Consider the following 70,785-nt stretch of genomic DNA (forward strand, 5'->3'; position numbering starts at 1 on the left):
TGGCATCTGAATTAGAGGCATTAAACAAGAATCAAACTTGGAACATAGTTGACTTACCACCTCATGTCAAGCCAGTTGGAAGTAGATGGGTGTTTAAAGTTAAACACAAGGCTGATGGCATTATCGAGAGATACAAAGCCAGATTAGTGGCAAAAGGGTACAATCAGATCGAGGGTCTGGATTTTTTTGACACTTTTTCTCCAGTAGCAAAGCTGACTACAGTGCGAACTCTCCTTGCTGCAGCTGCAATCCATGGTTGGTACCTTCATCAGCTTGATGTTAACAACGCATTCTTGCATGGTGACTTGCAAGAAGACGTATACATGACCATACTAGAAGGGGTTTCTTGTGACAAGCCTAACCAAGTTTGCAAATTGGTGGTTTGAAACAGGCCAGTCGTAAATGGTATGAAAAGTTAACTGCCCTTCTTATTAAACAAGGTTACAAACAGTCAAATTCTGATTACTCCTTATTCATTCTCCAAAATTCCAACTGTTTTACTGCCATTTTAGTATATGTTGATGATATAATTCTGGATGGGAATTCAATGGATGAGTTTGACAAGATCAAGACTTGTTTGGATACTAACTTTAGCATAAAAGACTTGGGGCTGTTAAAGTACTTCCTTGGTTTAGAAGTTGCCCATTCAAGGGAGGGTATTTCCTTGTCTCAAAGAAAATACTGCCTTGATTTGTTACATGAATCGGGTCTTCTTGGTTCTAAACCGGCAGCCACACCACTTGATTCTTCAATCAAACTACATGCTGACAGTGGCAAACTTCTTGATGACATTGGTTCTTATCGTAGATTGATTGGTCGTCTTCTCTATCTGAACACGACAAGACCTGACATCACTTATGCAACTCAGCAACTCATTCAATTCCTCCATAAATCAACCATGGTCCACTACCAAGCTGCTTGCCGTGTGTTGCGTTACTTGAAAGGCAGTCCTGGAAGAGGACTTTTATTTTCCAGAAAATCTGAGTTCCAGATCCTGGGCTTCTCCGATGCAGATTGGGCAGGCTGCCTAGATTCACGGAAATCTATTTCTGGCTACTGTTTCTTTCTAGGATCTTCTCTCATCTCGTGGCGAGCTAAGAAGCAACAGACAATTTCCAGATCTTCTTCCGAAGCTGAATATCGAGCATTATCTTTTGCCACTTGTGAATTGCTCTGGTTGACTTTCTTATTGAAAGAACTGCACATAACATGTTCTAAGCCACTAGTTTTATACTGTGATAGCCAAAGTGCCTTGCATATCGCCTCCAATCCTGTTTTTCACGAGCGCACCAAACACTTGGAGATCGATTGTCATTTGGTTCGCGAAAAACTCCAACAAGGCTTGCTGCGGTTGCTTCCAATTTCAACACATGATCAGTTGGCTGATTTCCTTACCAAAGCATTGCCGGTTGCTACTTTTAACAAGTTTGTTTCCAAGCTTGGCATGATCAACATTTACCATGCTTAGCTTGAGAGGGGCTATTAAGATGTGTTAATTAATTGGCTAATTAGCTTTAACTAATTAGATTAACTATAACAAATAGAATTAGCTTTCCCTTCTTTTTCTCTTTTTGTATTTTTGTATATATACTTTTCCATCACACTTTATGTGGCTGAGTTCAATTCTCCAACTTTATCCAATATTCTCTCTTCTTCTTCTTGCTATTCTGTTAAAAGTTAATCCAAACTAATCCGAACCAAATACGATTTTTTTGCAATTTCAATTTAGTTTGATTTGGTTTGCGGTTTTTTATTTGGTTGGTTTGGTTATGAACCCGTTGCCTTTGATTATTAATTATTGCTTAGGCAACATTTTAAAAAGTAGCATTGCCCTATGCAACGACGTCGTTTATTAACCTTCCTAAAAATCTGCATTATTCAAAATCTTAATTTATCATTAACTTTTCGTTCATTGCTAATTTAATCTGCTTAGACTACTTTCCTTAAAAAGCACTGCCCTATGCAACGACGTCGTTTACTCGCGGGCATGGCATTGTAAGCAGTAACCGACGTCGTTGCGGCCGTTGTATTGGGTATCCGTCGATCGCCATACCGGAGAATCGAAACCAGAAGAATCAGAACTGAAAGCTAAACACAAAGCCTTCGAATGGCTCCCCCCAAGTCTAGAGGAGCCACTCGGAGCAGCAACGCAAGGATTCTTCTCTTTTCCTTTCTCCTCGCTCTCCAATACGGTGCTCAACCTTTGATTTCCAAACGCTTCATCAGGTTTTTCTTTCACCTTCTCAAATTCAACTTTATGTTCTAAGAGTGAGATTTTGTTCGTCTTTTTTTTGGTTTGGCATAGTAAATAATCACTGTTTGGATCATTATGTGAAATATGCACTATGCAGTTTTATTTGTAAGATTGGCTGTGACTAGGTGTAGTAGGATTGTTACAAGATTAACATAATTCAAATGACTAAGCTAAATATCTAAACATATTAAAGTTAGCTCTTGCTCTGATAACGCTATGTAGAATTCCGATTGACACAAAGGAAAAAGAATAGAAGGAATTTAGTTGATCAATTATAAAGAAAAGAATATATCCTATGGAGGTGTTTTGAAGTTGATCAAATGAAAAAAAAGAATAAATATCTTTATACAGTGTTTTGTAAGAGGCAATGAAACACGGACACGATACGGGTATTAGATGCATATTCGATATGGATATACGTCAGTAATTGAAAATTTTAGAATACGATACGTTTAAGATATGTATATAAAAAATTAAAATTAAACATTAGTTAGATCGTTCTCTAACAGAAACCAAATGAGAAAAGTAATTAGAGAAAAAGTTTGATTCTTGTAATAGAAAAATGAAAGTGATGAGGTAATTAAAGTTGAGAAAAGAAGAATTAAGGATGAGGAAGATTGATTCATGTTCTAGAAATATGAATACTCATGAGATTAACTAGCTGTATCCGCAGCATATCGGAGTATTGAGACATATCGGAATTTTTTATTTTTTAAATAAAAAAATAGGATACTCCTTCAATAAGTATCAGCGGGGTATCCGAGTGTATCAACGTATTGGTATGTATCAGATACGATACAGCATATATTTTAGAGTATCCATGTTTTGTTGGTTAGAGGGGAAAGGAGGGAAGTGGAAGAGAAATGAGGGATTCTATCTTCAATTTTATTGATGTTTCTGTTAAACATGTGGATGGCCTTACTGTTGAGTAGAGCATGGTTTTATCCTGAATTAGGATCCTAGAAATTCAGCATTTATTCACACTTTTTTTGCTGGTAGCAATTAATCGGCTAAGAAGTTGGAATTTTCGGTCAAGATGAGTTTAAATGAGAAGGCAACAACCACTTGTATACCCTTGTCTATGGTTTTAGTTTCTGACTATGTCCAAAACTACTTTATGATTTTCATTGCCATTATTGTGATATTAGTTTGCACAAACCTAGCATAGCCCTTGCATTTTTTTCTTCTTCTTATATATGAGGCCTGGAATTAATTTTTATAAGCTTATATTTGATCGTTTTGCTATCAACTCTTGTTTAGATTTGGATACATTTCTTTTTCTTTATATAGGATTGTGGTTTTAGCAAGTGTGTGCCTTCATTTTTCCAAAGCATGGGTACTAGTACAAAAAATTCTGAAAAACAACGACTCATCGTTTTTACGAAACTTTCAGAATTAACAAAAGCATAAATCATAACATAAGCACTTTGCTTTTAAAATTTAATCAGTGATGCCTAGTTTTTCCTAGATGAACTTCAAACATCAAAATGAAAAGAGATACCGATGATTCGAAAATCACCAAATGTCATTGTAGATTTCTTATCTTATATCTTATTCACACTTCATCCTGCCTGTATCAGCACCAAATTTATATGGTATGATACTGGCTTACATATCTGGTTATGTGTTCAAACATGGCTATGAATTTGTCACTAGTATAGTAATCAACTAGTCATCATAACTTGTCTGTGATGTCACTTTTAACTTAGGTTAAAAAATACATTTCTCCATGTGATTGATGGATTTAATATCATTAGTCATTCATCTCCTTATGCATGATCCTTGAATTAACATTGCTATTGTGAATGACCATGTGAAGAATGCCTTAATAACTTACTTTTCCCTCTTCCAACAGCCGTGAAGTTATTGTGACTTCATCCGTTTTGGCATGCGAGGCTGCAAAGGTAACTCTTGAAATGTACCGAATGGATTTGGCATGTTTTTTCAGAAAGCATGTACTGTACATGGTTTTTTATTATTATTGGGAAAATTTATGTGTATTTTTAATCTGCTTTTTAGGTTATATTTGCATTGTACTTCATGACAAAAGAAGGTAGTCTGGGAAGAATGTATAAAGAATGGACTTTGGTCGGTGCATTGACTGCATCAGCACTTCCTGCAGCTATATATGCACTGCAAAATAGTTTGTTGCAGATTTCTTACAAGAATCTTGATTCACTCACATTCTCAATTCTGAATCAGACAAAAATATTTTTCACTGCATTATTTACATATTTCATGTTGAGGTATGCTCCTGCTATAACAAATGTTAATATCTTTGCTATTTTTGTAAAGTCCCATTTGTTCAAATATATCTAAGTGGAGATGTTAAACTGTTATCCATGTGTTAAGTTAATGGTTTCATTCATTAGCCATTGTTTCAGCATAAAAAATTGAAGTTAATCTATTCTGTAGAGCAGGAGTTGTTCCTGGTTCTTGTGATTTTGGCCAGTCATGGTGTAACTTTTGTGCAAGCTGTTTTCTTTGAGGCCAGTCACTTTCTTGAACTCTGTGTCAAATTGAGGTCAGAAATGTGAAGTTAGGTGTTTTCCAGCATCTTCAACCATGTTTTGTAGGGTTTGGCGTACTTCACTTGCTGTTTTTTTCGGCATTCTAGATGATGTTGATTTCTTGTTCAGTAATTTGCATGGATCTGTAGCACTTTCTTAGGATGATGTTAGGAACCTGGTATCTTATGACCCTTTTCTGGGAAAATCTTCTTAATTACAATATTGCAGATCTTTGAAGGTCTGCAACCTCCCTAGCCTCAACATCCTTATTTTCTCTCATATGACAAGAAATCCTCGTTCGAATCCCTTCCTCTTACTTGGATACATTACTGTCTAATCCTCTATCTATCCCAACCTAACTATTTCCAACCAGCTAATGAGCTGAGTAACAACGTCTTGGGCGGTGTTACCTAACAGGTTTTTCCTGGGAGATTCTTCTAAGTGGTTTCTCTTATCTTCTTCTCTTGATTGGTATCTGTATTTCTTCCATGTGCTTTTTTTGGCCTCTGGGTCATTCAGCATTGCTTCTCTTCACTTGGTTGCACTTGGATGGTTCAAGTTGTTTTCTCTTCTTGATGACAGCTTCCTATTAAAACTGGATATGTTGTTTTATGCCAGGTCCGTAACTCCGCTATTTGAAACAAGTTAAAGCTTAGTGTTGGTATAAGGTTATTAACGGGAGGCAGAGTGTTAAAAAATTAGGGTTAAGTTTATTTGTCTTGCTGTTTTGGAAGGCTTGGACTTATACTTGTAGTACTAGTACTTTACCTGATTATTAAATAAAATTGGAATATGAGGTTAGGGGTTAGCAACTTATTACATCTACCATTCATATTCAGACTGTTATAAATCTAGCAATAAACCTGAATTCTAATACTTAATACAGGCAAAAACAAACAATTCAACAAATTGGAGCCTTGTTCTTGTTATTAGCCGCAGCAGTTTTACTAAGTGTTGGTGAAGGCTCTAACAAAAATTCTACTAGTGCTAATGCTGATCAAGCTTTATTCTATGGGATAATTCCTGTATTAATTGCTTCAGTGCTCTCTGGACTAGCTTCTTCCCTGTGCCAATGGGCTTCTCAGGTTACCAGAACTTTCAATTTTCAGTTCAAACCTAAGTTTTCTGAATTGATTAATATTTTTATTCATCCAATTGATTTCTTCTGTCACAGGTTAAGAAACACTCATCATACCTAATGACTGTAGAAATGTCTATTGTTGGAAGTATATGCTTGCTTACCAGTACCTTGAAATCTCCAGATGGGGAAGCTATGAGACGTCATGGATTTTTTCATGGTTGGACTGCTCTAACTTGGGTAATGTTCTTACCGATATTTTTCTTTTGGGATAAAATTCCTTGGAGCCAGTTAGATTGTTGTTTTGTCCCTGCCTGTAAAAGCTAATACAACCATCACATCAGTCTTGAAAATTAAAATCACACCCTCTATCCTAATCACATGCATGTACATGTAAATTTGGACCAATAGGTTTTCAGGATCAAATCAATATCAATTTTTTTGGAGAGGAGGGTTTAATAGTTTCTGTTGATTACCCTAACTGCATATCAACTTTCACTAACATGACTAAAATGCCTTGCATCTGTGGTTCTGGAATTTTTATTTTTTGCATCGAGTTAAATCACATACATTTGTGTTTCTAGCTGATGAAAGTGTTATCAACTTGTTAATTGTATTGATTAGTGTGTTAAAAAAAATTCAAAATCTACAATACGGACTATTTAGTGCCTTGTCACGGGCATTGTTATCCTCACGTAGTAACTGTCTTTAATATATATTGATCTACATCAACTTGAACAGTTGCATATTGTTTTTAATTCATTTCAGATCCCAGTAATTTTGAATGCCCTTGGTGGAATTCTTGTTGGTTTAGTTACAAGCCATGCTGGTGGTGTTCGAAAGGTAAGGTTTACTTTGTGAGCTCAATTAGTTTTGGGATGTACTATCCACAGATGACGGATGAAAACTGTCATCAGATGGTAGCTGGTCCTTGTTAGTTAATACTGTTTTCACATCCTATATCATGTGGTTGATTGTAGGAAACAGCTTCTCTGCATTTGATTTTGTTTTTTTAATAACAAATGTTAGTATTTTAGTTTTATATTGTGGGTGGGGATAGAACCATCAACTTCACGTCGCTCACTCCAACCACCAAGCCAACCCTATATCTCTGTATTATTTCATGATATGATTTAGTTTTCTCTTAGCTTTAGTGGCTTTAATCAACATTCTATCTAATATATATTATTTTTGGAGAGGGATTATTATTTCACTTTACTGGTGGAGCTATAGAGGCAGTAATTGCACATCTTTTTTGGTACTTGCTTGAGTTATTGATAATTTGATACTGGACCATATGAAATAGAAGAACTTTGCAGTTACTGAACATGATGACAATTCTATGACTTCGAAACTCATTTTACCAGGACTCTGGGAAAAAGATATCCTTCATATTTTCTGATTTGTGCAAATTTACTTAAGTGGTTTTCCTTCACTGTTGTCGCAGGGATTTGTCATTGTCTCAGCTTTACTCGTAACAGCATTACTACAATTCATTTTTGAAGGAAAACCGCCGTCATTATATTGTGTCGTGGCTCTTCCACTCGTGGTCTGTAGCATTTCAATATATCAGAAATACCCCTACCAGGTTAAGAAGAAGGAATCATAAAACTTGACTTCCAGAGTAAGGAGAAGTTACTTCATTAGTTCCCCAATGAAGCTCCTTTGTTTTATATACACAATATATAAGTATATTGTAAATGATAGAAGGCAAGAATTGTTTTCAATGTCTGCTCGATCTCAATAGAATGAGGATGTTATATATACTTTTATTTTTCTATTCTCTTTTTCATTCTGAATCGTTTGAAGAGCCATTTATTTTGGTCTTTTCTTCAATGTGTGATAGAGGTCCGAAAGGGGTTCATTTTGAAAGTTATGTTGCAGAAGACATATATTATATATATACTGTTGTTGAAAGTGATTTACTTTAAAAGAATTATTGTAATCCTTTTTCTTCAATGAACTTAAACATTATAGGTTTGAATATTCGAATAACTGAATATCGTCTATTAGGAAAGAAAAGATAAATTTTAGAAGATTGTTCAATACCCTCTGACCTACTCACACTCTAGCGAAAATTTAAAAATATCCTTAAAATCTGGATTTTAAAATTAAGACGCATTTAATATGAATCAAGCTCTATTTGAAACACGAAAAAACAAGAGTTAAAAACAATTTAGACTTTGAAGCATATAAGTCATAGAGATTGAATTCCTTACGTGTCTCAACATACAACACATATGCCCAATTTTTGAACCTGAGTTTAATGTTTGGATTTTCTATAGAGATTGGAATCCAGACCTTCTATTCGCGCCTTTACTTCTCCCTTTCCTTTTTTATTTATGCAAATAGAGCAAAACCAAAGTCATCGAGAGCAAATTAGAGTATACTATAGTTCTATCTCTTTTCAAACATTCTCAGAACTTCTACTCCATTGCATTGAAGCTTAGCACATCTTTAAAGTTCTACTCCACTACACTGTTGTCAATCTAAGATCAAATAGAGCAAACATTTGGTAAGTGACTCATTCTCTTTTCTTTTTTTGATTTGACATGCATGCACATTATCTAAATAGTTTATAGGTATGATACATTAAACTTAAATCCAATTGATATGTCATTTTTCTTTGTCCTAAACCGATTTGCTTTGAAATTTTGAACATTGGAGCTTAGGATCCGTACATGCATTGTTTTTGCATCGTATTTTTCTAGTTCTATAGTCCAAAATTTAAAATCCGAACCCTTAGTCCATAACAAAATCTAGAGTTATCTGTAATCTTTTTTTTTTGTTTAGTTTGGCAATGCTTTCTTTGGTTATGACATGATTTTTCTTGTTTGATTATAGGAAAAATTGCAGATAACCAAGAAAGAATTAAACATGATATAGTGACCCAATATGCCTCCGTTCGTAGAGAGAAAGCTATACACTCGCGACGAACAATAAGAAAAACTTCATTCGATGTTGAAGCACCAACTTCCTGAGTTCACATGTCCCTGAATTGTCTTCCTAGATTCACGTGTCGTATGTTTTCCTATATGTCCTTGCTATTGCAAATGCTTTCGTGCCTGATGGTTTTCTGGGAGGCACATTAGACCTTTCACTGCTACTTTTGTATCTAGACCATGCATGTGTGGGAGAGAGAGAGAGAGAGAGATAACATAAATCTTCAATTACTCTTTTAAACATTTGTTAAAATGTGTCAACCACGGTAAGAAGGTTGCAAGGTTGGCGCAACCTGATGAACTGGAGTTTCAAGATTATTATAGCTTTTTCGACAACAGAATTTATGCAGGACTGAATATGATTATATTAACCATGGATTCTTGCGCTTTAGTATCATTCATTCCGCGCTCAGCATGATTCTCGTAGCTTTAGTTTCATTCATTCCGCGCTCAACAAGAATTCTTGCATACCGACTATGTATACCCCATGCGTACTTAATTTTTTTAGAGTGGCGAACCGCATACCCAAATTCGTACCACGAATCGAAGCGAATTGCGAACCTCGTGACTATGTGTTGAACTATATTCAGGACAATGTTGGTTGGGTTCTTTGCCTTCCAACCTTCTCAACAATTTAGGTAACTACACAACCATTCATATAAATGTTGGAAATAAGATAAGATATACAATTTGCATTCTTCTAAACTTATGGAAGAATTTAGCTTAACATCATGTAATAAGGAAAACTCATTTTTCCTCCATAGGTTTGTTCTGGCCTAATTAAATACATAACATAGTGTTGTATCTAGGGGTGGCAAAATGAATGGATTTGATGGATATGGATTGGATGGTTAATGGATGAACCAAATCAATCCATTAATACATTATCAATCCATTAAACTCTCTTAATAAAAATCCAATCCATCCATTAAAGAATAAAATCCATCCATTAACATATTTCTAATAGATGGATATCCATCCATCCATAAAATAATTAAAAAATTCTTAATATTTTTTTAAATTTTAAAAAAATATAATTTAAATATTCTAAAATATTTTTTTCGTTGTTTCGAAAAAAACTAATTTTTTGTTTTTCTGAAAAACAATCGATTTTTTGTTCTTTCGAAAAAACTTGAATTTTTTGTTTTTCTGAAAAAAATCGATTTTTCATTTTTTCGAAAAAACTCGATTGTTCGTTTTTCTGGAAAAAAACTCGACTTTTTATTTTTTCGAAAAAAACTCGATTTTTTGTTTTTCCCAAAAAAACTCGACTTTTCGATTGTCTGAAAAAAACTCGATTTTTTTGTTTTTCCGAAAGACTCGACTTTTTTATTGTCTGAAAAAAAACTCGACTTTTTGTTTTCCAAAAAACTCGATTTTTTTTGTTTTTCCGAAAAAACTCGACTTTTTGTTTTCAGAAAAAAACTCGACTTTTCGTTTTCCAGAAAAAAAACTCACTTTTCTGTTTTTCCGAAAAAACTCGATTTTTTGTTTTTCCCAAAAAAACTCGACTTTTCGATTTTCTAAAAAAAACTCGGTTTTTTTGTTTTTTCGAAAAAACTCGACTTTTCATTTTCCCGAAAAAACTCGGCTTTTCGGTTTTCCCGAAAAAAAACTCGATTTTTCGTTTTTCCGAAAAAACTTGATTTTTTTCGTTTTACCGAAAAACTCGATTTTTTCGTTTTTCCGAAATAAAATTCGACTTTTCATTTTTTAAAAAAAAACTCGATTTTTTTATTTTTCGAAAAAATCTCGATTTTTTGTTTTTTCGAAAAAACTTGATTTTTTGTTTTTTCGAAAAAAACTCAATATTTCAATTTTATGAAAAAACCCGATTTTTTGTATTTTCAAATTTTATTATTTTAAAAAATAATAATTTAAAGTATAAAATAAAAATAATTCGTTGGATTATCAAAATGTGTTGGATGGATTGGATCTATCCGTGTATATAAATGGATGAATTTAATCCATCCATTAACTTATTTTGTATGTGGTGAATGGATTGGATGAATTTTTTAGTGGATGGATCAGATGGATTTTAACTTAATGGATCCAATTGTCACCCTAGTTGTATCAACTTGGCCAACAACTTTTGTCATTGCCAAATAATAAAAAACCTCATTCTGTGTCAAATGTTATTAATTGATGTGTGGCAGCCAGTGCATAAAAAGGTGCTAAGTCTAATTTTGCAGTAAAAGATCATAAAGTTGTCTCTGCATCATCTATTGTCAATCCATTAGAGCCAATTTAATTCCACGAGTATCTCTTACTGAAGTTCAATGCATAAAACAATTCTAATAAAGTTCAAATTGGAATTAATTTAACAAAAGCAGTATACAAATAACAATTGCATATTGTGAAACTAAACAACGACATAAAATAATCATCATAGTCTCCTTAACTATATAAATATAACACTAACAGAATCCACCAAGCTCACTAGACAAGGCTAGAGCTTTCTGTATGGAAGGAATGGTAGTAGTTTGGTATTAACTATTAACTGAGCAACGCCTTTACAAATCTGGATAGAGAAGATTATGATGAGTTGAATAGGACAAGCCATAGTCTAAATGGAGCAATTTTGCTCGGGTCTGATGTAAAACTAAAGAACACAAGGAAGATGCATATGTCACTTAAATGGCACAAGCCAAAAGCCAAAAGCTCGGGTCTGGATGTTTTTTAAAATTTTAATTAATTAATTAATTAATTTACAAAAGTAGTAATTAAAATAATTAACTATAATTTATTCTATAATTAATAAATATCCTAATTACCTTTGTCATTTAATTAAAAATAATTATTTATCCTAATCATGCATGTCACATATGTAAAAGTGGAGGGAATTATTAGAGGGTAATTTAGTATTTATTATTCTAGTGATAACTTAGTTGTTAAGTTTATTCTACTAGAGCCTACGTGACACTTTTGTTTGTATATAAATAGACTAGTAGTAGTTGTCATAAATATATCAATCATTATTTCTTTCTTTGGTAATGAATAGCAGCCACCATTTACTTTCTCTATTTATTCCTCTTTGATTTATCTATTTATTCCTCTTTGATTTCATCACCTTGTACACTAACAATTGGCATCTAGAGCTCCGGTTCTGATCCAGAACCACCGGGAAATACACGGGAAACACGAGTGAAACGTGAGCTGTGTGTGTTTGATTTTGATTATGGGTTCTTGTTGAATCTTTGAACAAAATCTGAACAGAATCACATTTTATGATTCTGTGGTTTTTTTTGGGAAACACTGTGTGAGTGAAAATCTGAGTGTACTGTACAAGGTTTAAGATGAGTGGGGGAAGCAATTTGAATACCAAACTTCCAGTGTTTGATGGAAAAAACTGGAATCGTTGGATGATTCAGATGCGTGTATTATTTGGTGCTCAAGATGTTCTAGATCTTGTCACTGAAGGATACGTTCAGGTTGCAGCAGATGCAACAGAAAGAGGCGCAGAGAGCTACAAGGAAGAGGGATCATAAAGCATTGTTCTACATCCATCAGTGTATGGATGCGAATGTGTGTGAGAAGATTGCTGATTCGACGACGTCGAAGGAGGCGTGGGATATACTGGTCAGATGTTACGGTGGTGACGCATCAGTAAAAAAGGTGAAGCTTCAGTCTCTCAGAAAGCAGTATGAAAATCTCAACATGAAGAATAATAAGAAGGTTTCTGAGATGAAAGCTTGTGGAGAAACACTTTTCGAACAAGTAATCATTGAGAAGATTTCGAGGTCGCTTACCCCTCAATTTGATTACATTGTGGTATCCATTGAACATTCTAAAGATCTGAAAACCATGAGAATAGAAGAGTTGCAAAACAATTTAGAAGTACAAGAGTTGCGTCTGACTGAGAGAACTTTTGAGAGGGAAGTTGAGCAAGCTCAAAAAGCTTCTTTTGTCAAGAAGGACCAGAAGCAGAATGGACGTGGTGATAGATTCTCGAAGTAAAAAATCTTAACTTCTGATGAGAAGAAATATCTGAAGGGAAATGAGAAGTACGACAAGAAGAATGTTCAATGTTACTGTTGTAAACAGTTTGACCACTTTGTTAGAGATTGTAGGTAAAACAAGGGAAGGAAATCAGAAGAAGCAAATTTAGCCAGAGGAGATTCTGATGATGAACCTGTTCTACTGATGGCTTCTGAGTTAAAATGACTTGACTGGAAACAAACAATGGCTGGTAGATTTTGACTCCAGAAGGAGAACAAGAATCAAATGTGCTGATGATAAGCACCTTAATGCAGAAGGTATGTAAAATGTCAAAGTCAGAGTGAAAAATGGGAATAATCTTCTAATCAAAGACGTTTGGTATGTTCCTGGCATTAAGAGCAATCTGATGAGTGTGGGTCAGCTCATTGAGAAAGGTTTCTCATCAATTATTATGAAGGATAATCTTCTGACGTTGTATGATTCTAATCAGCAGTTGGTTATGAAGTCTTAACAGGGAAGCAACAGAACATTCAAAGTGAATGTAGAAACAGCTGAAGCAAAGTGTCTTAGTGCAGAAGGCACTGAAGGTGGTAGTAAGCTGTGGCACAAGAGGATGGGGCATTTGAACTATAGAAGCCTAGGGCATATGAGTTCTAAGAAGCTTGTATATGGTATTTCGAAGATTGTGAAGCCTGAGAAGTCATGTGCGATATGCATGAAAGTCAAGCAACCCATATTACCATTCACATCAAAAGTTGTTCCAAGTACAAAGCATGCTTTGGGAGTAGTACATTCTGATGTATGTGGACCATTTCCAGTACCTTCACTGGGAGGAAACAAATATTTTGTATCTTTTGTGGATGAATTCACAAGGATGACATGGGTAACACTCATCAAGTTCAAGCATGAAGTGTTTACTGAGTTCCAGAAGTTCAAGGTGAAGGCTGAGAAGCATAGTGGTCAGAAGCTGAAAATTCTCTGAACGAATGGTGGAGGAGAGTATAACTCTACAGAATTCCAGAAGTTCTGTGAGGATAATGGAATAGAACATGAGGTTACTGCTCCATATATTCCTCAGCACAATGGTCTTGCTAAAAGAAGAAACAAAACTTTGCTTGATATGTCCAGAAGTATGCTGAAAGAGAAGAAGCTACCTCACACTCTGTGGGGAGAAGTTGCTGCTACAACAGCATATGTTCTGAACAGGTGTCCCACTAAGAAGTTGAAAGAAATTGTTCCTTTAGAGAAATGGACTGGAGATAAGCAAAGTGTTAGTCATCTGAAAGTGTTTGCTTCTGTATATTACAAACATGTTCTAGAAGCTAGGAGACAAAAGTTGGATGATAGAAGAAAAGTAATGTTACTGGTGGGGTATCACAGTACAGGTGCTTACAAGCTCTATTGTCCAAAAACTAATAAAGTTGAAGTCAGCAGAGACGTTATTGTGAAAGAATCAAAAGTTTGGGATTGGAGTAAATCTCAATCAAACTCTAGTGTAGTGCCAACACTAGAAGTAACTTCTGAAAATGAGTTAGAACAAAGAAGTTCTGGAGACGAATCAGAATCAGAATCAGAAGATGAATCAAGTTCTGAAAACTTTGAAGATGAGTCAGAACCTGAGGAAGATTCTGACAGTGAATCTGATTCTAATCCAGATTCTGACGATGATCCAGAATCTGATAGTGATCATACTTCTGGAAGGGAAAACTATGAAGACATAGGGTCTGGAGGATAAGCTTCTCGAAGTAGTTTTGAAGGTGGTATTTCTGAAGGTAATGATTCTGGATGAGGTCTAGAAGATAACACTGTTCGAGGTTCTTTAGAAGTTTCAGAACAAGTTCAGAGGCCACAGAGAATCAGATAAATACCAAGAAGGTTTGCAGATTTCAACATGCTGCAAGATACTGAAGTATATTCTAAGGGAGAAATCGTTCAGTGTTCTATGTTGGTTGATTCTGAATCAGTGGGTATTGAAGAAGCTCTCAAGAAGAAAGTCTGGTTGAATGCCATGAAAGAAGAACTTGAGGCTATAGAAAGAAACAAGACTTAGAAGTTGATTAAACTTCCGAAGGAGAAGAAAGCCATCAGCGTTAAATGGGTTTTCAAGGTGAAATTGAAGCCAGATGGATCTATTGGAAAATACAAAGCAAGGCTAGTGGCTAGAGGTTTTCTTCAGAAACTTGGGCTAGATTACTTTGAAGTGTTTGCACCTGTAGCTAGACATGAAACAATCAAATTAGTGATTGCTCTTGCTGCAAACAGAAGTTGTCCCTTGATGCGTCTGAATGTAAAGTCTGCATTTCTGAATGGTTTATTACAAGAAAAGGTATACGTCTCACAGCCTCCTAGATTTGTGAAAAAGAATCAGGAATGGATGGTATACAAGTTGCATAAAGCCTTGTATGGATTGAAACAAGCGCCCAGAGCTTGGAATTTGAAGATTGATTCATTTTTTAAGAAGCAGAAGTTTCAGAAATATGAAATTGAATATGGCGTTTATGTGCAACATTCTGGAGGCAATATGATTCTGGTGTGTCTCTATGTTGATTACATATTGTTAACAGGAAGTTGTCTAGAAGATATAGTCAAGTCCAAGGAAGTTCTGATGAATGAGTTTGAGATAACAGATCTGGGAAATATGGTATATTTTCTAGGGATGGAGATTTTGTACTCCGAGAAGGGTATCATTTTGCATCAGTTGAAGTATGAACTTGAACTTCTGAAGAGACTTAAGCTGCAGAACTTTAAGGTTGCTGCTACACCATCAGAAACTAATCATAAACTGGATTCTGATTCTGAAGGTGATTATGTGGATGCTACAACCTTCAAACAGCTGATTGGTTCTCTAAGGTATTTGTGTAATACTAGACCTGATATTTGTTATGCAGTTGGAATGGTCAGCAGATTCATGAGTAAACCAAAGTGGTCCCATTACTAAGCTGCTGTCAGGATTATGAGGTATATTAAGGGAACGCTGAAGTATGGAGTGTTATTTCCTTCTGGAAGAAAGGCAGAATCAGAGTTGATGAGCTACTCTGACTTTGATCGGTGTGGAGATAGAGTTGATAGAAGAAGTACTTTTGGATACTTGTTTAAGTTTCTAGGAGGTCATCTTTCTTGGAGTTCCAAGAAGCAATCTATTGTTGCTTTGTCAACATGTGAAGCTGAGTACATTGCAGGCGCTGTAGCTGCATGTCAAGATGTTTGGATTCTGAACCTATTGGAAGATCTGAAGGTTAAGATAGATAAACCTCTGAAGCTGATGATTGATAACAAGTCTGCAATCAATCTTGCCAAGAACCCTATATTGCATGGGAGAAGCAAGCATATTGAGACAAAATATCATTTTCTCAGAAGTCAAGTACAGAATGGAGTATTAGAAGTTGTGCACTGTAGCACCAAGAAGCAACTAGCAGATGTTCTGACTAAAGCAATCAAGACAGATCAATTTCTTCGCCTAAGGAATGAAATTGGTGTAGTTAGTTTTTAGAAATTCTAAATTAAGGGATGGTATTAGAGGATAATTTAGTATTTATTATTCTAGTGATAACTTAGTTGTTAAGTTTATTCTATCAGGGCCTGTGTGACACTTTTGTTTGTATATAAATAGACTAGTGGTAGTTGTCATAAATGTATCAATCATTATTTCTTTCTTCCTTAATGAATAGTAGCTATCATTTACTTTCTCTCTTTATTCCTCTTTGATTTTATCACCTTGTACACAAACAGGAATCACAAAAATTCAAAGACTATCAAAATTAAGAAACTTGATCTTAAATTTTTTTAGGGAAGCAGTTTTTTAAAACGCCTAAAAGGTGGGCGGATGCTTTAGCCAAGAATGATATTACTCTTCAGGAATATTTATATTTTTTCAAAGTAAGATGTGCGAATGTTTTAGCCAAGATTGATATTACTCTTCAGGAAGATTTCTATTTCATCAATGTTTGTCCTCACTTTGTAAGTGCTTTCTTTGAAAGTGACTTATTGGGAATCTCTTTCTCCCGGATAGTACCGGTGTAATCTTTCTCTTGGACTTTTGTCGTTATGACACATGTTGTTATGATCCAAAAATAAAATAGGAGAATTGATTTTATGAGTTGGACGAAATAGGGGGACCAAAATTATAATCTAGTAAAAAAAAATAAACACCTAAAAGATCCAAAATGCATTTAAATACGAGTAATGCTAACTTGTGTCCCAAAGACACAGGTTAAGAGATAAATAAAGTAAAATTTTCTTGAAAATTATATATTAAATTTAATACAAATTTATAATTAATAATTTTATTATTATTTTTAATATAAAATTTCTACTTGTGGATTTAGGGACACAAGTTAGCATTAACATTGCATTGAAAATGTATTGTAAATTGAAATGTTGACTTTTATAAAGAGTACTTTCTTTATTTAGTATGTTTAAAGAGTGTTTTGAGGGCACTCGTTAATAAGATCCTTTAAATATACTTCCTCCGGCCTAATTATAAGCAAATATTCTCTTTTTAAGTTCATTGAATAATCAATGTATCTGGTCTACATAAAAGACCAGATACATTCATTATTTCATTATTTAATGAATTAAAAAAAGAATATTTACTAATGACCAGAGAAAATATATATTAAGCCACAAAATTATTAGTAATTCTGCCCGAGCTAACAAAATCTAATAGATGGTAAACATACAAACAAATTCGAATCCTAATTGCCAGGTATTCACCACAAATTGCCGCCATAACAATTTCAACCACTGCATGATCTAGATCCCAATTCCCACTGTACACCAACGCCATAATTCTAGGCTTTTTCTTTTATACATCGACAGGTACTGTTTCTCTTTTCTTCTGTTTTAGTTTTTTTTTTTTTATTCCGCGACAGTACTGTTTAGGGATCTTCATACGTTTTCAGACTGATTTCAATACATGTATATCCCTTTCATTTGCGATTTGATGAAATTTGTATTCAAAAGGGGAACTTAACCCTAACTTAGTACCTTTAATGCAGTCCCTAAAAGTAAAAGTATGGTTCACTGTTTCCACCAGACCTAGGTCATGTTAAAGAGCATGAAATGCCCTTTCCCACCCTAACCCTAGTTCTTACTGAAATGAAATTATAATTCACTATCTTTCATTTTGATTTTTTTTTATGTTATTTAGTTTAATTAAACGAGTTGGTTGTATTGAAGTTTTTATTGTCAATAAACTGATGCAGGAATTTTGTTATTTCTGAATAAGTGTATTGCTTCCTTGCATGAAGACAAGGCCACCATCTGAATGATAGTTTGCTTGTGAGAAGAAAGAGAACAGATTTACAAATTTTTATGTGAGATATGGCAAATAGCAAATATGAGTATGTCAAGGGTTTTGAACTTGAGGATGAGGTGATGTTTCCGAGTTTCATCCTTGTTTCGATCAATGCTTGTAAACTTCCCAAGCCTTATGATGTAAATTTCTTGAATTTGATGAACTCTTGTGCTGTTGCGGTGCTCGAAGAGTTTGCAGATGTAGTCCTTGCATATGGGTTTAGTGATGAGTATACCTTTGTTTTCAAGAAAAGCACCAAGTTCTATGAAAGGCGAGCTAGCAAAGTATTATCCATTATTTCTTCGTTTTTCTCATCTGTCTTTGTGAGAAAATGGCGTGAATTCTTTCCGCAGAAGGAACTACATTCTCCTCCTTCCTTCCATGGGCAAGTTGTACCTTGTGCATCCATAGATGCCCTTCAAGCTTATCTTTTGTGGAGGCAAAATATATGTCATTTGAAAAATCAGTATGATCAATGCTTTTGGCGACTTGTTGAGCGTGGGATGAATGAGAAGGAAGCACAAGAGTTCATGGATGGAGCCAAGAAACGTGACTTAAATGATATTTTATTTGACGAGTTCAATGTCAATTACAATACACTGGATCCAATATTTCGACAAGGTTCCTGTATTTTAAAGACAATGGTAGGGGCTGTGGTGAAGTACACAGAAACAGGTGCTCCAGTTAAAAGACAAAGGAGAGAGATAATCACAGTGCATTCCAAGAAAATAGCAAGCCCACGATTTTGGAATGAGCATTCTATTCTTTTGAAGGAGCTTGGTGTTTTTGTAGAGGAGATTAACAATGTGAAACCAGAGTATGTGAGGTCCTTTGAATTTGATAGCAAGTTGATGCCATCTACATGGGTTGTAGTTCGGATAGATGGATGCCACTTCCACAGATTTTCCGAGATACATGAATTTGCGAAGCCAAATGATGATCGAGCTCTTAACTTGATGAATTCATGTGCAGTGGCTGTCTTAGAGGAATTTAGGCAGGATATAGTATTTGCTTATGGGGTTAGTGATGAGTACAGTTTCATTCTTAAGAACTCCACTGATCTTTATGGAAGGAGAGCTAGTAAAATCGTATCAGCCATTGTGTCTTTCTTCACATCCACTTACGTGATGAGATGGAAAGATTTCTTCCCTCAAAGTGAGTTAAACTACCCTCCTTCTTTTGATGCACGAGCAGTGTGCTATCCATCTGCTGAGATATTACTGGACTATCTTTCATGGAGGCAAGTGGATTGCCACATAAACAATCAATATAACACTTGTTTCTGGAAGCTTGTTGCATCTGGTAAAAGCAAAAAGGAAGCTCAACGTAGTTTAAAGGGTGCTCAACTGCAAAAAAAAATCGAGGAATTGTCTATCGACTACAATAAATTGCCAGTGATGTTCCGACTAGGATCCTCAGTTTTTTGGGATAGGCTAGACAATGTTCTCATCCATCAGGAGAATGGAGAGTCTTCTGAAAATTATGGAAAGGTCATTGTAAAACATATTGACATCATAGAATCAGCCTTTTGGCTAGAACACCCTGGTATCCTTTATGGAAAAGGTTGAGTCCGATAATTAAAATTTTATTGCTTTATTTTTGTGCTGCTAATTTTATTTTAGTTTAGTTTGGTTTAATATTCTTGAATAAATATTTGTATTTTCTTATTTAAGATAATGAAATTGGGAAGCACTACATAGATTTTGTTATTGTGAGTGCAAATATGCATGCAAGCTTTAGATCCTTTCCTTTAGTCTTTTTGCACCATTACAGCATATAACCTTGGCAAAGCAACCATACTCCAGGCCTGATCACAATCTGCTAGGGGTATTAGGACCAAAATATTTCCTTTTAAACGAAAAAAGGTTAAACCCGAAGAAGTTGTTCCGTCAATACCCCTGCCAGCAAAAAGGAAGGAAAGATCCCCTTCATCATTGGTGGTTAGTGCTCCCAAAGTTTCAACGCATACAGGCTTTACAGGAAAGAGAACAAAAACTGGTACAAGAAAGGCTGCTGCTTTACATGGATGCAGTTTTATCCCCGAAGGTTCCACCAGTGTTATCAAATAGCAGACCCATGGCTGCCATAGTGGATATACATGGATGTTTTCGCCTTTTCGGGCTCGCGGCAATGGTAAATATCGGCCGATATTGTGGGTTTTACTACCATATTCTGCTCTAACGGTGCTGCGAAGCCACCGGTATGGCGGGATTTTGGATCTCCGTCATGGACCGCCATCCGCCGTCGACAACACTGGGTTCCATAGAGAAAGAAGAAACAGATAATGAAAATATTCTGGCAAACTCAGCATCTGTTTCAATTTAGGACACTAGGACTTGCATTACATTTCAATTTGTGGTCGGGCTTTTACTTGAACAATTATGACACTTACTTGTGATTATGCGCGTGCATGGTTGTTATATTTTTGTAGGGTTCTTTCATAGTTGTGACTTCTAAGAAACATAGACCTAATGAAGATACAAACAACAATATGGACCTTACCGAAGGAAAGGCTGATCTCTGGGCGCAGGCAATAGAACAAAGTCCTCAAGGTCAAACTTACAAGGGACTCCTCTTGCCAAAGTAGAGTCTCCAGTTACTCCTCACGGTGGATTAGCGATGTCTGAAATTACCAAATCAGAGCCACCTACATCTGTTCGGAGTGAATTACACATGCCTAAAACTAAGAACAAGAGTAATGGTCATAAAACAAAGTTTGGAGATGTCAAGGATGGAAACACCTTGCCTTCAGGACCAGTGAAGCGAAAAAGGCTGTGTCCTGCTAATCAGAAGAGAACCGCAGCATCTGGGATGTCTGCCTCAGCACAACTCGTGTTAGATGCAACAGGGAGCAGGTGCAACAGGAAAAACAGTCCTATTTGGTTTACATTAGTTGCATAAGAAGACCAGTAAGTTACCACCTTTCTATATGCACCCTCTATTCTATTGATCTTATTAATCATAAGCTATTTTTCTTCTATGGATCCTAAAACATTCATTGATCTTGTTATTCAGGAATGGGGGAATTTCCTTGCAACATATCTCGGCTTGCTATTCAAGAATAAAGCAACTTTTTCAACTCATGTAGTCTTTATGTTTTTTGGGATTGAGTTAGGCCTAGTCTCAAGTTAAGAGAAACATGCAAAGTTACTCCTTACCAGAATTTTGCTTATAGAAGTTGGATAGTTATTTCCCCTTCCTCCTTGAACATATTATGTGTGTTTCCTTGCAATTCTGCTATCACAAGCAAATAAGCATCCTGTACAGATTGGGTCTCTATGATATACATTACCACAGTAATGGTGAAAAAGAACACTCCCTTTGATCTGGCAGCTATTGTAGTCAGTTACAAGTAATTAAAACTAAAATTTTGGAACAATTTGCTGAGAAGGTACACATGTTCGGAGAACATAAGTTTCTGTTTTTTTCTTTTTCTTATTTTGTCCACTCTCATATTTACTCAATGGATGTAAAGGATATTAATTCTTTTAACATACTTTTGGAGCTTTAACAGAAATGCCAGACATTTGTGGAAGCTGATTTTATGGTTATCATCATACTTGTTTACTCGTGGGATTATCTTGAAAAGTCTTTGAAGATTATGCTATCTTTGACATGTTTGAGATATTTACCTTAATCACAGGGATGGTACTGTGCCCATCTCGTTTATTCAAAAGTACCTCATGAAGAAACATAGTGTGACATGGTTTGGTGCTATTTTCTACAGGTGGAAATAATATGTTGGGGTCAACCCGTGCTCCCATCTTTGCAAATGCATAACTTAGTAGATCTGTGGTTCTGCACAGCTTCAACATCGAAAAGGGTGTTGATCTCTACATAAATGAATTTGTCTCTGTCCACCTTATTATTACTTACTTTAATTCCTTACCCACCTTGTGAAATGTAGTAAAATTAACATACCTCCTATGATAGAACCCAATTGAGGAGCGAAGGCCCAACTGTTCAGTTCATTGTCAGACCTATTAAGTTAATTTCTTCTCTCCCAATAATTTCTTCTAGTTTATCATTAACTCTCAGCTTTTGCAGGTTATGCCTATGATTCATTAACCTTCTTACAAGCGAAATGAGAGATTTTACTCAGATTGATCCCCAAACAAAACGGATCTCTTCTAAACCTGGGCTCACTAACCTAGTAAAGAGTTTGACCAATTAATTTCAAGAATCAAACAGAAATTTTCACATCATTATCTCAATAACCAAACAGATATTTCATAGGCTTATCTCTATAACCAAACAAAGAAATCAATTATACCAACAACGCTACTAATCAATTATGGGTATCTTTAATCGATTATAGGCATTACAAAAGTGATACTAATTGATTAACCCTAATGGGATAGTCCATTATACCATGTAAAAATGCTTCTAATTAATCTGAACACATCCCTAATCCATTTATTAAGCTTCTAAAATGTTTTCTGGTAATTTTATAACAAGAGAGGATTCAAAGAGTCACTCGAAAAAATACAACCGAACAAGCTTTCATACTTTCTCTCTTTCACAACTCTAAAGTTTCAAGTTCTTTACTAAATACACTGAACTCTTATTAATTAGAACTTTGAATCTTTTTAATAATGAGACTTAAGATCACTTCAAGTTGATCACATCAGAGGAGTTAGAAAGTTGTCGCCACCAACTTCACACTCTAGGATGTTGTCATCATGACTTCACTAAACACTGAATGTTGTCATTATCAAAACCATCACAGCTAATCAAACAACTGAATAGCCGCAAGCATATAGGCCCACAATTATGAGTATCCAAGCAAAAAGAAGGTGCTTCTTCTTCAAGGTGAAAACATGGAGTTTTTTTAGATATAGCTTCGTTCAAGAATTCAATAGTAAAATAAAATTCAGAAATAATTGAAAGAATTGCTACTTTGAAGAAGACTCGAGGATTTTGAAGAAGCTGGTTGAGATAATGAGTATCTCAAATTCAAGGCTTAGAGAACAAATGCAATTTTGAAGTGGATCTTGAAAATGAGGACTTATGGTAGCTTAGGTGTTAAGCAAAGATTTATATTTTTCTGTAGATATCCTATTATACAAGATACTTCGTATCATACAATACTACTAGTCGAAAACTAAAAGTTCTAATGATAATTTGTCAAAGACTAGATTAAACGCCTTGCGAAGACGATTGGCGTTAAACAAGTATACATATGTTGTATTATTTCTCTTCATTTCAGAATAAAATAGGTTTTCGCCTCTTGTTTGTTTGCATATAAGTTAATCAGTTTTTAGTTTCATTTTTCTACAATTGCTAATGAACTGTATGCACTTTGATTTTGAGACTGATTTTGTTACTAAACAAGCAACATAATTTGAATAAAAAAATTATACAAAAAATAGTATATGGATGTCTCTTGCAACAGGATTTTATAAGCTGAAATACTTTTAAGACGTCGAGACCCTTCTTCTCGGGGCTGATCTACGTCGAGAGCGGTTTGGCGACGCGGGTGTATCTTGTCCATCTCTAGTTTCTCCTCCTGCTGGTTTTACATGAAAGGAGTTCTTGATCTTCCGCCAATTTAAGCCCAAGCTTAATGAATTCTTTGGCTTTTCTTTGTTGCTTAACTTTTTATACTCCTCTTGCAAGTCAAAGTAGTCATTCTGCAGTTCAACCATCTTGGACTTTACATTCTCGAGTTCTGCTTTGAGTGTTTTGATGTCAATAGTTGCAGATATTTGGTTTACTTCGTGTTCTGAGTTGATTCCACTTTGTGCTGGTTCCTTCTCTTGCATTGCTGCCCTCATCTTTACTTGCTCCGCAAACAAAACCTGCGCCGTATACTTTGGTTCAGGTGACAGTTTCTAAACTGAATTTATAATGTAGGAAGCTAAAATAACTGACAACTAAGTTCCAGAGATCCAGGAAACTTTACCTGGACAACAGTTCTTAGAGGCAATCTATCATTCTGTGCAGCATGTAAGCATGCATCAAGTGAAAGTTTTTCACTGTTCATTATTTTGCAGAGTCTTCTACGGTCATGGTCAGTCAGTGAAGGATGGGTCTAGAGAAACGCCAATATCAAATGTCAAAACTTTGTTTTGAATTGAAATCTCTTTTATAACACTTGAAACCTGGAACACAAGAAAATAAGCATTGAAAGGCTAACCTTTAGGTAAGTGTCAATGGCTCTATATAGACCATCATCAAATGATCGAGTATGTTCCGGTAGCAGTTCAGCTAAGACATGGAACTTTGTAATTGAAAGATTTGGATCCGTTGCAACTTCAGCTAGGTAATTATCCAAGAGCCTACTTATATTGAATTTTCCAGACTTTTGTTGCTGTTGCATATGCTGTTTTTCGTGCATCAAGAAGTATTCAACAATTCGTTGCACTACATCTATGTCGTGCATAGTGCATTCTTCAGGTGAATTAGACGTGCTGCGAATTAAAAAGAAAATAATAGAACAAAGAAAAAGATGGATATTAGTGTCGTTAGTAATTTTATTGGGGCCTCAAAGAATAGGAAAAATGAATTGAGCATACTCACTTGACCATGATTCCTTGATCTCCATATTGATATCTAGGAATTAAAAGATCATTCACCTCAGCATCTTCTAACACCATGCCAACTCTCTTTTCGAGGTCAGAAATGAGAGCTGGTGATACCGAATACATCATTGCCATCTTTAACATCTGCAACAAAAACTTACATGGGACAGCTTCTTGTTGAGGAGGAATGATGCTTATTAGGCTCTCAATAATAGTTGTTTGCTCCTTGCTATGTCTAGTGCTCTCTTGTTTCGTCGTGCTAAATAAAGTGAACTGTAGATTACTTTTCCCATACCCGTATCCTTTTACCCCTTCCAACTCCTCATGCATTCCTGGTAGCCATCTCTTGGCATATTGCATAATACATTTACCAATGGTCTCTGACTTGATTCCCTTTGCTCTTATCGCTGAGATTATCCGCATAAAATGATCAATGCGGAGATTGGCCATATCATCGAACCACCAACTATCTTGACTTGATGCTGCATCCTCATCTGTGGGCTCATTTTTAGAAGCCTTCCAAGCTAAAGAGTCGCAGCATCTTCTAACAATTTGAATGTTTTCAGCCCATGGAGAGAGATTTTCGCAAGATTTCAGAACAGTAACCGTGTCTTTCCATGAAGAAAGCACGACAAATGTGAGGAAAGCTTCCGTCTTGGAAATGAGATTGCCATCTTCTAGCTCTTCAGTCATCTCGAGGAACTCTGATGCACATCTTAGTGCAGCTACATTATCTGAGTTGAAGTCTATCGGGAGACCATAACAGAATTTTAGAATGGTTTCAAATGTTTCAGATCCACCTGGAAAGCTTTCAAGCTTGAGCGTATTGCCAGAATTTGAGTTCCGAGGCTGAGCTTCCAACCTTCCTATGTAGCCGCATTTTGATATCAAGGGATACTGTTACACGAAAAAAGTAGGCAACATAATAACAATTAAGTTGCTATATGCAAAGTTTGCTTTCTTTTTTATCTTTACTTTCAGTTCATACATTTTAATTGCAACAACTTGACCAAGCTTTTACTCTAATCTTGTTTTAAAGAAAATTTGCTAAGGTAACGTAAAGGCATTTTTTATTTTATTTTTTTCTGTTTTGCTTGCTTTTATGAAGGATTCCCAACTCATGTCTGATGTTCTGTCTACCTCCTTTAGGGACTTTTTTTCCTTCTTTCCCTATCAAAAGGGGTGGTGGGAAAAAGACGCATGGACACACCACACGCGCACGCACTCACACACACTAGGAAGAAAAGAGTAAATGGTTTATGCTCTATGGACAGAAATTGTACTCTTCATCCGTCAGTATCAATCATTGATAAGAGAGATTACTAATTCAGACAGTGTTATGATGATATCACTATCTTGTCCTTCATGCACACTGCTGATGATACTATTTGAAAGAATTTTACCGAGATAAATCAGAAGATCAATAATTTTCTACATTTATAAGGCTTTATGTTATGATGTTTATCGATACCTTGTGTACATTATAAGTGGTTTCCTGGACCTCAATCGAATAGTCAGTCGGGATTCGAGGAGCAACAAACCTACAAAGAACGGAAAAAAAAATCCTTCATACAAAAAGAACTAGTGGTAATTACTACTTAGCCTCAAAGCATGGGGGCTAAGAAGATAAAGTAGGAGCCATGGAGGAGAACCATCTTTGACTAAAATATAAAGGATTATATATCTGACAGTACCTTGAACTTTCACTTTTGATGCTATCAGCTATAGTAACATGTTTGTTGGGAATAACTATGCTTTTATCCGAAACTTGATCAGTTCTTTCAGACTGATTTTCCGGGTCTGGTGCTTGGGCCACCTGAAGTGATTTCATGGTGATTCTTGAACTAACTGTAGCAAGCTTGGGATAGACACTTCATTTTGATGACTATAGCCTAAATGATATAAGAAACCAGACATGTTCGTTATATTAATGCTAAGAACTGTTCTGTGGTCAGTTTAGAACTGTAGTTAAGACGGTTGGTTAGTTGTTTCTTTCTTTCTAGGCCATCAACTTCAATTAAATTCTATCATCATATATGGAATGCTATAAGCTGAGTCATGTATACACATGCTACGTGGTTTTCTCTGTGTTAAGTGGTTTTGTTTGATTTGATTTGATTTGATTTTTCTCTTAAATGAAATTATCTGTACATGTGTGTATTATTATCATTTATTTTTCTATTTAGTTAATGAAGATTGAAACATTTGAAATTAAAGGCTTTCATTGTCAGTAATGAGTAGTGCATATGTAAGCATTTGCTGAAATGGTACAAACTTATATATAAATTAGTAACATTTTTAACCTTAACATAGCAACATCCATATCTTGTTGTTATGAAGGATCTGGGCCATCATTTGTTCCTCTTAAGCCATACAAAGTGCGAAACAATTGGTGAAATGTGGTGTGGCTCACAATACTATACGTGGTTATTTACATTCAATTATTTATGTAGTTTCCTTTTTATCCTAAAACTATGAAAATGAAGTATCAATATAAATAAGATTGGTATCTATACAACTTAAGATGTAATTTATTAACATACACCAAATCACATCTTATTACCACTTTTATAGGATGTTGGAATGTAATGGCTTATTATTCTTTTTTTTAAAGGAGTGGAAGCCCGGTTAAAGAAGGCAACAGTTCTTTAGAGGATGTGATGCATCTACAACGATCAATAACAATAGTATGAGCCATTGTATAACTTGCTCAAAAAGTGATCTCATTTTATTGTTTGGCCCTACTTCTCTTTTAAAATAGAAGATAAATCAACAAAAATCAGGTCAAACGGTACCTAACTCTCGTGTGTGTGTATATATATATATATATATATATATATATATATATATATATATATATATATATATATATATATATATATATATATATATATATATATATATATATATATATAGGGGACGACTCAGGTGAGAACACTTGGTTATTATGAGAAATGAGAACAATGAATCATGACCATTAAATTTTGATTTTGTTGATTTTAATGAACTGGATTGGTTTCTCTTTCTATGTTGATTTAAAATAAATATTAAGGATCCTAGAAAGAGAAACCAATCCAGTCCATTAAAATCAACAAAATCAAAATTTAATGGTCGTGATTCATTGTTCTCATTTCTCATAATAATTAAGTGTTCTCACTTGAGTCGTCCCCTATATATATATATATATATATATATATATATATATATATATATATATATATATATATATATATATATATATATATATATATATATATATATATATATATATATATATATATATATATATATATATATATAAATAAAAGCTTGTAATGTTCCAATTCTAATTAAATTCTCCATTCATTCATTCTTCACTAACTTATCATGGACAATAGATTTGTTGTTATGGTATCATAGCTTGGTTTCGACCAACTCAGCCTTGTATCTCTTCAATGGCGAGAAGTAGAAACAACAACAATCCAAACAACAATGGCATGAATTCTTCTTCAAATCCAAATCTTGCACTAGATACATATTACATTCATCCACCAGAGAATCAAACTATTGTGTGTGTTACACCTCAATTGGGAGGAGATTTTAAAAGGAGAGTGATTTTTAACAACATGTATGTTTGGTTCATAAGAGGAGGGGAAGGATTTTAAAATCAAATTACCTTTTTAACCTTATAAATATTTTATTTGTACTTAATAAAAATAATTCTAAATAACAATAGTATTGAGTAAATTTCTCCAAATAAAAACTTGTTTATTCATAAACTATACTATAACGGTAAACAACAACACACATTAGTTGAACTATAGATCTTCAACGCAAATCAAACCATTATCTAATCTTGATGATTCATCTAATCCAATAAAATAATTTCTATAATTATAAATAGATAAAAAAAATGTTAAAAAAATTAGACAAATAATATTAGACTTAAAATCTTTATTTATATCATAAATTATTCATAACATAAACATACTATATTGCTATTATTATTAATAGTATAATAAAAAAACTTTATTACTACTTTCTCCGTTCCTTTTTAAGTGTCGTTTTAGAAGATTTTTTTTGTTCCTATTTAAGTGTCGTTTTATAATTTAATGTTATAATTTGTCATTTATACCCTTATTTTCTTATTAACTCCACCTTAAACTTTTCAATTAGTTATTGGAAAAAGAGAGTTTATGATTGAATTTATTTGGAAAGAGAAAAATAAATAAGGGTATACTAGGAAAAGTAACTCTAATAATCCACTATCTTGGTTGAAGAGTTTTTTGCTAAAACAACACTTAAAAAGGAACGGAGGGAGTATTATATATTATAAATAAAAACTGATATAAGTATGTTATTATTATAAAAAAAACATAATATAAAAAAGGGAAATTCAACAAAATGATAAAAAAAAATTCACTTGCGAGCAACAACGCATAAATAACAACTGCACAATAGAAGAAAAATAAAACGTGAGATAACACAGAGAAAAAATTAGTATTTAATAATTCAATAAGGACAATCTTGGAATTAAAAAAATAATTGATGATAAAATAGGGAAAATAATAAAATTTTCATTAATGAATCTTCCCTCTCTTCCAAATCCCTCAAATTTGGAGGGGAGCAAAAAGTGAGTCTATGAGGAATTTTGCTTCCCCCCTCCCCTCCCCTCCCCTTATAAAAAATGAACCAAACACATATATTTATAAATATCCCCTCCCCTCCCATCTATCTACTCCCAACCAAACGGACCATAACAAAATCACACACTTGAGAGAATTCTTTCTTTCCCACTCACATGTATCGCACTCAAAACTACCATCTATATAAAGCCCCCAATCATTAGCAAATGATGACACAAACTATCCATCAAGATAATTTTGTGTGTGTTGTAACTTATTTCTTCTGCACTTTACTTATTTCTGTTGCTAACTACTCTAAACTTAGACTATGAATTTATTCAGTTTCTGAAGATACTTCCAAGAAGCGAAAAAGAAGTCACAATACACAATTCAACCCCCTCTTTCTTGTGTTTTTTTTCCCTTTCGTTCAGATCTATAGAGAAAGATATTATTTTGCGACCTTTATTACAATGCATAAGTTTGTTATTTATACTAATCTAACAATAATTGTCAACGACACTTGAAACCTTAAGTTTTGACATGTATCCTTTTACATTCTAACGTGTTTCCACATGTCTTCAAGGATATAACTGCCTAAGAACCAAGTATTTGTGCTAGTAATTGCTTTGAACTTCTCAACTGCCTTCAAGAGAATTTAATTTAGCACTTGTCGAGACATTCCTTCAAGACTGAATCTTAGACTTAAAAATATACTAATTCCTATACACCTGGTGACCTTGTCGAAATCAATCCTTTTTGTCGAAAACCCCTTTTGAAGATTTTGGACATGTTTGGATGAGAGAGTGTTCCTAATCTTGTGGATCTCTTCTTGAGATTCTTCTAAACAATTGCTTATCACGCTAGTCGAAACTACTTTTGTAGACGTGTGTTCCTCTTAAAGCTTGTCAATAAATGCTCTTTAACACTTACCATTTTCTCAATTTCCAAGCTTACAAGATCATCTCCTATTTTTTTTCTCATTCATTTTACTCTAAACTGATTCAAACAAATCAGCAAATACTGTTTGTTTTAGATTTTAATTTTTTTTAATTTTCAAAAATAATTTTTATAAAAACGTTGTTTTTAAATATTACAAATTTTTTATATTCATTATTTAAAAATTGAAAAAAATTAATTTTGACATCCTCTAACATAAATATGATAAAAACATATTTGAAATCATAATTTTTTTAAAAAAATTTATATCTCAAAGATGATTTTTATGAAAAACTATTTGAAATAGCTTCAAAATTAAAGAATTTTTAAAATTTTAATATTAAAAAGTAAATTCAATAAAATACTCAAAATAATATTTTTTTAAATAATTATTCAAATTAAATTTTTATTTTAAACTTTTATGCAAAAAGTTTACATAAAAATATAGAGTTAAAAAGTAGTGCACTGACGGTGTAAAATAGTTTTACACTGTCATCCAATAGGGAGTCATGAATGTGCCATGTTATTAAAGTTTTTTTTAAATAAAAGAATGTTTTAATTAGATGCATGGTGGTGATTGGTTGTCAGTGTAAAAATATTTTACACTGTTAGTGCATGACCCATTTTCTCAAAAATATATAACATCATAAAAATCATTTTTTTTAAAAATTAAAATAAACGGACTTTCCATTAAGTAAGGGTTAAAAGAACAATTAAAGAAAGAAAGGGGACGAAAAGGGTAATAAAAAAAGTTGGCATGATGCGGTAGTACTCAACGTGGTTAGCGGTTTCGGCTCCCATATATAAATACGACTCAGTCGGAAATGGCGTGTATTTTCTCGTCATCTTTCATTTCGTCTCTTTCTCTTTTGTTTCCCTATTCGTAACACATTTTTCAGAGATTCATTCAGATCTCAAATTTCATTGATCGAGAACAAACCATTTCTCATACATGGCGACGGTTTCACCTCTCGCCAAATACAAGCTCGTTTTCTTAGGCGATCAATCCGTTGGTAAAACCAGCATCATCACCCGTTTCATGTACGACAAATTCGACACCACCTATCAGGTTCCATAATCCTCTTTTTCATTCATTCTCTATCGCGATTTTTATTTTGGTATGGTTTATACGGTGAAATCAAACTGGAATTGAATGCGTTGATTTTCTGTTGATTTGTTATTTATATCACAGACAATGACGTTTACGATATGCGTTAATATATGTGTATGTTTTACTATCACGTGAATTAATATGAATTAGTATGATTTTGATCAATGATCACAAGTGATTAATTAGAACTTTGGATGATTAAACTGATCCCTAAATTTTCATTCCGCCAGCTTTTTTAAAAATTCATTATTACTTTGAACATTTGGGAATCAGGAATCCGTGATTTGAGTATGTGAAACCCTTGAATGTGTAGAAGAGCTTGAAATTCCTTGATAAGTGATTTTCAAGGTCTTGATTATTATAGCTGTGTGGATTTTTAAGAGGCTTGTAAAATTTCAAACACCTTATAATGCTTGTCATTTTTATTAGCATTCACACTTTCTTTATTGATTTTCATTTCAACATTTGCATTTTTCTTTTCCAATGTTGCTCAGTTGCTTACGAAGTTTTTGATCATATAATTTCAGGCTACTATCGGTATTGACTTTTTGTCAAAAACAATGTACCTTGAAGATAGAACTGTTCGTTTACAGCTTTGGTAAGATAAGTTCCTTTTCAAATCATAATGTAGAAGCTCAGTCTATTTATATAGATTTTTTATTAAAAAAACTCTGTATCCGGCCCTAGAACCGACTAATCCAAGAGAGACCAATCCCACCACACACTTGTGTCTCATTTAAAGCTCTGTATGGACTGATCCAATGTAGGAGTTGTTAGCACCTAACGGGATTTGAACCTGAAACCTATTTATATATGTGTGAATTTTTCAGAAGTTTTTTAAGAGTGCACATTACTACATGTGTCGTAGCTGTATAGGTATTTTTTGTTTCATCTTTTCTTTTTACTATATCTGATCTTAGTATATTTAATTTCCAGGGATACTGCAGGGCAAGAAAGATTTAGAAGTCTCATTCCGAGCTACATAAGAGATTCTTCTGTTGCAGTTATTGTATATGATGTAGCTAGTAAGTATAATGTTAATTTCATTATCTATTTAATTGATGTTTTTTTTATCTTTGCTGATTTTCTCTTGATCTGGAATTAGTTGACTGAGTGTGTTGTTCGGGAAAAAGGATTTTGTATCAAATGAATGCATTCTTCAATTTATTGGTGTTTTGAGTGAGAGTGACTGCTCTAATATTTTCTAGAAACACAATTTGTTTTCATGACTCATGAGAACATCTCTCTCCCTCCCTCCCTGGACGCGTGTGCCTGCAGCGTTCAAGCATACGTCTGTTCTCTTACGACTTCTTTATATCTGAACTATTTCCATATTCGGATCTGGAAGTTATTTAGCCAGTACAATGCTCATTTTCCAGATAAATAACAGCATATTTAACTTCAATTTATAGTTATTAGCCCTAAGTAAGCTGTTCTAATGTAGACAGGCAATCATTTCTGAACACTAACAAGTGGGTTGAGGAGGTGCGTCAAGAACGCGGCAGTGATGTTATCATTGTCTTGGTTGGAAACAAAACTGATCTTGTTGAGAAAAGGTGAGTGCTGAGTTACTAGTTCAGTCTTATATATTCACAACCTGTTCTCTGACTGGATATGGTTTAGTTTTTGTGGAATATCATATGGGAATTTTCATATTATGTTTCAATGCATCTTGTTTATTTGCTCAAAGTTTTGGTAAAGAGATTGTTACCATGTTCTTAATAGTTTTGATATGATAGAATTGGTGTCTTGCAGTGGAGTGCCTAATAATCAATTCAATTAATTAATTCATTAATTTCATCAACGAAGGTTGATCACAATCAACTTGGTATTATAATACATTAATTAAACAACACTTAAAATATAGAGGATCCTACTAAGACTACTTTATATCGATATCTATCATATCAAAACCCATACTTGCAGTGAAGTTAATATCTACAATAATGGAGTTTCTTTTTAATCTAGAATACCAAATGTCTGGCAGATTAAATACAACTTCAGATACTTAAATGTAAATTTTTTTAGGGTGTGAAATATGTATTAATATTTACTAGCATTATGATGTTATCATCTAATTTTATATTAACTGGTAGCTTACACTTTGTGTTTGCCTTTGAAGTTTCAAGTATCACAATGTTACATTCTAATTATTTCTTACATGTTCGCTTTGTTACTTAACAGGCAAGTTTCTATAGAGGAAGGAGATACCAAGTCCAAAGAGTTTGGAATCATGTTTATAGAAACTAGTGCAAAAGCAGGCTTTAATATCAAGGTGAAAACTAATGAAATTTCATAGTTACTTGATCTAGTGTTTTTGGTTTATTAGAGCATGCTCCTATCCACTGTATTCTATAATATCAATGTGCAAAATGCTTATATGATTAACTTCAAATTCATGACCAACTATTCTTCAATTTTGAAGTATATATTTTTTCCCATGTTAGTTCTTGTTTCCTCATTGTTATCTGCCAATGTAAAATTGCAGCCTTTGTTTCGGAAGATTGCTTCTGCCTTGCCAGGGATGGAGACTCTTTCTTCTACAAAACAGGAAGACATGGTTGACGTAAATTTAAAACCCACAGTGAATTCATCCAATACAGAGCAGCAAGGAGGAGGTTGTGCATGTTAAGAGGAGATTCTCCTATGAATTAGGATATATACAATTCACTGAGCATAATACTGGGAATGACCTCGTAAATGTTATGTGAAGCTAGAGGAAAGCATGCTTTCACATCAGTGATCGTCAGTTAATTGGTGCATGGGACAAACTGTGGTAATGTTTTGATGCGTGACAAAAAAAGTTTGATAGTTATTTTTTCATTTGTTATGCAATTAGTCCCTGGATGTAAGAATACAGGTAATAAACAAGCCCTCTAAATTCTGTCTTAGGTGTATGTTATCTTCTTTTTTTTCCAAATATTTCATAATGAATGATTGAATGCATGTGCAAGTGCAAGGCCAGAAATATATAACCCTCCAACAGACCCCTTTTACTTTAGGACACTCGCGATCACATGAAAAGCAAAGTTGCATACTTTGTAGGGATGATCGAGGATTTTTGGATTTTTGGTGCTAACTTGAAAATCAACTAATCTGAACCAAGCAAATCTATAAAATGAGCTGTGTGCCTGTGTCGGGAAATCAGATTATATTTTGTTAAGCTTAAAACTAACAGTTTTTTTTTTATTTCAATAATATGTCTTATTTTCAGCTTGATTATATCCAAATTTATTGATCAACCTCATTTTTGCATCATGCAAGTGTATTATTTGAAAAGTTATTGCAACTACTTTTAATAAGCTCTGGAATAAAATGGCATTATCTTTGTAAACATTTAAAATATACATTAACTCGGTAAACTCAAATGAACTCAATCACAATTAGAATGTCTATCAATCAAAGAAGAAGAAAAATAATCAGAGCACGGTGTTGCTTTGCTAAAATTGGAATTTATATTGTGTTTGTTGAGTTTAGATGAAAAGGAATGTTTGAACCAGGGTAGGACCATACTTGAGAATCAAACTAGTTTAACGAGAACAGTTGGTGGAAACAACAAGAAGTGAAAAGGATAGGAATTTTGTTTTTATTTTGCGTGAATAATATCATGAATGATGTGATAGGACCCAAGTCCTTAACACACACCTACCGAGAGGGGGGCAATTTTCTCCACAAACAAGGTAAAAGGATTTTCTAACTTTTTGGAGGGAAAAGTTATAATAATTTTAGGCAAAATGTGGATGAAATAAAAAAAATATTTGTATTGATTTTGGAGAGAAAAATATGTAAGAGATAGTTAATCAAGAGAGATAGAGAGAAAGTTAAAAAGATAGAGAAATGAAAGTTAGAGGATCCGCACCCACAAGCGAAAGTATTTGTTTACTCTACCTTACATATAACTCTAGTTTTCGAGTTAAATGGTGGTTTGTGAATCACAATCATTCTACCTTGTATATGTTTGATTATGCAGTGAAAAAATTTTATTTTGAATTATTGATTTTTGTTAAAGTGATTTTGATTAAAACTGAATTGAATTTAAAATAATTTATGTTTATGCATAATTAAGTTGAATAATAAATTTTAATATAAAATTTATATTTAGTCAAATTTTATAAATTAAAAAATTAAAAAAAAAACACTAAATTTTAATTTACTATCTAGGGGTATATGAACTAGAGAAAAACTTGCATTAGGAACAACCAATAAAAAAAGAGAAATTTTTAAATTTATTTAAAATTTAATTTTTTTTTAATTGGATTCATGGAGTGGTTGTGATTGAGTAGGAGAGATAAAAAAAATATTTTTGTTTTTTAATTAATAAAAATTTGTGATTGGCTTTTTGTAAAACCATTTGCTATGTTTGTGTTCATGCAAATATTTTTCTATCAACTAAATCTTTAATCTATGTATGTTTTGTTAACTAGGATGCAAAATTTAAGTTGCACGTCATAGTCGTCAACCTAACTTATAAGCCCACAAACCAAAGATTTTACTACTTGGAGGCGACCGAGACAACAAAAATTCCTCTACTTAGTATTTCCGCGACTCCAACAATAAAAGAGAAAGTATTTTAACGACACGCTTGAGATGCGAATCATACTCATGTGATTGTGACCCACGCAGCATCGGAATTGCACAACACTAGTAGTCACAAAAAGCTAAAAGGTAAGACAGAGAGAATCATTTAAAAACGAAAAAAATTAGATTAAAAATGGAAAAGTCGAAAGTACTACTACTAATAAAGAAACTACAAACCACAAAAGGCAAAACTGAAATTTAGAAAAAGGAAAGTAAAAAAAAAACTTTAATACATTTTAAAATAAGCGATTAAATAAGTGATTATTTAAATAAAGAAGCACGTACACCACCTTCCGTCAGCAAAGCAAACACAATGCAGTTTGCGACGGTGGAAACTATGAATCATCAATTAAAATAGTGGTACATTCATTTCAACACCCAAATCGCATTTCATTTCATTCCTTTCTCAACTTTCTCACACATTCCAACAAAAACGTCGAAAACTCAAAACCAGATCAATTTTCAGACCAAACTCAAAGTTAAAACAAAAACAAACAAAAACAATGTCCCACTTGATCAAACAAAACAACAAACCCTCAGATTCGTTCTTCCCAGGTGGTCTTTTCCTCGACACTACAACCCGTCCAACATCTTTCATTACCTTAATTCAATCTTCTTCTTCTACATCCAATTCAGCCACTGTTTCATGTTTTTCTTGGGGTATCAGAAAAAGGGTCGGTACCGAGATTCTGCGGCTGGAAGGTGGCATTAATGGTGGCAGTTGTTTTTTCTCGTCCTTAAGTCTGTCAATAAACGGAACCAACGCAGATCATAGTCATAGATACACTCGAGAATCCAATGAAGTTTCGGAGCAACACGAGAAAAAAGTGGAACAAGATGTGTATCAAGAGAAGGAGAGTATTCGGGTAAACGGATCCGGTGCTGTTAACATGACCAAACATCTCTGGGCTGGTGCTTTTTCTGCCATGGTCTCAAGGTCTTCACTTCTTAATCTCTAATTATCACTATGCAATCATTAATAATTGTTTTACCTTAATCATATGTTTTATGGAAATGAGTCATGTAATCTGGAGTTTTATGTTAAGTATAAGTTGTGTTGATTTTTCAGGACTTTTGTTGCGCCACTTGAGAGACTTAAACTCGAATACATTGTTCGTGGGGAACAGAAGAATCTTGTTGAGCTCATTCAGACAATTGCAGTTTCTCAAGGGTTGAAAGGTTTTTGGAAAGGAAATTTTGTGAATATTCTTCGGACCGCGCCTTTTAAGGCTATAAATTTTTATGCCTATGATACATATAAGAATAAGCTGGTGAGAATGTTGGGGAATGAAGAGTCCACAAATTTTGAGAGATTTGTTGCTGGTGCTGCTGCAGGGATTACAGCTACCTTGCTCTGCTTGCCCATGGACACGGTGAGTTCAAATTCATGGACTTCAATAATACTTTTTTTTCTTGATATGTGTTCAAAGTTTCTTTGGATTATGATGCTATGACATGTATGATATGATGGAAATTGGTTCCTGGCTGTAATTGCATCACATAGTTACAGTCTCGGTCGTCTAATTTGATATTTATATTTTCTCGAGGATGCTCCTTGATTGTAGGATAGTCATTGTTGAATAACAATAACCTTGAAACTTGCATCATGTTCTATTAAATAAAAAGCCCGTCTTTAAGACTTGGAACACATAAAAGTTGTAGTTGTATTCTAAGAGCGATTTCTTTCAGATCAGGACAGTAATGGTAGCACCTGGTGGTGAAGCATTGGGAGGTGTAATCGGTGTCTTCCGCCATATGATCAAAACGGAGGGCTTCTTTTCTCTTTACAAAGGTTTAGTACCTTCCATTATCAGCATGGCACCTTCCGGTGCTGTCTACTATGGTGTTTACGATATTTTAAAGTCGGCATATCTACATTCGCCTGAGGGAATGAAAAGAATCCAATATATGAAAGAAGAGGGTCAGGAGTTGAATGCTTTGGAACAACTGGAATTGGGCACCGTTAGAACTTTATTATATGGTGCTATTGCTGGTTGTTGTGCTGAAGCTGCTACATATCCCTTTGAAGTTGTAAGGAGACAGCTTCAATTGCAAGTTCAGGCAACTAGGTTGAACGCCCTGGCGACTTGTGTCAAGATTGTCGAGCAAGGAGGTGTTCCTGCTCTCTATGCAGGATTAACTCCCAGCTTATTGCAGGTATAATATATTTTCTTGAATATATAAATACTTTGTTCTATGCCGCAAGTTGTACATTAAATTTCATGTAGTTGCCTATCTGAACCGTCATCAAAATTTGATAATTTATGTTTCGACTTTGCATTTTGGGCCTTTTTTTATCAAAGTTGGAGCATGGTTCATCCATTTTTGACCTGATGGTCTAGATTATGTGACCGCATCAAATGTGTGATTCCATTACCACAGTGAATCGGGATCCATGCAAATAACAGACGTGTAAAACTGTGTTCTTGAGTATGAAGGATAACAATACCTATGAAATTCCAAGGGCTGTCTATCTATGCAATCCAAAATGCTTTATAATGTAATTGTAACTGCTTTTAATATCACACAAGTGATTAGCCATAATTCGTCGACAATATAAAACTTTTCCCTGATAATGGATCGAATATCAAAATTAAACTCATGTTTAAATGTGTTCTTTCAATTTTGTGATTTTCAGGTGTTACCTTCTGCTGCTATTAGTTACTTTGTATACGAGTTCATGAAGATAGTTCTCAAAGTAGAATCGACTTAGATAGATTACCATACATGCAATTCAAACAACAGATATAGTTTGATCATTGAGGATGAGAGTTTTCTCCACTAATGTATCGGCATCATGGACCTGAGAGATTTGGCTGATTATTCACACATTTTATACCGTTGGATTATGCAGCTGACAATGCTTTGATGAATAGGAGACTCCATGAAAAGATCATGAAACTTTGCTTCTTTTTTTTTTTTTATAGACAAATGTTAATGATTAGTTCATTAGGATAGGATAATCTGTTAGTAGCAGAAATTTAACTCTGCACCTTGTTCACAATACTTCTTGAGTGTCTAAGTCACACCTCTAGGCCACACCTCTAGGAAAACATGTTGAAGTATTTTATATTCTATTTTATGTTGGTAGTTTTGGATGTTTGGCTGATATGAGTTTACAAATTACAATTCATGTTATGAAATATGAATATGACTTTTACCTCAGATATATTTTTTATTCAAACACAGCTCTTAGCTTGTTTGACAGGTTTCTTTTGAAAAAAAACAACTTTTAAAAAATGTTTAAGTAAAATGATTTCATAATTTAATTTTTAAAAACAAGTACTCCATCCCATCTCTCTCGCGTATAAGATCTGTCACTCTATATAAATTATTTCAATTTTTTATTTCAAACCAATGCGAGACTTGAGATTTGTTCAATAATTTTAATTAAGTATTTATCTATTTGTGTAAACAACTTTAGTGATGAACACTTTGATTACCTTAATTAGTTTGATATTCTTAAGTTAAGAACTCCTTAATTAGTTTCATTTCTAGGGACACATCAAATCGAGGTAGTTAAATTAGTTTAAACTCCTTAATTAATTTGAACATGAAAAAAAATGAGGTAATTGGTTCATTCCCTAATAAAGTGACCAAATTAACTAATAACAATTTATTATTAAAAAATATATTATAAACTAATTTGTCCCCTAAACAAATTCAATGTGTTTCAAGTAAACAAAATTAACCACTAACAATTTGTCTTTTAAAAAAATATATTATAAACTCTAATTTGTCCCTTAAACAAACTCAACGTGCTTCAAGTCAAGCTCAAGGTAAAATATTGAATATTTTTAGCATTTATCTTTCAAACTCAAACATACCTGCAAAAATGTTTTACTACAAGATTACCAACTAAACAAATATATAACTTCTTAAAATGGACTTTATATACTATGTTCATTAGTATAATTGATTTGTTTACAAACAAGTTGTTACAAAATAATTGACATTTTTTATTTTGCAATGGCATATATTAAGAATTTTTCTTTGGCCACCTCCCTATGGGGGTCACCCCCAGCGAAAATTCCAAAATACCCCTGTTTCGGAAATGAACTTCCGAAGCGCTTTTTTATTTTAAAAAATTTCCTTAATTCGGAAGTGCATCTCCGAAAACACCCCATGGGGGTGTCTTCGGAGATGAACTTCCGAAAACACCTCATGGGGGGTGTCTTCGGAAATGAACTTCCGAATTATGCAGAAACTGTGTTTTTTTTTATGTTTTTTCATAACAGTCTCGCATTTTAATTAAACGCAAACGCCAAATAAAATAAGCAATAGATAAACTGAAAATACTAATATGATAAATAAACAAAAAAAAATACTAATCCGATGAAAATAATATATACAAACCGAAAAAAATAAAAATAGTGTGCTAAAGATACAATCCGATAACAAAAAATATATAAACCCGACCACTACTGGGTGCCTAAACCTCTCGCCCTGAGACCTCCTCTGCCGCGTGTATGTCGCCGCACGGTCCGCATCAAGGACGATCATCTCCATCACCGCGACTTCCTCTGGACCGCCCCGCTCCACGATACCTCGATCCAACGCGTCCCGCACCAATCATCGATATCCGCTGGCAGATCGGCATGAGATCAATGGCGTGATCATCCTCGGCCTGCTGGTTCTCCAGGATCTCCTCGTGTGCTGGCCTAAGAGCGCCGGGAATGTCGGGTCTCAGAAGAGGATGTGACACCCGGTAGAACCATGTGACGTATCCCTCCTCACTGTGCCAGTCCTGGGTGACCCGAGTGAGACGGTACTCCAGCGGTACCACATGATCCTCCCAATGCTCCCATATGGCAGTGAGCTGCACTCGGGTCACAGTGTCGGGAGCAGCCTCAAAGGGTGACCTGGGTATCCGCTGCACGAATCCAAACTGACGCATGCACCGCTCAGGGAGATATCGAACCATGATGCCGGTCCCGCATGCCAATCAGCCTGAATATAGAGCAATGTCGTCAAAGGGGACAATCTGAGCGTAGTCGACGAACGGCCTCCAGGTGACGTCGTCGTGCATCGTGCGGTCCAAGTACAGACGATATGGTCCCACCGCATCGTTCCCCCTCTGGAGAGCGTATCTGGCGGCCCTGGGCATGGCGTCCACGTACGCAGGATCGATGTGAAAGCCGTGGATGCGGGAGAAGTAGGAGATGATCCAGCTCTGAAACAGAAACAAGATAATGTATTAAAATTAAATACGAAACATATATAAATAAATAAATACGATAATGTATTAAAATAAAACGTACCGTAAGCAGTGTGCAGGATCCGACCAACTGCCTCGTCCTCCAGTTGGAGGCCTCATTCAGCTTCTGGTAGAGATATGCCAGAGTAGCTGACCCCCAGCTCCACTGGTGAACGGTATCCAGGTCCATGAAATAGCGGAGGTAGGCCACGTTGACGTACCTGGCACTCTTGTCCACAAAGCATGCAGCGCCTACCACATGCATGTACCAGCACCGGAGAGCGCAGCCGCGGTGGTACTCCCTGAATAGGTCGTTATCCTCCTGCTCGGCCTCGGCCGCCGCGTCCAGGTGGAACTCAAAATAAGTGCTCAGTGTGGTGAACCGGACATGAGGCCCAGAAGTCGTGACGCACTCAAAGTGAGCAACCTCGTGCGGCAGGCCCAAATAGTGCATCATCCACTCAATGGCCTCAACCCTCTGGATCCTGGAGTGGTGCAACAGCGGCCCCCTAATAGGCAGGTGGAGAAGACACTGGACGTCATGCAAGGTGATCGTCAACTCCCCCACCGGCAAGTGGAAAGAAGACGTCTCCTTGTGCCAGCGCTCCACAAATGCCCCCTGCATGCCGGTGCTGATGGTGGTGTACCCGGTCATGCAGAGCCCGCTAAGCCCTGAACCTCGCACATGGTCGTTAAACCACTGAGCTGCTGGTTTAAACAGACCGAAAATCTTCCTGGAGTGGTTCACCATTTTCAATGGCTCTCTCTCCTGTTACAAAAAAAAACAAATAAGCGAGAAATAAACGGTAAAATTATAAAAAATGGTGACAAATAAACTGCTAAGTTAAAAAAAATACCTCTCCCTCCCAGATCCGCCGAGCGACGTGATCCTGGTAGCGAATCAGCAGGGAAGTGTCAAAAGGCCCTCCCGGATAGCTATCCACCTCCTGCTCCTCCTGCTCCTCCTCCTCCCCGACTGGAGGGTCAACATCCGGTATGACCTCCTCCTCCTCCTCCTCCTCATCCTCATCCTCCTCCTCTCGCTGGCGGGAAGAAGATACCCGAGCCAGCCTACTCCTAGAGCCTGAAGCAGATGAACTCTCCACCAAGTCCTGTGGAACGTGCACACGGCGTCCCCGGCCCCGCCCGCGTGTCGACGCCAACTGCGCCGCCGCCCGCTCGCGTCTAGCTGACGTAATCTGGGACTCCCTGCCCTGTCTGATGCGTGCTGGTTGGTTGCCTGACATGTTCCTGTAAACAATCGAAATCGATTAATATGCGAGACAAATGAAAAAACAAAAAAAAATGCACTTCTGATACAGTTCGGAAGTTCATTTCCGAAACTGGGATGGAGGTGTTTTCGGAAATGAACTTCCGAAACACCCCTGCGCAGAGCTTTTCTGCAACCTACAATGGCAGACCCCAAAATCAAACTTTAAACCTATGTCTACACATTCTAAACATCCTAAATACCAGTACCAACCTAACCTAATACATATTTTCCTATTTGTAAACACCCTAATATCAATTTTAAGCATGGATCTAAAACTCATAATGCTTACCGATTGAAGAGGTTGGAGTGCTTTTTAATGTAGTATAGGAAGCTTGTTGGAGCCTTTGATGTTGCCTTGGAAGTCTTTTAACAAAATTTCGCCTTTGGTGTTGTTTGATGTTGGATTAGGGTAAATGAATGGGGGAGGGGGAGTGTTCTGCTTAATCTGCAGAACGTGTCTTATTTCGGATGTTCATTTCCGAAATTGTGGTTTCGGAAATGAACTTCCGAAATAAGACAATTTTTTAAAAAAAAAAAAGGCGCTTTCGGAGATGAACTTCCGAAAACACCTTTTTCATGCAGTTCGAAAGTTCATTTTCGAAGTCAGGGGTAGTTTGGGTTTTTCACCAGAGGTGAACTAGAAGGTTGGGAGGTTGGCAAAGAAATTTTCTATATTAATCATATATTTTCCAGCATTAGTATCTAATTAATTTTAATATAAAAAATATTATGTTCTATATTTATCATTATGATAAATACTTTGGTGTCTTATGTTTGATTTTATTACATATTGAAACATAAATGATAGTATGTTGATGTAGAACACTGAAAACATTTTCAGTACATGAAAAGCAAAAAAATAGCACTCTAACCCAAGTAAATAAGAGATTGAAGTAATACTTTGTAAGTGTGTATGTTGAATCGTCCTTGAGTGTAACTCAAGGTCACACCTTTTATAGGAGAGGTTGTTATAACAGTCTTCAAGTTGTTTGATATGAAATGCGGTGGTCATTTGATGAAGATCAACAACTCTAATCAATAGAGAAATGTGCTCATGTGCGGCTCTTGTAAGTATAGAGTGCAACCTATGAGGGGTGAAATAGATTTTATGACTTTTTCTCGTTTTTAAGCGATGGTTCTTATGTTCTTTTTTTGAAAATATTTCGATGAATTTATGAAGTAAAGTGCAGAAAAATAAATGTAGAATGTAAAGAACACCCGAATATCTACTAGTTCCCCTTTTCAATTAAAGGTACATCTAATCCCTTCACACCTCGTGAGAGAAATCACTATGTTAAAAAATGTTACAGTCTCACACCAAGACTCTCTTAACTTTCTAACATAATCAAAAAGGCATGCCACCTCTTGATTTTACAGCACAAAGAGAAAGAACTATACTTTCTCTCTAACACACTTGTTTCCACAAACTTGGCAAATAAGCAACAATACAAAGTTATAGATATTTGAATAAGAGTTTGAGTACAGAAGAATTTTGATACACAATAAAATTCCAACAATTGTCTTCCCTTTCAATATAACAATTCAGAATAATAAACTCTAAGTGCTCAAAAAATTTATATTTGATATGAAAAAGTTATGTAGAAAAGTTTTCAAGAGTTTGAAAACTATGCAGAAGAATTATTATGAAAATTTGAATGAAAGAGGTCATTCTAACAATAAAAAAATTCTAATATTTATAGTGTAAAAGATACCTTTAGAAACAATGTCAACGTTTAAAGAAATGTTCACGATAAACTTGCAATGATTTGGAAAAAGTATGATGAACATGTGCAAATAAAAAGGTTTTTAAGAGCTTCAGAATTTTTTAATTTTCTACATATGAAAATCGATTTCCCTACCATGTCAATTGATTGCTATAGCTTCAACCTTCAAAAATATGGAACATTTAAAAGTGACAATCGATTGCTGAGGGATTGTCAATCAATTGCCTAAGGCAAAAAGTGAAAAATTTGGAATGAAAAATTGATTGTTGAAGGATGACAATCGATTGCTTGTAATGATGATTTTTAAAATGTGTTTAGCAGAGACATTGAACAATCGATTGTTGCCTCATGTCAATCAATTGAGTCAATGAAATTTTAGAAATTTTGCTAAGTTAAAATATATATATATTGAAAAGGATTGATGCAAACACATTAGGAATGATTTAGATGAACATGTTTGAGCACCTAAAGCTTATAGATTATGAATTGCATATTTGTACCTTAGATTATTCCACATATCATGATCAAGATCATCTTATGACAATTTGGGATTTCTTCAACCTTGAGCATGATCAATATTTTCCTTCTTTCCACATATTTGTCTTCATTAAAATATTATTCAATCTAGAAGCTTGACTTCACGATCTTCCTTTTTATATGATGACAAATTCATACTCATGTTTGTGAAATTTTCATAATACTCCCCGTAGGATGAGTGTTGTAACACCCTAAATCCAAACATACAATTTACAAAATCATCAAAGTATTTCTCAAAAAGAGTGTCACATTTTTTCTGCATAAAACATCTTCCTCAAATTATGATTAGTAGCAGTGCAAATTGAATAATTAAGAAACACAACTCCATTTTCTCATCAAAATAGAATTCATTTCAACTCATAAACATTAGTTTAAGTAAACTTGACAACTCACGAATAAAATAAACAAACTATCCAAACCCAAGAGTTACACTATCAGAGGGACACAAGGTAGTTATACAACACGGATAAGAATAAATGAAGAAGGTTGTTAGCCATCTTGCACACAAGAAACATCTAAGAATACAACATTTTAACTTATCCAACATTTTCTCAAAGATCCAACATTTTAACTTATCATTTGCTCCATTAACCTTCAAAGCTTGTTTAGTGAACATGTTAATGTACTCCTTTAGATGGCCAATAGGTGGTGTGTTACTACTCTTTCCACCATCAAAGTCACGTGAAGGGGAAGGATTGTGGCAATGGGGAGACCGTGACCTCCTTGGTTGTTCTTTGAATCCTGGCGATTGGGAATCTTTGTCAATTGACGTGTTCATTAGAACTTCTATAGGTTAGTCGCGTTGCAAAACTTTGATATGTGTTTAAGTTTCATCGAAAATATTTTCCTAGTTTTCTTTTATGCAGATAAGTTGTGAGTTTTGTTGTTGTAGAAGGTTGAAGGTACCAATCAAAAAAATGTTCTTGTTAAGAACATCGAGCGGGGCTTGAGAGTGTAAGAAGAAGTGTCATGGAGGGGGAACTAAAACATGAAGGGAGGAGTCGAAGCATACAGTGAAGTAAAAAGAGTGGGCATTGGGGAAAATTAAACATGTTGCCAATGCAACTAAATGTGGTGGAGGAAAACGAGTTTCATGGAGCAAAGGTTTTTTTACATACAGTCCTTGCTTGGAGCGGAGGTTGAGGAATTAGTGGCTGGTGCAAAGAAATTGTTTTTGAAAATTATGGATCTTGCTGGAGAGGACGATCATTACTTATTGGAGAAAGAATTATTATAATGTTTATCTTGATCTCAAGTGATGATTAGATTTTGGTGGCTTTCAGACCACTAGATGACTCTGAATTAGTCATTGATAAAATAGCATAAAGAAGTTACAATTGCTCATAGTAGCAACTAAAAGTAGTTACACTAGGGCAACACAGGAGATTTTAGAGATTCAAAAGACGATTTTCACAGATGGAGTCATTATTTCGCATTAGAAAAGAAAATGATTGGTATATTGATGAAAAACACTGTGACGACACTTCTGATGCTAATGAGATGGTTCTCCAATGATAATTAAAGTACATTAAAAAATATTAGCATTTTGACTCTCAAATCAGCCAAAGATTGAGGTAACATGTTACAAGTGTGTGAGTCAAATGGTCCTTGGATACATGACTTAAAGTCATTAATATAAAAGATATTGTTGCGAGAGCGAGTGACAATTAGATGGTGTTCAATAAAATTCATTATATTTATTTTATCAAATTTATCTTTTTATTTATGCAATTTATAATAATAGAATGAGATTTTACAACTAAAATAGTTAAACAATAAAATAAAATCTATAATCTACTACTCTTCTATAAAAAAGATATTTATAGTGTCACACATTTCAATAAATGATTTTTATAAGTAGTTTTTTATTCTTCTATTAGTTCTATACTTTGACTCTGCACCTTTCTGATTGATCTATGAAAATGAGATGACCTCAGAAGAAGCTGCGCGGAAAAGCGATTAACCAACGAAAAAGCTGAGTCAAAGCATGTATTTGACTTTGACGAAAAAGTTCCCGCGTCGATGGATGATAGCCGAGCACACTCACACTCTCCCAGTAACTCTCTCACCGCGTTAACATTTCATCTTTCACCATTACTATATATTCTCTATTCACCTTCATCTTTCCCTTTCTTTTCTCTCTCTCAAATTTTTCATTCTTCTGCATGTGTTTTCATCCTTCATATGGCTCTCAACAACAATCGCTACCGTCAACCTAATCAATTCGGTAACCTTTTCTTCATTTCTATTCATGGTCGCTTTCTAATCAGTTCTATGTTAAACCTCTCTAGTTGATTAACAATGAAATCGATCGTAACAGATATTCAGCAAATTTTGTCAGAAGCGCAATATAGATGGTTGCGCCCAGCTGAAATTTGTCAAATTCTCACTAACCATAATCACTTTCAGATTACTTCAGAGCCTGCAAATATGCCTCCAAGTATGAATGATTCTAGTTTCTAAATTAGCTTCTTGCAAAAGAATTTAGGTCTTAATTTTGATGTTTTTGTTGGTTTATATTATTAGGTGGTTCACTTTTTCTATTTGATCGGAAGGTGATGAGATACTTTAGAAAAGATGGACATAATTGGAGGAAGAAAAAAGATGGAAAAACTGTTAGGGAAGCTCATGAGAGACTTAAGGTATGCATAAATTATTCCTAACCTTACAATCGGTTAGTCTCGCAAACGTGACGGAATTAGAAAAACTAACATGTTAGTGGTGGAGAGTTTGAGTTTATGTTGGTTTGAATTTTCTGACCACGAGCCTTAGTGCTATATTCCGAAATCTTAGTATTCTGGAATGTGTTTTAAGATCAATTCTGCTTTGGGAAGTAGACTGTGTATTGATATATTGGTTCGGTTGATTGAGGTATAATGTTTTTCAGGCTGGAAGTGTGGAGGTATTGCACTGCTACTATGCTCATGGAGAACAAAATCAAAATTTTCAAAGACGAACTTACTGGATGCTTGAGGAGTAAGTTTTCTTAACATTTTCAAATCTCACACCAAGAATTATTTCTTTTTATTTAGTATTCTACTGTTTAAATTTTTAGCTTATAATCGACTTAAGTGGTTAAGGTCGAATTGAACGGGAGGACTCATCTGTAGTCTGAATTTTACTTACCTTTCCATCAAACTTTAGATTACTAAGACAAAAGAAAAGAAAAACAGATAACTTATATAAACAAGTTATAGATAGTATATGTGGAGTTCATCTTCATTTTTCATATGAAGATAGTTTATCTTTATTTCCTTTTCAATTGTATAAACAACTTATACATAAGCTCCAATATGCTAAAACTTTAATTGAATAAATGACTAATTAACTTGTTTATCCAAACACTATTTATATCTCCACTCCTAAGTTTCTGCATTGCATCCCACTGTCTCACACAGATTGGAAATGTCCTGACACAGCCAATGAAGAAAACTTATACTTCTTTTTCTTTGTTTTTGGATGAGTTTGTTCCTGCTTGAAGATGATATGCTTTAACCAAGTATTAGTGAGATAGGTTCAATATTGTTGATCACATATTCAAATTTCACATGTATCGATTTAAATTAACTGTACATGCTTCAAGAAGTTTCTGATTTGTTTTTCTTGATTCCTATCTCTGGAAGTACTTCTTACTAGAGCTTCTCTTTTTGCTCTTTGTATTTGACCTTGTTACAGTGAACTCTCGCACATTGTTCTAGTCCATTATCGGGAAGTCAAGGTAAAATGTTGCAATCATACAACTGTTTTTATCACCTTTTGCCTAATTGTTATTTATGAAAATCTCAATAAGAATTTCTTACTTTTACATCCCTAGTACAATTTAAGGAGCAATGAACTAATGACATATACTTTTGTGGTAACAATTAAATATGAACTAAGAAATTAAAACATGGAAACTAACATTAGTACTCTATTCCCCAAAATTAAACTTTATTGCTTCATTGCTCCAAATAATCAGGGAAACAAGGAAACTTTAATATGTTCCAAAGAAAATGAAGAATCTAATCCTCATTATGCTCAACAAACATACAAGGCTATGCCCAACACAGAGATGGAGACTTCTTTACCGTTTAGCATGAATAGTGCTCAACCATCAGATTACGAAGAAGCTGAATCAGGTATATCTTTAAAGCATAGCTTCATTTTATTTACAATTCTAACTATTTTACTTTTGTGCCTTGAGAACATTTTGAATGACCTTTTTTATGCTTTTGTTCTTCATTTAGTTTTTCTTGTGTCTACTTTAATATTGTAACTTGATGTAATGTTTATAGCATTCAATAGCCATGCAAATTCCGATTTCCACTCTTTTCTTGAGATGCAACACCCTGTTGCTCAGAAGATTAAAGCTCAACAACTCGCTGATTTTAACTGTCCTCTACCACTCAAAGGTAATTTCTTCAATTTAAATTGTTATCAACAATTTATTTTGATATACTGGTAGTGTAAACTAATTGGTTACAGATTTCCCTTCTATCACTCAATCATGCATTGCCATGTCATGGAAAGAGGTCGACTTTTGAGGCAATTGTTGTAAGAATCAAACTTAGTGACTTAGCAATGCATGACTGAATGATATTATAATGAAATCCTACACCAATAGTGCATCAAAGGTAAATCGTTATTTCATATTTTCCATAAATGCTTCCCTTTAAATCAGGCAAGATCGTATCTAACTTGTCGAACTAATTGTAAATTTGAAATTTTGATAGCTGATCAAGAAAGGTTGCCTGTCATTAATAATGTTGGATTGACATGTGAACCCTCAAAACTCCTTGGATTTTCATCATGGCAAGATATCTTAGAAAATAATGCCGGAAGTCATAACGTGCCTTTTCAGCATTTTTTTCCTGAAACACAATTCAATGACATGGGAATAAATAGTACTTCTCAAGGATATGAAGTAATGGGGAAACATCTAAGCATCGGCATTTCTAATCACCAGGAGAATGGAAGTCTTATACAAAATAAAGGAAATTGGCAGGTATTGAACTAGTTATACTTATATAGGAAAGAAATTTGTGTCATATTAGTGTGTTTAAGTACTTTAGGCAACAACGATGTCTGCAAGTGAAATTGATACATAATATGAATGAGATACTCTTTGTTGCATTATTTCATGTTATATAGTAATCTGCAAAATAAATGTATGCTTTACTTCAAATTGATTTGATGTTGTAAATACTTAAATGATACCGATTGCTTAATTACTTGTTTCATGTTTCCTTAAAAATAAAAGACAAATCAAGGAATCAGCTTTTGCTTTATGCATGACTAATTCTTAAACATGTAAATTTTTAATTCTCTATATCATTCTCTTATAGTAGCTGAGCTCAATGCTTAATTTTCTTGTGATCAGGATTCTGGTTTTAATTCTTTAAGCACATCCAGTTGGCCCAAAGATAACGTGTGTTCAGGCTCAACAAGTGAGGTTAGTTATAGTAACAATGAGCAGGAAGTTAACAAAGTTGATTTTCGACAATCCTTGGAACGGTTCCTTCTTCATCCACACCAACAACACAAAGCTAAGCAAAATAGCCCTCACGAAATACTTTTACAAGCAGAATCCATGTTAAAATCGGATCTAGAGGTCGATAGAAGCGTAGGTGGAATACAAGATATTTGTTTCACTTCAAACAAGAGTCTATTACATGTATCTGTAGCAGAAGAGGGCATGAAGAAGCTTGACAGTTTCAACCGATGGATGAGTAAAGAACTAGGAGATGTCGAAGAACCGAGCAAGCAATCCACTTCTAGTGCTTATTGGGATACAATCGAAAGCGAAAATGGAATTGACAGTGTAACTATTCCTTCCCATGTGCACCTAGACAACTATGTCCTTGATCCATCAATTTGCTATGATCAGCTTTTCACAATCATTGATTATTCCCCAAGTTGGACATTTGAAGACTCAGAAATAAAGGTATACTATTTTGATTTCCACACTTTCGTTGTGTTTTGGTCATATGTTGTAATATCTGTTACTTTTTTTGTTCATCTGTTAGCTATATTCTGGTTAACTACTTTATAGAAAACTATTTATAGAAAACATGGTATCAATGGAAAGAGAAGAGAGAAAGGCAGAAAAGTGTACTATATTGATGATGGTAAAATGATATAGATGGAAAAGTTGAATGCAAGTAATTACATCAAGCCTATTTATAGGCATTCACAAACTAATAACTAACTACTTATTTCTAACTGCTGACTAAATACTAATCACATGTCTAATAACAATTTTTACAGGTTCTCATTTCGGGACGATTCTTAAGGAGTCAATATGAAGCAGAAGATTGTAAATGGTCATGCATGTTTGGCGAGGTAGAAGTGCCAGCGGAGATAATCGGGAATGGTGTTCTCTGCTGTCATACTCCACCACACAAGGCTGGCAGGGTTCCTTTCTATGTAACATGTTCTAATAGGTTAGCATGTAGTGAAGTGCGTGAATTCGATTTTCGAGTCAATTGTACTCAAGAAGCCAACACTGCAGGTGAGAACAGAAGCAGCAACACTCTTGAGACTTTTAATAAACGGTTTGGAGAACTGTTGTCGCAGGATCAAGAGTTCCCTCAGAGTTTAGATTCAGTTAGTGTGAATGAGAAATCTCAACTGAGAAGTAAAATCAGTTCATTGTTTAGGAGGGAGGATGATGAATGGGAAAAAATACTGAAATATACTCTAGAGAAAGATTTTTCTCCAGAACTTGTACAGGAGAAGCTGTTTCAAAATCTTCTAAAGGATAAGCTAAATTCATGGCTCCTTCAGAAAACAACCGAAGATGGAAAAGGCCCAAATGTATTAGATGAAGGTGGCCAAGGTGTGCTTCATTTTGCAGCTGCTCTTGGCTACGACTGGGCCTTGGAACCAACAATAGTTGCTGGTGTGAATGTGAACTTTCGCGATGTTAATGGATGGACGGCTCTTCATTGGGCAGCTTTTTGTGGCAGGTCGGCATCTCAATGCCTTTCATCTAAACTGATTATAGTTCATTATATTAATCCAACGCGTTACACTTTGACAATACATTAAACTAATAGGATAAATCACTTATGTGAATTGTATCTTTGCAAGAGTGATAGTTTGAAATAAAATATGTGAAATAGGCCTAGCAACAGTTAAAATGATTACTTGTTGATACTCGATATGCTTCATTTCATCATTGGGTTGAATGATGAAAGGTTGGAAATACCTGAGTTTTTTCATAATTGTCAGTCTTTTGATTTCATTGAGGTGTTGCATCTTACTTTCTTTATCAGGGAGAGGACAGTTGCTTCCCTCATTTCTCTTGGAGCAGCACCAGGAGCACTTACTGACCCATGTCCACAACATCCTTCTGGTAGAACACCAGCTGACCTAGCTTCTGCGAATGGACACAAAGGAATTGCTGGTTATCTTGCAGAATCTTTCCTGAGTGCACAACTCAAGTCTATTGATTTGAAAAGAGAAGCGGGAGAAAGTTTTGAATCAAAAATAGTACAAAGAGTCCATGAACAAAACACTTTTCAACTTAACAATGAGAGAATATCACATGAACTATCAATGAAAGATTCATTGGCTGCAGTGTGCAATGCAACTCAAGCTGCGGCTCGTATTCATCAAGTTTTCAGAGTGCAATCGTTTCAGAGAAAACAGCAAAAGGAACATAGTATTGACAAATTTGGAATGTCTGATGAACGCGCTCTTTCACTGATAGCAGCAAATGCCAAGTCACACAAGTTTGGACAACGTGATGAGCCTGTTCATGTTGCTGCAACACGAATTCAGAACAAGTTTCGCAGTTGGAAAGGTAGAAAAGATTTTTTGATTATTCGACAGAGAATTGTAAAAATTCAGGTACATTTATTTGCAGAGCTATTTCCAACCTTTGCATGTGCAAATAATGTTACTATTTTGGTTTGCATTTAGTGTTTGTAATACATGCTTTCATTTTAACCTGTAACTTGTTGCTATAGGCTCACGTGAGAGGTCACCAAGTTAGGAAAAACTATGGAAAGATAATTTGGTCGGTTGGGATCGTGGAAAAGATTATATTGCGTTGGCGTCGAAAAGGTAGTGGTTTGCGTGGATTCAAATCTGAGGCCATCTCCGAGGGAGCTATGGTACAAGATGCATCATCTTCCACTGAAGATGACTACGATTTTTTGAAAGAAGGCAGAAAGCAAACTGAGAAAAGGTTGGAGAAAGCACTTGCTAGGGTGAAGTCGATGGCTCAGTATCCAGATGCAAGAGACCAATACCACAGGCTATTGAATGTTGTAACTGATATACAAGAAAACCAGGTATTCTATCTGTTGTAAGAAAAGTATTTTTCTAATGACATGTTGCAGAATCTTGCATGTAATCTTTACTAGTTTATCTATATTTCTATGCTCAATAGTAGAACAAAAATAGTGCATCAAGAATGCAAAATTTGGATGTTTCTATTATTCCCACCTGAATCAATTGCTGAACCCATGCAAAATCCTCAGGACGTTCAAAATGCCAGCAGTTAAAGTCATTTAATTTCTTCTGCATATGCTTTTTGCAGGTAAAGCAAGATTCGAGTTTTAGCAATTCAGAAGAAACAAGACAGAGACAATTCAATAACCTCGTTGATCTTGAAGCATTGCTGGACGAAGATACTTTCATGTCTACTGACACTTAGAAATTAGCTTCCATCTATCTTAAAGCATTTTATAACAGAATCAGGCAATTGTCTTAATTTGATCCTTGTAGCAATCTTGATTCCCGTTCACGTAGTTAAAAGGAAATCGTGGGGTCATTAGCTAATTTCTCACAAAAATGCATAAACTCAAATTGCATAGCCCCAAAAATACGCACTTTACTCTTGCTGTTGAATGCAGATTTATCTTAGCCAGTACAAAATGCTTTAAGCAAATTGTGAAGCCAAAATTTCAATGCATGGTTCATTGCCATTGATGAACTAAAGTTGGGTTCACATTGAGGTAAACATGAGAACCATTATTTTCACAGATTATACAGTACATCCCATTGGTTAACTTAAAATGTGCAATGGAACCTATGTTAATTATTTGACAAAATCTCGATCTTAAAATCTTATGTTTATACTCTCACTCAATTCTGATCACCATTACAAGTCGAAAAAGATGACCAGATGCAAAGGTGCAACAATCATAGTTCGGAGATTATGAATACGTACCTTTTGAAATTATAAAGTTTTAAATTGACTTATTAAACCAAATTGTATACCAAATATATGCCCCTGACAAATGTTTACTATGATAAATCATAATAAAGTATTAAAAATTTGATCACACAGTTTAAAAAAGTCATTTTCTCAGAATTAAACTTGCCTACCAAAATATACAAATATTTCAAAATTTAGTGTTATTTTTCATTTTAGCAAGATCTTAAAATATTTTTGTTAGGATCTTATACTTTCCAATCTTCCTACCCCCTCTCGATCTGACAAAATAATCAGATATGATCTTCCAATCTTAGTTACAATTTTATATTTCACAATTTTGCAACCCCCTCCCGATCTTATGCAAGATTTTCGATATTGACAATCTTGAGTGTATACACTATTTATTACGACCACAAACATGATTTACCCTAAAGCTCTTAAGGAACTAAAATAATGTTGGTTAAGCATCAAGCATTTTACATTTCATTGTGTTTCTAATGTTGGTTGAACACTTGCAACCATGAATACATATTGTCGGCAAAATTTCCACCATATATATACTGCACTTATTGTGAGAAAGGAGACGAAAAAGGACAGTGCTCCCACCATCCACTGTACATGCCAACCACCTAAGTATACATTTCACAACACAACCTGTATGCTCTAACGAATGTAACAGCTCCCCCAACAGGTTGAATAATGGTATAACATGAAAATAAATAAAGGAACTAGATGGAAAATACTGGTCCAAATGATTTGAGTACCTAAAAGTAGTACAACACCTCCATCTAGTTATTGTTATCAGAGCCAAGGCTCTCATAGAACAAAATGTACCCATGGTCTGTATTAGTTGAATATTCCTGTGGTGATCCAAAGAAAGTTTGCACAGCAGACTCATCAATCATTTCCACGTTTTCGTCATCAAAAAATAACCAGTGGTTATGGCTTTTCACAAGGCTGACATAGTGCCCGTGGTTGGGACCACTCCCAACATGAACAACTACCGCAAATAGAGAATACTCATTATCTGCATCTTCAACAGTGTTGCTCAACTTCAGCTCAAGGGGAAAAACAACCCGGTAAGACAGCTTCTTGTACCGGCCAAGCTGTTCCATGTATTTAAACCGCTTGAGATGAATGACCAGAATGTGAGGCGGTTTCTTTATCTTCATTCTCTTCTGAGCTTCTTGCAAACTAATATCAAAAGAAAGTTCATATCTTAGTTATCAGACTGGTAAATGAACATGAAAAAAACAGACTGGTAAATGAACATGAAAAAAACAGACTGGTAAATGGTCGTGACATCTTGTACATACTGAACTGACACGGTCAAGAAATCCCGTTCAGATGACAAATGAAGTGCCAATCAATGGAAAAATGAACATGTTTTGGTCTGCTTATTGAAAAATGAACATGTTCCGGTATGCTTATTGAAAATAAAAAGGAGATAAAACTGTACATAAACAAATTTGTAATATTCAAACTATTTGACATATATGCTTCACACAAACAATTTATTTCCTTCTCCAGTTAAAAGTAGAAAAGGAAGGCGTAAAACAACGGCACTATTCAAAATGATTTAGATCTGAACAGATATCTGAAATTTTGGTTTTTTACAAAGTCTAATGCATCTATTAAAATACATGTTAAACAAGCAGCAGTATATTATAGCTAAGCACATGATACAAGATGGTTGTTTATATTTTCCAAACCAGTAAAGAAACCTTATAACAAACAGCTGATGCCATACTATAAAATCCATATACCTGCAGCATTTGTCGCAGAAAAATTTGTCCTCAGCATTCAAAGTCTCAGTGGAACTGAAATTTTTCAAACAACTTGTAATTGAACTGTTTTGCTCAATATCAAGGCTCAAGTCAAAAAATGTTTCGTCCCTAGCTGTCACAGTTTCACATTGCAAACACCTCGTCTCATTGGTGAGTATTCCCTAATCACAGCAAATTGCAACAATGAAATTCCACAACATAGATATAAATCTAAATTTTGTGATCAGCACAATGAAAATAACATCGACCCCCACCCCGAAAAAAGAAAAATAAAAATATAAAAACTGACAGAAGCAAAATTATTTTTGTTATTCTTACTATTATTATTATTATTATTATTATTATTATTATTATCATTATCATTTTCATCAAGTGTGACATTCAAGTTAGTTTATGATAAGATAAATTAATAAGAATGAAAGAAGTGCTTTAGTGTCTCACATAATAAGCTGCTCCAGAATACAAGTAGAAGCAAATATAAATGGATAATCACAAAACTGAACAGTATCAAGGCATGCACACTTAAAAGGAGAACATTAATTGACTGGATCCAATACAAAGTTCGCAATTTATACAACCTACAAATTTGTTGAAACGAGAAAAAATGACAAGAATAAATTGGCAAAGCGGGTCACCTGAAAATTTTTGTGTACCCAAGTAATTAAAGGTTCTTTCTGAGGTCCGTTAGCATGTCCATTCTTGAATCCATTTGCAACCTTTTCAGAAGGTGCTGGTATCTCTGGATCAGTCTTTGATGCCTGAGCCTCTTTCTCCAGAATGTCAACAAGTTCATTCAGCAAAAAGTTCAAGAATTCATGGGCATCCTACCAAAAAGAGTAGACCGACAGTAACATTGTTGTTTTAGTGAAAAACTAGACAAAATATGCAATGTGTAAATAAACAATCAAATCAATGATAAATAATGAATAAACTTGAATGCTACAGTAACATTTATGGTGAATAAAAATCTCATCTGCAAGTAACAGTTGTCATTTTTGCTAAACAAACATCCAACACATCGGAGAAAAAAAAACTAATCAGCCGAATCAAGCAAGCTAAACCACTGGATCACAAATAAATATCTTATTTTATTTTTTACATAGTGACGTATATTTTAGATTTTTTTGTTTGCAAATTATTTCTTTATGCATTTAAATTAAAGGCCTTATCTTGGAATTTGCATTCAGCCTCAATAAGGTGAATTTGCATTCACCCTATAAAACTAGCTTATAAGGTGGAGAGCTGTCTCCCATTTATAAATACTTTTCCAACGTGTGACTGTCAACATAATTTGCATGTAGTATCTGTTCACAGGCTAACAACCTTGTATTTTTTATGAATAAAATATCACAAATGTGTAAAAGTGAAAGTATCTTAATCATTTCAATTAATGGCAGTTAACTAACAGTTTAAAAGAATATACTGTTCATAAAAATGTCTAATAATTCAAAGGGGAAAAATGCATGTTTAAATTTGGTCCAATCTGACAGAATAAAAAAGTAACACTGGTCTACCTAATAATCTACCAACTAGAATACTTGTTGAGGAGCTCCCATCATTACCATCTGGAAACATTCAATATAGATAATAGCATTTCTAACTAGGATCCATGTGAAGAAATGCTGAAAGTTGGAATCAAAACCTACTGGCATCTTTACATATTCATGGAGCAACAAATATCATTGTCAAACCTTGCATACAAACTCGCCTCCAAATAATCTCTTATTTATGTATATATTTATATTTATATTTATACTTTATAATATAAATGTTACTGTTAAAAGAATTTACAGATTTCATGACTAACGATTCGATGTACAGGAGATTATTCTCAACATAAGGCACATACCTGATGCATATAGCTGCGAAAGAGTTCATTCTGTTTTTTCAACCTCTGTACAAATCGCTTGGGAGCAATGACACCGGTTTTCTTCTTCTGCGAACTTATCTATACCAAACATAAACAAATATGTTGCATTCAGGACCAAGAAAGACATAACTAGGCATGTAAGCACCATTAAGATATAGTTGATAATTGATAGGATTTATTAAAATGATTTATCTCAGGTTCTGATAGAGACTCAAAATTCAGATAAATGGAAAATGTATTATTGATTGAAATTAAAACTGTTACAGAGACGAGTCCCTATAATCCCAGAGCAGAGTGCTCCTCAAAGTAGAGATATTCTCACTCTGCCCAACCCAAAAGGTTTCCATCCAAAAATACACATTATGAATTCTCCCTTGCTATCGGTGTCTTTATATAACTACCCTTCCCCCTTCTAACATAAGCAGTTATAACTGATTCTCTATTAGGCCTTTCTATTGAGCTAAGGCCCAAAACCAGTATCCTATCAGGATCACAAACCTCTCAAAGCAAACTTCCCTGTTCGATGTATTATGCATCTTGCTGATTGTAAAATGTGCAAAGACTAATTACATACTATGCAAATGCTGGATAATCGTGGAATAGCTTCTTTGGTCAGTTAGCAGCGACTTATTTATGTTTTTATCTAGTAGGTTACCTTATCTTTTATTTGTATACTTGTCAATCTCATGCCTGACAATACTTCAACCCACGACGGGCAATAACAAAATCAGAAAATCAGAAAATAAGAAAATCTTGTAGGATGTGTTCTTAAATAAAGAAAACATGGTTATAAAACTAAGGATAGCAATAACCACTTTGAACCATTCAAATAACAAAACTGCACTTGTTCCATAAGAGCAAATGAATGTAGAATGCAAAACAAGGTCAACAGCTTCTCTGACAAGAGTCTAAGGCATGCAACATAGCCAAAATTTGTGAAGACAATACAAATTTTCAAACTGTGAATCATGCTTGGATCAATCAAATAAGACAAAGCACCCGGGTCACACATGTAATGCATGAATGCCCAAACTACAAATTAATTACCTGTGAAAATAAGTCAGCTAAGCATGTCAAAAGATTTTCTTCCACATCCCCTATGCTTTTGTTATTTCCATAATACTCCAATAGTTGTTCCCGAAACGGAACACAAAAGTATAGAGCCTGCAGAACGTGTCAAAATGAGTAACTCAGTAGTAAACAACCGAGAAAATCTACTCAGAAAACAACAAACACAACCATTTACAAATTCAATACTTATTAGAATCATATGTAGACCTGTTTAGACAAACAACTTTTGTTAAGTGCTTATCAAATAAGTGATTATGTATAATCTATTTCAATAACAAAACATAAAATAAAGTCAATCAGTTTTCATCTAAGCTATAACCTTTTTTCAATTACAACCCGTCTCAAAAGTGATTATGATAATAGATAAGATCAAATAATCCAATTCAAACAGGTCCAAAATCAAAACCCTTGAATCGGATTAAAAATCAAAAGGTTAGAGTATCGATTGAATATACCTGCAAAACGCTGTTGCAATAACAAGTGTTACCGAAATTCTCAAGACCGAAGTAACGCTCTCCTTCGGGGAATTGATCACCTAGAGCCTTCTCAAGCTTGGAACCAGCAGCACCCATTAGCGCGTCAATCGATCAACGATAAACGATAAACTCAGATTCCAATCCGATTCAACTCGGTGATGCGAACCATGAAATGTTGAGTTCGGCGCTTGGATCGTTATGGTTTGTTTACGGAGTGGGTTTTCGGAGGGTTATTGAATTTTGTATGGATATTATCGCAGAAGAAAGAAAATAAGGGTTTTGCTAGAGAGAGAGAGAGAGAGAGAGAGAGAGAGAGAGAGAGAGAGAGAGAGAGAGAGAGAGAGAGAATGAGCACAGCTGAGCAACACAAGTTGTAAATGCAGGAAAAAACGTTCAAGGAAATTTGAGTCTATATAATTGATTTTCTTTTTTCTAAAGAAAATAGTAGTGGAAATAAATTAATTTCATTTTTTTGGTCGGTAATAAATTTCAATTTTTTTTTTGCTTATTAAAAAAAAATCAATTATTTATTGAATTTTTTTTATTTATTGCAAATTCAAAAAAAAATTCTTTAATTAAATATTTATATAATTTTTTGAATAAGATCAAATATATACATAAAAAAAAGGACTAGGCCAAAATCCTCTAGTGACACGAAAATCTAAAGAAAAACAAACACAAGTTATTCTTTATAAAATCTGCTCTCAAACATAAGGGCAGCGAATCGGATCAAATAAAGTCAACAGAAGTGACATCTAAGTTAGCAAGGGAGTCTTCACAAGTATTATCTTCTCTTAATATATGAGAAACAATGAAAAACATTCTAGAAGTTAGATTGATATAATTTACCCATCTATTACGAACCTGTCAAGGAACTTTGTAGGGTGGTTTGAAAGTCTGAACAACCGCGACATAGTCAGATTCCAACCAAAAGTGAAGTCAACATTTTTCATAGGCGAGCTCAATAGCTGCCATAACTCCCGAAAGTTCGGCAACGATAGAGTTTGAAACACCTAAATGTTGAGAAAAAGCACAAAAAAACAACCACTGTGGTCTCTAAAAATACCACCACAAGCTGAAATTCTCATATTGTTTAACGACACTCCATCACAGTTAGCTTTAATCCATCTCCAAGGAGACGGTTTCCAAATAACTTCAACAATTTTTTACGCATTAGGAGGTTGAATAAAGATCTTGAGAGTTTTAAGTACAATAAAATCTTGAATACCCGTATGAGAAGTCAACTTAGTGTTATTGCCCGATGAAATTCTGGTAAGACAGAACCCGGATGTCATATACGATGTCGTGACATCTGGTCTGTCATCAGTTTAGCTGAGGCAGTACATACAGATCCCTCAATTATTTATTACTTCTAACATCCAGAAGTCTGGAAGTGTTGGAATCACAGAGATTCTGTGTTAGCACAGTCATTAAATCACACACTGATGTCAGGCACGATGTTATGACATCCAAACTGAACTTACAAATAAATAATGCAGAAACATAAACAACACAACAGAATTGTTCACCCAGTTCGGTTCAATCAACCTACTCTGGGGGCATACCAAGCCAGGGATGAAGTCCACTATTAGCAGTATCAATTCAGAGCTAAACTCCCAGTTTACAACTCCTCACTTAATCACTACCCAATGACCCCTCTACCTAGGTTCTCCCTAGATATGGAATATCTCCCTTCCACTCCCAATCATACCAATGATGTCTAGCAGTCAACACCTCAGCCACTGCATCGACGGCTTAATTACCAACATTCAAAACACACAAATAAACATATCTTAGAGTTGCTTCAAAGCTTCCTCCAAGCACACAACTCCACTCATTGCTTTACAACTTCTGAGTGAATAAAACAAACCTCTTACCTACAGGCTTCGAGGCACAAATCAGTGACCTTCCCACAAACCGGGAGGTTCACCTACACGGCTAACCCTAATAGTTACATCTTTCTAAACGCCGGCTAGCTCCCTAAACTAGGTTACAAAGTTTCCTATTTATAACCTATTCCCAACTGGACTTGGGCTTACAATCACAACATTATTTGCTGTTACAAATCACAGAAAACTTTCTGCTAAAAACAAGGTCTTCAATCATAAGTTTCCTAATTTATCTTCATAATTGGAAACTGCATAATTCTCCAATATTCTAATCTTGATTCTCTTGACCTTTAAACCTGCCACATAGGATTGCATAATATTCCAAAGAATATTCTGCATCTTTTAAAACCAAAACTGAATCTTTATATTCCATCTCAGCAGGCGCGTGACAGCTAAATATAACAGTAACTGCTGTCAAATACTGATGTCACAGAGCATGTCGTGACATTCCATGTTCTGCATAAATTACAGCAAACAGTATTCTTCACTTCAATTCTCAGCTTCTCACATATCAGGGTGCCAAAAAGACAGCCCATGATTTGTTCTATTACTGATGTACAATCAGCACAATCTTTAGTTTCCCAAAATAAAGACTAAGATAAATAAGGAAACATAATAGAAATAGAATAAAAAATGTAGCAGCTACTGCTGTCAAACACTGATGTCATGACGTCGAGCATGACATCCAACTCACAGTGTAACACCCTGGATTTCCGCTTACCCCGCAGGGATTCCGGCCTACCAAGCATGTCACCAGCTTAATCAATAATCCCCCCTAGGTCCGCTTATCGGCTGCCTAGGAAATATTGTTTTTGCCTCCCGCAGGAATCGAACCATGTACCTAGGGGTTAAGTACATATTCATAGCAATTCCTGCTACCACTTGACCATATGGTCAATTGGTAGCAGGAATTGCTATGAATATGTACTATCGAACCATGTACCTAGGGGTTAAGTACATATTCATAGCAATTCCTGCTACCACTTGACCAGTAGCTCAATTGGTAGCAGGAATTGCTATGAATATGTACTTAACCCCTAGGTACATGGTTCGATTCCTGCGGGAGGCAAAAACAATATTTCCTGGGCAGCCGATAAGCGGATCTAGGGGGATTATTGATTAAGCTGGTGACATGCTTGGTAGGCCGGAAGCCCTGCGGGGTAAGCGGAAATCCAGGGTGTTACATTAAAAAGGCGCCTTTTTAATGTAACACCCCGATATCCGCTGCACGCATCAACCGTGTCGGCCAACCGAGCATGTTACCGGCTTAATCAATAATCCCCCCTAGGTCCGCTTCTCGGCTGCCCAGGAAATATTGTTTTTGCCTCCCGCAGGAATCGAACCATGTACCTAGGGGTTAAGTACATATTCATAGCAATTCCTGCTACCAATTGAGCTACTAGCTCAAGTGGTAGCAGGAATTGCTATGAATATGTACTTAACCCCTAGGTACATGGTTCGATTCCTGCGGGAGGCAAAAACAATATTTCCTGGGCAGCCGAGAAGCGGACCTAGGGGGATTATTGATTAAGCCGGTAACATGCTCGGTTGGCCGACACGGTTGATGCGTGCAGCGGATATCGGGGTGTTACATTATGCTCAATTGGTAGCAGGAATTGCTATGAATATGTACTTAACCCCTAGGTACATGGTTCGATTCCTGCGGGAGGCAAAAACAATATTTCCTAGGCAGCCGATAAGCGGACCTAGGGGGGATTATTGATTAAGCCGGTAACATGCTCGGTTGGCCGACACGGTTGATGCGTGCAGCGGATATCGGGGTGTTACATTAAAAAGGCGCCTTTTAATGTAACACCCTGGATTTCCGCTTACCCCGCAGGGCTTCCGGCCTACCAAGCATGTCACCGGCTTAATCAATAATCCCCCCTAGATCCGCTTATCGGCTGCCCAGGAAATATTGTTTTTGCCTCCCGCAGGAATCGAACCATGTACCTAGGGGTTAAGTACATATTCATAGCAATTCCTGCTACCACTTGAGCTAGCTACCAATTGAGCTAGTAGCTCAATTGGTAGCAGGAATTGCTATGAATATGTACTTAACCCCTAGGTACATGGTTCGATTCCTGCGGGAGGCAAAAACAATATTTCCTGGGCAGCCGATAAGCGGATCTAGGGGGGATTATTGATTAAGCTGGTGACATGCTTGGTAGGCCGGAAGCCCTGCGGGGTAAGCGGAAATCCAGGGTGTTACAGGAGTCCCTGACGTTTGAAGAAGTTCAATCAGCCTTGTACTCTAAGGACTTGAATGAACGAAAGGAGCATAAACCTTCGACTGTACTGTTGGCGAAGGTTTGGCCGTTAAAGGAAAACTCTTACGAAAGGATGGTAAGTTCGACAAGAAGAAAGGCAAAAGCCAGTCGAAGACTTACAGTGGCGAAGCATCTGGCATTCGATGCTACCATTGTAAAAAGGAGGGTCACACAAGAAAGGTGTGCCCTGAACGCTTGAAATATCATGGAGGTAAGGATAATGGCAACGCTGCCATTGTTCAAGATGATTTCGAATCATCTGATGTTCTTGTGGTTTCAAGCAGTGACTCTAAGAAGGAGTGGATTATGGATTCAGGTTGCACTTGGCACATGACTCCAAACAAAGACTTGTTCGAGGAATTATGTGATCAAGATGGTGGATCAGTATTGCTGGGAAACAACAAGGCTTGCAAGATTGCAGGTGTTGGATCTGTGAGATTCAAGCTCCATGATGAGTCAATAAGGTTGTTGACTGAAGTCAGGTATGTTCCTGATTTGAAGAGAAATCTGCTTTCTCTTGGTGAATTCGACAAGAAAGGATATGTTTTCCAAGGAGAGAAAAGTATCCTAAGAGTCATGATGTAACACCCCAAAATTTAATTAAATTGGTTAATTAAATTATTGAAGGATTTGAATATTTGATTTAGTCGAATTTGGATTGTCAGTGTTATTTAAGGGCGTATTTGGAATTATATAAATTGAAGTCGGATAGTCGGAAAATAGTATTAAGAATAATATTATTTATAAGTCGGAATTATTATATTGAAGGAATTATTATTATAAGTGATATAATTAATTATTTGAGTTATATCTCTTATTGGGCCTAAATTGATTTTGGAGGATATTAAATAAAGAGAGGATTTAAACACTAAGCCCAATTGATTTTTTTTATTAGGGTTTTAGAGATTTTGGGAAGGGGGAGTTGTCATAATGAAGAAACAAGAATAGAGGAGAAAGAGGCAAGACTATGAAGAAGAAGAAGGAGCTTAGAAATTTTCATCCATGGTGCCAAATTGAAGATGCAAATAGAGACCCATTGAGTTGTTTCAATTGATAAGGTAAGGGTGGGGTTCTCTTCCTATAATGGGGCTTATGAAACTTTGTATGTTGGGGATTTAGGGATTTAGATTCATTGCAATATCTTGTGTTGATTGTTGTTGTTCATACAAAATTGAATTTGAAAATAATAATGCAATGGTATGCGTAACAGAAATGGGGGAAAACGAAATAGAAATTGCTAGAGCGTATGCCGTTCGAGAGTATGAAGCACCCCAGGATATTTTCGTTCCATATGCTAGTTACTGTGTGATGAGATTTTGTTTTCATTTTCGTTTCATGTTGTTTCCAGTTGTTCTAATATTTGGTTCATGTTTCTTAATGTTATTTGAAGAACCCATATGCTAGTTACTGTGTGATGGGACCCCATTTAAGTGTGATGGGACCCCATTTAAGTTATAGTATATTTCGTTTGCTGGCTGCTTCTATGTGTACCCTGTTTCTTCCATGTTTATTTACTTAAGACATAATATGTATTGTATGGTACATAGGAAGATGAACTATAATAATGGAAAGATAAATAAAGATAAATAATTGGAAAGAGCAGGTTAACAATTATGTAACGCTAGCAACAGTTATGGAACATAATGAAATACAAAACAGTCCCGTTTGATCAAAATAACCGAATTAAGCGGTATATTTAGTTGTCTGGAATTTGATGAAAATTTACGTGGTAGCTAAGTTTAATTAGTAGATTAACATGGTAGTGTTATTTTGTTGAAATTGTGATATTTTACGAATCGACTGAAATTGTGTTTGGTTTAAATATTCTTTATAAATAAATTATAATAATTTAATAGAATTGTCAATAGAGTTGTCAATAGAGTTGTTAGAGTCGACAATAAGTTGTCAGAGTTGTTTTGAATTATTAAAAGTCATATTTTTATTTGTTTTGAGTCATTCTGACATGTTTAGAGTTGTCAGTGTATAACGTCGGTGTTTGTTTTTTTATTGGAACTTTAACAGTTCATATCTTTTGAACCGTAACTCTGTTTGAGTCTCCGTTCGAGGCGTTAGAAAGCTAGCGCGATATTCTTTTCAATAAAAAAATGGTCTTGAACAATAGAATGCTAGAAATTAGAAATGGAGTAGAAATAGAAGTTAATTAAATTAATATAGTGTGATTATTAATTGGTTGATTAAATTAATAGTTGAATCAATTTCAATGTGTTTAATTGATTAGAATACAATTTGGAATTAGATCAACTATTTGGTTTGTCGGTAAATTACGATATTTTGAGAATTTACCCGTAATTGTGTTTTGACTTGGATATGTATGTTGAGAAATATATATTATTATGTCAATGATGTTGTTTTGATATTGATTCTCTGTGGGTAGTTGGATAGCATTAATTTTAATGTTAATTGCTTGATTTTAAATGTGTATGTTCATATATCATTGGCAAAATGAGAATTAATATGAGATAGTATGGTTACTAGTGTTAATTGGATTTTGTGAATCGTAATTGATTAATTGACCTTTTATACGTGAATGATATGTATGTGTTATGAGTGTTGTGTACAATTGGTGGATAATTCATCGAGTTGAATTATTGTGATATGCTAAATATTAAGATGGTAGAGATGATCTTAATTGCATATGTTTGATTAATATTGTACATACATTCATATCATGGATGCCTTGAAACAAAGGTGGTTTGCTTTGAAACATAAGCGAGGCTTGGATTCTAGAGTGAATCGGAAAGCGGTAAACTATATGTTTACATTTGGTGGCTTTGATCTTGTCCGGATCTGAAGCGTGGCTAGATTCTATATGAATCGGAAGCGGTGGAACTTTGGGTCCACATTGGGTACCACATGCATAGAGTCACATGTCTTGCATTGAGTCACATTGAGGTTAAGTGATGTTTGAATATATGCAGTTATGTGATTGTCATGTGTACATTAGATGTGATAGTTGAAATGGGTGATGTTTTGATATATAATTGGTTAAACGTGTGAATATGTGATAATGATGGATTGTGTATATATTTGGGATAATAGTATTGAATCTTTTGAGTATTATACTATTGAATTTTGTGCTTACTTGAATATGTGAAATTTATTAGATGATACTATTTACATGATTATGACTTGTTGTGTGATGAAAAGTATGTGAGATTAATGAACTGTAGAAGTATGGTGTGTATAGTAGCTATTGATACATGTGATGTGATGATTTTATATGTCTGAATCCTAGCATGCAATTTATCATATGCCCACTTATATGATTTGATATCTCACCTTTTTTTTCTTGTTTCGCCGTTGCCTTTATATTGGCAACGTGCAGGTATTCAAGTATGAAGATTTAGTTGCCGTTACTCGAGTCGGTTGTTGCTCTGATACGTAGCACTCTGGGGGGAATGATTTATACTATTATTGATGTTGCTATCTAATTGTTTAATTTTGGTTGGACAAAATGTTAAGTTAACTGAAGATATTTTATTGAATACATTCTTAAGTGATTCCGCTGTGTTTTAATAAAATAAGTTATTCTATTTCAAAGGTGCTATGTATCCGCTTTATGCGACGAGGTGATTTGTTTTGTTTTGATTATGTGACGCCTCATTTGTTTATTGAGAAATTTTGAAAAACTCTGATTTATATATATTTGCCGGGTAGAAATGGGGTGTTACACATGAAGGGTTCGAAGGAAGTCTTGAGAGGCGTGAAGAAACAAGGCTTGTATACCCTTGAGGCTGAAGTTGTAAGTGGTTCGACAAATGTTGCATCCACGAAACCTTTGTCGAAAACAGAAATTTGGCACATGAGATTGGGCCATGTCAGTGAAAGGGGTCTGGTCGAATTAGGGAAACAAAATCTGCTTGGTGGAGACAAAGTCGAAAAGCTGAAGTTTTGTGAACCCTGTGTACTTGGAAAATCTTGCAGAGTGAAGTTCAACAAAGGCAAACAAAGAACACATGGATCCCTTGATTACATCCATGCTGATCTTTGGGGGCCTGCAAGGTGTCCATCACATTCAGGAGCAAGGTATTTTCTATCCATAGTAGATGATTATTCCAGAAAATTATGGGTATTCATCCAGAAGACTAAGGATGAAACTTTTGAGAATTTCAAAAGTTGGAAGACTCTGGTTGAAAATCAGACTGGCAGAAAGGTCAAGAGGTTTAGAACCGACAATGGCCTTGAATTTTGCAATGAGGCATTCGACAGTTTTTGTGCTGCCTCTGGTATTGCAAGGCATAGAACTACTGCAGGTACTCCACAGCAAAATGGTTAGGCTGAAAGGTTTAATCGAACTATTTTGGAGAGAGTCAGATGCATGTTGACTAGTGCGGGGTTAACAAAGGTGTTCTGGGCTGAGGCTGTTTCGACAGCAACATATCTGATAAACAGATGTCCTTCGACAGCGTTAGATATGAAGACACCTGAAGAAGTTTGGTCGGGACATCCACCAGATCTCGACAAACTGAGAGTATTTGGTTGCGTAGCCTATGCTCACATTAGGCAAGACAAGGTCGAACCTAGAGCTCTGAAATGCATGTTCATGGGATACCCTGAAGGAGTCAAAGCTTATAGGCTATGGTGCCTAGAGCCAGGTCACAGGAGGTGTATCACCAGTCGAGATGTAGTTTTCAATGAAGCTGAAATGGCTTTTAAGAAAACTGATGATGTTGGTCGAAGTACAGAAACATCGGACGAAGAGCTGGAACAGGTAGAGATTCCTGTTGAGGTGGAGCATGTTGATGCTGAATTGCATATCCCAGATGAAGTCGAAGAAGAAGCAGAAGATGCTGAAGTTGAGGAAACTGACGATGACTACCTATTGTCGAGAGATAGGTCGAGAAGAGTCATCAAGCCACCTCAAAGACTTGGATATGCAGATCTTATAGCCTATGCCTTAATCTCTGCAAGTGAGGTTCTAGACGAAGAACCTAGAGACTATAAGGAAGTTATGAGGAGTCGAAATAAGACTGAATGGCTGAAGGCCATGGATGATGAGATAAAATCTCTTCATGATAATCATACCTGGGAACTGATCAAAAAAAGATACAAGGCAAGGTTAGTTGCAAGGGGTTTCACTCAGAAAGAAGGTGTCGACTTCAATGATGTGTTTTCTCCTGTTGTGAAGCATAGGTCCATTCGAATGTTGCTTGCCATGGTGGCACAGTTCGATCTTGAACTGGAACAAATGGATGTGAAGACTGCGTTCTTGTATGGTGATTTAGATGAAACGATCCTGATGAGGCAACCTGAAGGGTATGTCGAAAAGGGGAAGGAAGATTATGTGTGCGAGTTAAAGAGATCTTTGTATGGGCTGAAACAATCTCCTCGACAGTGGAATAGGAGATTCGACAAGTTCATGACACGCATAAGTTTCATTAGAAGTCAGTTCGACCACTGCGTTTACTTCAGATTTCGATCTGGGAATTCATTTGTTATTTTGTTGCTTTATGTGGATGATATTCTCATAGCAAGCAACAATGTTGAAGATGTGACGAGGGTGAAGGCTGAACTCAATAAGGAGTTCGATATGAAGGATCTGGGAGCTGCTTCCAGGATTCTTGGAATTGACATTCGAAGAGATAGAAAGAAGTCGAAGTTATGTCTATCTCAAGAGGCATATCTACGGAAGATTCTTGAAAAGTTTGGTATGTCGAATTCGAAGCCAGTTGTGACTCCAACAAACCCTCAATTCAAGCTGAGTATTGATCAGTGTCCCAGTACTGATGTCGAAAGAGCCTATATGAATAGCATTCCGTATGCTAATATAGTTGGTTCTTTGATGTATGCTATGGTCTGTACTAGACCCGACATAGCATACGCAGTAAGTCTTGTAAGCAGGTACATGGCGAATCATGGAAAGGCTCACTGGCAAGCATTGAAGTGGATTTTAAGGTACATAAATGGGTCTCTAAATAGAGTCCTAATTTATGGTGGAGCCTTGGGTGAAGATAGTAAAGCAGTAATAGAAGGATATGTCGACTCTGATTATGCAGGTTGTATGGATTCCAGAAAATCTATTTCTGGATATGTTTTCACTATGTTTGGCACTACAATCAGTTGGAAAGCAACACTTCAGAAGGTTGTTGCTCTATCAACCACTGAAGCAGAGTATATTGCCCTAACTGAAGCTGTGAAAGAAGCATTGTGGCTTGAAGGTTTTGCGAAGGAGCTAAAACTTCAAGGTCGAGGTATCACTGTTAAATGTGATAGTCAAAGTGCAATACACCTGTTGAAGAATTCAGCCTATCATGAGCGAACTAAGCACATTGATGTGAGGCTGCATTTCGTCAGAGGAGTAATCGAGCGTGGAGAAGTCCAAGTGCTGAAGGTTTCGACTGAAGACAATGCTGCTGATATGATCACCAAGACATTGCCGAGTTGCAAGTTTTTCCACTGTATGCAGTTGATAAAGCTGCATGAAGAAAGCTAGTCTGTTCCTTGACGTTGTAGAGTTAGGTCCAAGGTGGAGATTTGTGAGATATTGGATCGAACTCTAGTATTGTCGAAGGGTAGCTTCTTAGTTCGACAGTTCGACAGAGTTAAGCATGAAGTCGAAGGATTGATTATATGCTGATGTCGAAGTGTGCATGCTGTAGTCGAAGATGGGTCTAGCATGCAGATGTCGAAGATGCTAGGGTTGTTAGCATGTTAAATTAGGTTTTAGTGTTTAAACCCTAATTTGTTAAGTTAGCTTGTTTATTAAGTTGGCTTGTGTAATGGGCCTTGCTGAAAAAGCCCATTAGTTAGTATGTTAGGTTTTATTATAGATAGCATACTAGTCTCTCATCATTGCTAAGCTGCAAATCCTAATTTAGGGTGAGAGAGGTTATTTGTTATTCTTGTAAGCTTGTAATCTTGTTTTAAGAGAAAGTAAAAGAATAGCAGTTATAACCAATTCTTGTGTTCTTATTCTCTTCCCTAATTCCCTATTATACTTTGTTATTGGTATCGTTTTTCACAACAGTTACTTATAGTAAGATTTCCATCAAATATATAGTCTCGCATAGCATGCTTCAAAGGGGGCCGCACCAAACGTCGGACCATAAATTGATATATTTATCATTACCAAACAACCAAGAGGAATTGCTTTTAACTGTAGAAAATTCAACCTTGACGCTAGTCTAAATAGAAGAGAAAATGTGATGATTGATAACCTTGGATTTATGAAAAACATGGCTTCTAAGCAGAACAACCCAAGACTCATTGAAGTTAACAAGATCCCAACAAAACAATGATTTCGAGGCTTCATTGAGACTAGCTAAGGAGCAAAGACTGAAATTGCCTTCCGAAAAGGGCTTACAACTGTTTTTCCAAGCAACGGTAGCCAACTTTCTCCTAAATTTGACCGCTCCAAATGAAATTACGAGATGCATGTTCCAGGCCCCTTAGAAGCTCCAAAGGCCGTGAGATAGACATATAGTGACTGAGATTGCCATGTAACGCATATTTAACAAGCTCGACCCTACCAGCAAGCGACATTATAGAACTTTTCCAAGAAGCAAGCTTACAAAGGAATATATCAACAATTGGTTAAAGATAATTGGACTTTGACTGACCCTTAAAAACAGGAACTCCTGGATACGTAAAGGGCAAAATACCTATTTTGAAACCCGTTAGCAAGGACAAAATATTTAACTATGGAAGAAGGCATAACACCAAAATGGATAAAAGATTTGTCACTGTTGATAACTTGCCCGAAGCTAAGGAATAAGAGTTGAAAATGGAGGTAACAGCTTTGATGTTGGAG

General features: G+C 35.3%; 7 protein-coding genes across 8 annotated transcripts; 5 read left to right on the top strand and 2 right to left on the bottom strand.

Annotated features, from left to right (window-relative positions):
• Nucleotides 1–1,913: 1,913 nt before the first annotated feature.
• On the top strand, nt 1,914–7,622 carry LOC131603229 (UDP-N-acetylglucosamine transporter ROCK1-like). The gene is made up of 7 exons (XM_058875518.1): nt 1,914–2,226; nt 4,110–4,158; nt 4,274–4,500; nt 5,651–5,849; nt 5,939–6,082; nt 6,611–6,685; nt 7,290–7,622. The coding sequence occupies exons 1-7, from the start codon at nt 2,108–2,110 to the stop codon at nt 7,449–7,451; spliced, it is 975 nt and encodes a 324-aa protein (XP_058731501.1). The 5' UTR covers nt 1,914–2,107; the 3' UTR covers nt 7,452–7,622.
• Nucleotides 7,623–17,377: 9,755 nt separating this feature from the next.
• On the top strand, nt 17,378–22,305 carry LOC131603230 (tRNA(His) guanylyltransferase 2-like). Of its 2 annotated transcripts, none has more exons than XM_058875519.1 (4): nt 17,378–17,541; nt 17,928–19,582; nt 19,793–20,928; nt 21,035–22,305. In XM_058875519.1, exons 2-3 carry the CDS (start codon nt 18,046–18,048, stop codon nt 19,828–19,830), a joined length of 1,575 nt encoding a protein of 524 aa, XP_058731502.1. In that variant the 5' UTR covers nt 17,378–17,541; nt 17,928–18,045; the 3' UTR covers nt 19,831–20,928; nt 21,035–22,305. The 2 variants fall into 2 exon arrangements, with proteins under 2 accessions (XP_058731502.1, XP_058731504.1); XM_058875521.1 differs by having other exon boundaries at nt 20,451–20,928; nt 21,035–22,302.
• Nucleotides 22,306–23,196: 891 nt separating this feature from the next.
• LOC131607808 (BTB/POZ domain-containing protein DOT3-like) lies at nt 23,197–26,512 on the bottom strand. The gene is made up of 6 exons (XM_058879766.1): nt 26,238–26,512; nt 26,015–26,084; nt 24,542–25,440; nt 24,159–24,432; nt 23,925–24,053; nt 23,197–23,820 (listed from the first exon to the last, which is right to left on the bottom strand). Exons 1-6 carry the CDS (start codon nt 26,372–26,374, stop codon nt 23,437–23,439), a joined length of 1,893 nt encoding a protein of 630 aa, XP_058735749.1. The 5' UTR covers nt 26,375–26,512; the 3' UTR covers nt 23,197–23,436.
• Nucleotides 26,513–30,898: 4,386 nt separating this feature from the next.
• Nucleotides 30,899–34,147, top strand: LOC131607809 (ras-related protein RABH1e). Its single transcript, XM_058879767.1, has 6 exons — nt 30,899–31,152; nt 31,722–31,792; nt 32,131–32,219; nt 32,639–32,750; nt 33,379–33,469; nt 33,683–34,147. The coding sequence occupies exons 1-6, from the start codon at nt 31,036–31,038 to the stop codon at nt 33,824–33,826; spliced, it is 624 nt and encodes a 207-aa protein (XP_058735750.1). The 5' UTR covers nt 30,899–31,035; the 3' UTR covers nt 33,827–34,147.
• Nucleotides 34,148–35,927: 1,780 nt separating this feature from the next.
• On the top strand, nt 35,928–38,906 carry LOC131603231 (probable mitochondrial adenine nucleotide transporter BTL3). Its single transcript, XM_058875522.1, has 4 exons — nt 35,928–36,709; nt 36,842–37,145; nt 37,462–37,929; nt 38,411–38,906. Exons 1-4 carry the CDS (start codon nt 36,276–36,278, stop codon nt 38,483–38,485), a joined length of 1,281 nt encoding a protein of 426 aa, XP_058731505.1. The 5' UTR covers nt 35,928–36,275; the 3' UTR covers nt 38,486–38,906.
• Nucleotides 38,907–46,420: 7,514 nt separating this feature from the next.
• Nucleotides 46,421–53,913, top strand: LOC131603232 (calmodulin-binding transcription activator 1-like). Its single transcript, XM_058875523.1, has 13 exons — nt 46,421–46,730; nt 46,824–46,943; nt 47,030–47,145; nt 47,391–47,479; nt 48,179–48,221; nt 48,462–48,621; nt 48,778–48,894; nt 49,216–49,487; nt 49,863–50,426; nt 50,750–51,450; nt 51,760–52,336; nt 52,456–52,782; nt 53,031–53,913. Exons 1-13 carry the CDS (start codon nt 46,526–46,528, stop codon nt 53,145–53,147), a joined length of 3,408 nt encoding a protein of 1,135 aa, XP_058731506.1. The 5' UTR covers nt 46,421–46,525; the 3' UTR covers nt 53,148–53,913.
• Nucleotides 53,914–54,092: 179 nt separating this feature from the next.
• LOC131603233 (ubiquitin carboxyl-terminal hydrolase 4) lies at nt 54,093–59,185 on the bottom strand. Its single transcript, XM_058875524.1, has 6 exons — nt 58,835–59,185; nt 58,356–58,472; nt 57,288–57,386; nt 56,074–56,262; nt 55,418–55,599; nt 54,093–54,845 (listed from the first exon to the last, which is right to left on the bottom strand). Exons 1-6 carry the CDS (start codon nt 58,949–58,951, stop codon nt 54,440–54,442), a joined length of 1,110 nt encoding a protein of 369 aa, XP_058731507.1. The 5' UTR covers nt 58,952–59,185; the 3' UTR covers nt 54,093–54,439.
• Nucleotides 59,186–70,785: the final 11,600 nt, after the last annotated feature.

This window comes from Vicia villosa, linkage group LG5, assembly GCF_029867415.1.
Source record: "Vicia villosa cultivar HV-30 ecotype Madison, WI linkage group LG5, Vvil1.0, whole genome shotgun sequence".
NCBI lineage: Eukaryota > Viridiplantae > Streptophyta > Magnoliopsida > Fabales > Fabaceae > Vicia > Vicia villosa.

Bases quoted from the DNA above. Each gene is read 5' to 3' on its own strand.
- LOC131603233 (XM_058875524.1), bottom strand. From the start codon at position 58,951: ATGGGTGCTGCTGGTTCCAAGCTTGAGAAGGCTCTAGGTGATCAATTC. The intron at 58,473-58,834 runs GTATATTCAATC...CACGTTCTGCAG, and splicing joins ATTGCAACAGCGTTTTGCAG to GCTCTATACTTTTGTGTTCC. The intron at 55,600-56,073 runs GTGACCCGCTTT...TGCTGTGATTAG, and splicing joins GGGTACACAAAAATTTTCAG to GGAATACTCACCAATGAGAC.
- LOC131603231 (XM_058875522.1), top strand. From the start codon at position 36,276: ATGTCCCACTTGATCAAACAAAACAACAAACCCTCAGATTCGTTCTTC. The intron at 37,146-37,461 runs GTGAGTTCAAAT...GATTTCTTTCAG, and splicing joins TCTGCTTGCCCATGGACACG to ATCAGGACAGTAATGGTAGC. The intron at 37,930-38,410 runs GTATAATATATT...TGTGATTTTCAG, and splicing joins TAACTCCCAGCTTATTGCAG to GTGTTACCTTCTGCTGCTAT.
- LOC131607808 (XM_058879766.1), bottom strand. From the start codon at position 26,374: ATGAAATCACTTCAGGTGGCCCAAGCACCAGACCCGGAAAATCAGTCT. The intron at 24,433-24,541 runs GTGAGTATGCTC...TTTAATTCGCAG, and splicing joins GATCAAGGAATCATGGTCAA to CACGTCTAATTCACCTGAAG. The intron at 23,821-23,924 runs GTAAAGTTTCCT...TATACGGCGCAG, and splicing joins CTCTAAGAACTGTTGTCCAG to GTTTTGTTTGCGGAGCAAGT.
- LOC131607809 (XM_058879767.1), top strand. From the start codon at position 31,036: ATGGCGACGGTTTCACCTCTCGCCAAATACAAGCTCGTTTTCTTAGGC. The intron at 31,153-31,721 runs GTTCCATAATCC...ATATAATTTCAG, and splicing joins AATTCGACACCACCTATCAG to GCTACTATCGGTATTGACTT. The intron at 33,470-33,682 runs GTGAAAACTAAT...GTAAAATTGCAG, and splicing joins AAGCAGGCTTTAATATCAAG to CCTTTGTTTCGGAAGATTGC.
- LOC131603232 (XM_058875523.1), top strand. From the start codon at position 46,526: ATGGATGATAGCCGAGCACACTCACACTCTCCCAGTAACTCTCTCACC. The intron at 47,146-47,390 runs GTATGCATAAAT...AATGTTTTTCAG, and splicing joins AAGCTCATGAGAGACTTAAG to GCTGGAAGTGTGGAGGTATT. The intron at 52,337-52,455 runs GTACATTTATTT...TTGTTGCTATAG, and splicing joins AGAGAATTGTAAAAATTCAG to GCTCACGTGAGAGGTCACCA.
- LOC131603229 (XM_058875518.1), top strand. From the start codon at position 2,108: ATGGCTCCCCCCAAGTCTAGAGGAGCCACTCGGAGCAGCAACGCAAGG. The intron at 4,159-4,273 runs GTAACTCTTGAA...TCTGCTTTTTAG, and splicing joins TGGCATGCGAGGCTGCAAAG to GTTATATTTGCATTGTACTT. The intron at 5,850-5,938 runs GTTACCAGAACT...CTTCTGTCACAG, and splicing joins TGTGCCAATGGGCTTCTCAG to GTTAAGAAACACTCATCATA.
- LOC131603230 (XM_058875519.1), top strand. From the start codon at position 18,046: ATGGCAAATAGCAAATATGAGTATGTCAAGGGTTTTGAACTTGAGGAT. The intron at 19,583-19,792 runs GTTGAGTCCGAT...GCACCATTACAG, and splicing joins TGGTATCCTTTATGGAAAAG to CATATAACCTTGGCAAAGCA.